Source organism: Mobula birostris, chromosome 17 (assembly GCF_030028105.1).
Source record: "Mobula birostris isolate sMobBir1 chromosome 17, sMobBir1.hap1, whole genome shotgun sequence".
In the NCBI taxonomy this organism is placed as follows: Eukaryota; Metazoa; Chordata; class Chondrichthyes; order Myliobatiformes; family Myliobatidae; genus Mobula; species Mobula birostris.
Genome location: NC_092386.1, coordinates 16419691 through 16491779, shown reverse-complemented (window position 1 = coordinate 16491779; position 72089 = coordinate 16419691). Strand labels below are relative to the sequence as shown.

Here is a 72089-nt window from a genome sequence, read left to right as displayed (position 1 = left end):
TCTCTCTTTGTTAACTTTTTTAATGATGTTTGCAGTGTAAGAAATAACTTGACCCCAGATATATGCTTTAAAAGTATCCCATATAATAAGACTAGACGTCTCTTCCAATGTATTTTCTTCAAAAAAGAGTAATTTGATTCTCCATAAATTTTTAGAAGTCCTCATCAGATAAGAGTTAAATTAAATCGCCAAAATCTACTCATAGGGATAGGAGCAGAAAGATTTAAAGATAGAAGTATGGGAGAGTGGTCAGAAATAGCAATCTCTTTATATTCAATCGATTGAACCAATGGAATCATTTGACTGTCAATAAAAAAAAAAATCAATCCTGGTATAAGAATGATGGACATGAGAGAAAAAAGAATACTCCCTGATGAAGAAAACGCCAAGCATCAACTATACCACATTTAGTTAGAAAGGATTGGATAAACAAAGCTGATTTATTAAGTGTGGCTGGTTTGACAGACGAGCGATCTAATACTGGATCTAACCAGCAGTTAAAATCTCCCATCACAAGAGAGTAAGTACACAAATCTGGCAAAAACGAAAATAGACATTCAAAAAATCCTGGATCGTCTATGTTGGGGGCATATACATTAGCAAAAACAATCAATTTACTGTCTAAACTCCCTGATACAATAACAAATTGACCATTAGGATCCGAAACAACTTTATGCTGAACAAAAGAAACAGTATTATCTACAAAAGTCGAAACTCCACGTGATTTTGCATTAAACGAAGAATGGAATTGCATACCCTACCACCGAGTAAAAAAAAATGTAAGCTATCACAGCTGCGTATGTGCGTTTCTTGTAAGAAAATAATGGGTGTTTTTAATTTTTTAATATAAGCAAACGCTTTGTTCCATTTAATGGGGTGATTCAGCCCTTTCACATTCAAACTAAATAAGTTAATATTTCAAACCATGTTAAATATCAATCATCATGTAAATAAAAGATCTGGCCATAAATTATTAAAACTAGAAAGCAAACTGTAAGGTAAGGTAGTCAAACAGACAATCATATAATCAACCCAACACAGCTCCCAGAGAGAAATAGGCCCTAGTCTCTCCCCCACCCAAGGCCAGAAGGCTGACCAATAGACAGTCAGTGAGCTAACAACTGAAAAATTCCCTCCCCAAAAAATCCTGTTGACAGGAACTCCGGTCCTTCAAGCTCGATTATGTCCCTACCAAGACACAACATATAAAGAAAAATAACTCAGTATTTGAAAATATAAAAGGATCAATTTAAACAAATTCAAAGAAAGCTATATTAAAATAAAGCTTCAAAGAGGGATATAATAAAAAAGTATCAAAAAAAAACAGAAAACAATATATGAACAGCCAAGATATAAGCTTTTTGAAACCTTATTTCAAATTCATATTAACAAAAGAAAAAATTGATCAAATAAGAAATGTAACAGTTTTAGACTTCAACCTTCAGAAACTCTTTTGCATCTTCAACTGATTTTATTCTTCTTTGCAAACTATTCTTCAAAACAATACTCAGACGGGCGGGAAATTGAAGGGATGGTTTAAATCCTTTATTGTAAAGTTCCGACATAACTTCTTTATATTTCATACGATCAGCCATAACTTCAGGTGAATAGTCCTCCACAAATCCGACCTACCATGGAAAGTGATCATTCCTTGTCGACGGGTATGGCGAATTAAAAGGTCCTTAATACGAAATTCATGAAAACTTAGAATGGCCGACCTGGCTCCCGCTGCCGACGACAATAGCTTCGAGGTTGGTGAGCAATATGCTCGATCGAACTTTGGCTCAGAAGTGAATAAAACAGGGAATAGCTGCTTCAGAAAGTTTGCAAAGAACTTTGTAGGGTCAGCACCTTCAATTGATTCTTCAAGACCCAGAATTTGCAAATTATTTCTCCTGTTTCTATTTTCTAGATTGATAATCCTTTTCATCATTTTTCCATTGGATAAGGATAACTCTTTGCGGAGTTTAATTGTATCTTCAACATCCTCTTCAAGTGTCACCAGCTTTGCAGTATTTTCCTTTCTCATGCTCAGTTAAAGTTTGTTGGATTATATCCAATTGCCATTAAGTCATTGAAACTCCTCAGAAAATTCCAATTTTTGCCGTTGAAAATTCACTGATTGAATCCAAAGTGACTGGGAATTCATCTTCTGTTTCCCCTTCTTTTGCAGAAGCTTTTGTTCTTTTCCCAGCCATAGTAGAGCAGCATTAAAGTATTATAATAAGGTTTCAAAAAAAAACTGGTAGGAGACAATAAAGTAAATAGGGTAGGAGCAATCTAAAACAATGTTACTCCATCAGCTGCCAACAGGGCTCTGAGAGAAGACCTCTTCACACTGTCGTTCTTATTCTTCCCTCTATCTGTGACCATGACTGTTCTTGGCAAATTTTTCCACAGAGTTAGTTTGCCATTGCCGCCTTATTCGCAAGACAGGTGACCCCAGCCATGATCAATATTTTTCAAAGATTATCTGCCTGGCATCAGTAGTCACATAACCAGGACATGTGATATGCACCAGATGCTCATAAGACCATCCACTACCTGCACCCACGGCTTTCACATGACCCTGATTGGGGTGCTACACCTTGCTCAAGGGTGCCCGCAGGCTAGCAAAGGGAAGAATCGTCTTACACCTCCTTTGATAGGGATGTATTTCCACCTTGCCACTCATCTGGAATAATTAATCAAGTTATATCTAAGAAAACTTTCAGCAAGTAAAATTTGAAGCCTCTAATTCTTTATCCTCATTCTTCTGCATTATTATGGGTTGGCTCTGGTGTTTTCCATATTTATAGTTCCTTGAACATTTGAACATATTCCTCCGAATTCACTAGAACTGGTTTAAAGGCTTCCTTGATAAATCTTCCTAAACTCCTTCATTTCTCCAAAACTGATGAACATAGTTTTTTCATTACTTTCAAAGACATAATTAGTGCCTTCATTGTAAAGTGACCAGTAAAAGATCTTCCCAATTTCATGTTGATTGTTTACTCACATTTTTGTTCAATTGTATGCTTTTGAGAGCACTGGTTCTTGTTTCCACCACACTTATCACCATTTTTACCAGAGCTCCAGATGCCAACAACTCTCTGAATATATTCCTCTGATAACTTTTGCCTGAAATTCATACATCTGTGTCCCTTGGCCCTTAAACATTCTTAAGCTGTGAATAGTTCTATTGATCATACTTAGTCAATCTGGATCATTTCCAACAAATGTCCCTACACTTCCTTTACTCCAAGAACTCCAGTTTCTCTATTCTAACATTACAATGAAGTCCCTTATTTCTGGAACCACACTTGCAGATATCTCTTTACATCAACTCTTAAATCAATGTGGGCACCAGAAGTGAATTAAGTTATTCCAATTGTGGTCTAACTTGTGGAGGTTTACTGTAAATCTCCTAGCTGTGTTTCAATTTATGAATCTCAAAATTACATCTGCTTTACTAACTACAGGGAGTGGCACAGTAACATAGTGATTAGCATAATGGTTTACAGCACCAGCAATCTGTGTTCAATTTCCACCGCTGTCTAAAAAAAGTTTGTGGGTTCTTCCCATGACTCAGTGGGTTTCCTCCAGGTGTCCTGGTTTCCTCTTACATTCCAAAAATGTGCAGATTAGGATTAGTAAATTGTGGACACACGATGTTGCCACCAAAAGCATGGCAACACTTGCAGGTTGTCCCAGCACACCCTCGGACTGTGCTGGTTGTTGATGCAAACGACACATTTCACTGTATGTTTCAATATACATGTGGCAAATAAAGATAATCTTTAGTAAAACTAATCTTTAATCTTAACCTTTACTCTCTCAACATGCCCTTACAGTATTATGGATTTTTGTAGTGTTCATGGATTTAGCTATCATTCTTCACTATTTCAACCACTCTACTGGTTAAAGTTTCATCTGTATCTCATGCTGGCCTATTATCTCCCTGTTGTCCATCTCATTGCTTAGGTTATTTCCAAACTTAATGCCATCCATAAATTTGGAAATTTTATCTCACAAGCCCATACGGTTCATTTCCAGGATCTGGGCCTTATTAACAGAGATTTAGAGAGCTAAATTCATGGAAATAAGCCCTTCAGCCCAACTTGTTGATGCTGACCAAGATGCCTGTCTATGAAAACTCAATTTGCCTATGTTTGGCCTATATCCTTTAAACTAGGGGGCACTATCTTGAGAAACTCCTACTATAATGTAGTGGGTTTGGCTGATTGACCTCCCAAAACTATAACTATCTTCCTTTACGCAAAGTCTAACCAGAATCAGAATTAGGTTTATTATCACTCTCTTTTATGACATGAAGTTTGTTGATTTGCAACAGCCAGTTCTCACAGAGGGGTCAGCAGTGGAAAGTGTGAGCAGCTTCAAGTACCTGGGCTACAACATCTCAGAAGATCATACTGGGCCCTACACATTGATGCAATCACGAAGAAGGCACGTTAGAGGCCCTATTTCATCAAGGGTTTGAGGAGATTTTGCTTATCACAAAGACTCTTGCAAATGTTTACTCATGAACAGTTGAGAGCATCATGACTGCATCACCACCTAATATAGAGACTCCAATGTGTGGGATCAAAAGAGCCTGCAGAGGGTTGTAGACTCAGCCAGCTCCATCATGAGCTCAACCCTCCTCACTGCTGAAGAGATATTCAAGATGCAATGCCTCAAGAAGGCGGTATCCATCATTAAGGAGCCCTGCCATCCAGGACGTGCCCTCTTCTCATTTATACCATAGGACCCAAACTGAAGACCCACACTGTTTTAGGAACAGCTTCTTTACTATCAGTCCATGAACACTCCCTTGCTGTTACATTCTCACATTATTTGTTACTTATTTCATAATTTATAATAATGTTCATATCTTGCACTGTACTGCTGCTGCAAAACAATAAATCTCAAGACATGTGTTCTCCTGACTTCCCCTTCCTGAAGTCCACAATCAATTGTTTGGTCTTGTTGGCATTGAGTGCAAGTTTTTGTTGTGACACCACTCAACCAGTCTCATTCCTGTATGCCTCCTCATCACCATCTAAAATTTTTTCAAAAACTAAAATACTGAGGTAGTGTTCAAAGGTTCATAAACTATTCACAGATCTGACAGTGGAGGGGAAGATACTGTTTCTGAATCATTAAGTGTGGGTCTTCAGGCTCCTGTACTGAGAAGGGGTCGAGGTCTTCCTTTGGTCAAATGTAGCTTTTCTGTTAAAGGGCAGTCACTTTCACCTAACCTTTGGAATTCAGACACTTGGCCAATGTTGGGACCAAGACTGCAATGAGGTTTGGAGCTAAGTAATCCTGGTAAAACCCAAAATGGGCCTTGGTGAGCAGGTTATTAGTGAGTGAGTGCTGGCAGGGAACATTGTTGGTGACATCTTCCATCACTTTGCTATTGATAGAGAGCAAACAGATTGTATTTATCCTATGTTGTGAAACACATTTGGACAATTTCCACATTGTTGGGTAGATGCCAGAGTTGAAAATATACAGGGGCAGCTTGGCCTGAGGGACTAGATCTAGAGTACAGTCATTCAGTACTACATTTAGAATACTATATACACACATAGGCTTTGATGTACCCAAATTGGTCTAACACCTCATAATATTTAGAAAGTACTCTCATCAATTTATAAGTATTATGAGGAATGAACACAATTTGTTCTACATTGGATTTTTCATGGTGGGTATCCCAGGAGGAAAACCATATGAGATATAAGGTCATCTGGTACTTCAACCTTGTATTCAGTGCTTATGTGCTTGTCCTTTTAAAATAAATTTATTATCAAAGTACAAATATTTCACCATATATAACCTTAAGAATCATTTTCTTGTGGGCATACTCAATAAATCCATACAGAAAAATAACCATAATAGAATCAATGAAAAACTGCACCAACTTGGGTATTCAACCAGTGTGCAAAGACACATACTGCATATATGAAAAGAAAGAAACAATAACAATAAATTTATCAGCAATAAATTTCAAGAACATGAGAAGAAAAGTCATTGAAAGTGAGTCTTGGGCAAAGAAACAAATAAATATATTAAATTTATTTCGAATCCCATGGAGCATGTGGAGACCTTCCAATATCCAGGCAGTCTTTCTTTTCTTTTATGTAGGGGTATATCTGGGGGAGGGCAGATATTATTATTCCATGTAACCAAGTTTCAAAATTCAATAAAAAAATATTAAAAAAAAAAGAAAGTGAGTCCATAGGTTATGGAAACATTTCAACGATGAAGTGAAGATAAGTGAAGTTATCTGCTTTTCGTTCAAGAGCCTGATGGTTGAGGGATAATAACTATTCCTGAAACTGGTGATGTGAAGAGAGCACAACCTGTGTTGTGGGGTCCCAGATGATGGATGCTGATTTCCTGCCACAATGTTTCATGTCGATATGCTCAATGGCTTTACCAATGACATAGTAACCATGTTCACTACTTATTTCCATTCAAGGGCATTGGTTTTTCTATACCAGGTTGTGATGTCGCTGGTCAATATACACTCCATCACACGTCTATAGAAGTCTGTCAAAGTTTTTAGAAGGCATGCCAAATCTTTGCAAACTCCTAAGGAAGTGGAGGCACTGCCATGCTTTCTTCATAATTGCACTTATATACTGGGCCCAAGACAGGCCCTCCAAAATAATAACACTGAGGAATTCATAGAGAATGGAGGTACACATAAATCTATCTCCTAAATGCTATTTAAATATAGTGGCACATTTATCTGTTGCTACTTCCTTCTGCACTCTTCATTGAACCACAATCCCCCTAATTCCATTGGGCAGTTCGTATAAACGTTATACTTTGTGATTCAAGCTTGGTAGGAAGATTTGATTAATTTTTTTTAGGTAAACAAGGGAACAAGTGAAGTGGATAGAAGAAAAACTCTTATCGGGGAATGTCAGATTAGGCAATGTTGCCTAAGAATTGAATCCAGGTCTTTCAGAACACAGGTAGAAAACACATCTACAAACAATTACAGAATAGTCACAGTAAGGAAGGAGGTTTAGTCAGTCTGTCAATTTTATACTGGCTAGGCTCACACTCATGTGCTCTTTCCATAGTGCTGCAAATCATTTATTTCAGATTCTCTACTACCACCCTAGGCAGTTCATTTTACATCATAATCACATGCTGTTGTCAAATAAATGAATGGGAGAAGTTAGATTAGAGGTTTCTTCTGCAATCATAATATCATACTTCATCAATTGTTAATTGTCCATCAAGGATCGGCAGAAATATTAAAATATTCAATGTAGTTTTCATTTTACAGTTAAAGAAAGGACCTTGTATGGTGAGTTTACGTTAAACTCTGTTGGGAGGAAATACAGTAGGATACTTAGACCCTTCAGAAAAAGGCTTCCAAAAAAAATTAGGATTTCAAAATCAAATATCACATAGATTATGGGATTTTAGGCAGGCCAGAAAACAAATATTATTTCAGACCCCAGTTAATGAACTATGTTCTGCTTCAGTAACACCAAAAACACAGAACAATACTCATAATTTATTACTTCACCCTACATATCCACCCCAAATTTGGTCTGCTGAACAACAACCCTGAATTTGGGTGAGCAGATATAGTTTCAGTAGCCTCACTGATTTTTCTATATTATAATGGAAGTACTTCATTGGCTCTGTACTGCTTTGGGATGATCTGACACTTGGATACCATATTACTAGATATATTTTTTTTTGGTTATTTAAAATACTTACTTGGTTAACCCATTGGCTTGGCCAAGTCCAAAATTGATTTTTAATGTTTTAAAATTGATTTTGTTAAGTGTTAATGACTATTTGTGACTTACGTATTTAGCCTCACTTCATTCGAATATCATACATCCTGGCATCGCTTTATAATATTTATCTGATGTATTATTCATTCTAATCAAAAGTTCAAAGTGCAAAGTAATGAATAAGTAATGATGCATTTCACACTCTAATAATGAAATGGGAATTGTTTGTGGGTTCTATTTGTAAAATTAAGATAAAAATAACTGGGAATGTGACAGCCAATATAGGTACAACCAAAAGTCAATTTATCAGTGTCTGCAAACTCCAAAGTCTAAAAATGTGTGATCATCTAGTAAATTTGTGATTATTTTCTCCTAAAATCTTTTCTTGAGATTTCCCATTCCCCTATGTCACAATATTGAAAAAACAATGTTACAAGTTAATCTCTGGTAATTTACAATGGCAAATTTTGTCCTTATTATCCTCAACCTCACTATTGTTCTTGACTAAGTGAATAACTTCATTTTCCTCCAATGTCTTTCCTTCATTTGGCTCTTGCTTGGTTATATTCCTATCTATTCAATTGCAGGAACAATTATTTTTCTTCAACACAAGAAAATCCAGAGATGCTAACAATCTAAAGCAATACATACAAAATGCTGGAGGAACTCAGCAGGTCAGGCAGCATCTATAGAAAAGGATAAGCTGTCGATGTTTCAGGCCGAGACTCTAATTCCAGTTTACTTTTCTCTTAACAATGTTCACTTCAGTGTATCTAGCTTTGACACATTGAAGACATGAAACTGCAGGTGTTCGAATCTTGAGAAACACAAAATGCAATAGAGGAACTCAGCAGGTCGAGCAGCATCTATGGAGGGTAATAGTCAATATTTTGCACTGAGACTCTTCATCATGATTGGACTAGTAGTTTCAAGGCTTATATAGCTGAATTCCAATGACTAATATGGATAACCATCCTATCTAAAACTTACAATTTGATGCGCTATTAGGTATTGGAACTTTAAAGTCTTGCTCCAGTAGCAGCTCCTTGTATCAAGAAAAAATTATTTCAATTTAGTAATGCTTATATAACAATGCAATCCTATTCATAAAGACTATGTTTCCAACTTGTGGCCCCAGAAGCTGTATTTCTGTGCTATCTAGATTGCTATACTATCCATGTACTGTCTTAGTAAGAGAAATGCAAGGACATTTTTTTTAGGATAGCAGTAAGTCACACTTCTCATCTTAATTACTTCTTTAAATCTGCTGTGTATTACCTAAGTTAGTGTTTAAGGCTAATTAAAAAAAATAAATCCATCAACCACATTCAGGAAGCAGCTGAAATATTGTTATTTTATGGTTCTACAGTTCCAAATTTTCTTCCACCTGTCAGCTTGGGGTTATTTTCAGGAGCTTGTTCAGCCAAATTCCTTCCCTGTCAACAATTTGTTCAACGCGACCGTTATGTAATCCATATCTTTCATTCATGCGTAATATTTATTGTATTTGGTACTGCGATCGTAAACTAAAACACTGTTTGCACAGAAGATACTTCCCTTTTTACAGCTCCTCCACACCCTCATAAATGCTCCTTTAGCCAAGAACAAAGTCTGTTTCCACTTCAGACAAACTTAGCTTCAGTGTACTTCGCTAGAGTTTTCTTGCCAGCTGTATAAAGTGTACATAAAACAGGATGCATCAGAAGTAGTTTTCAAATAAAAACACTGTCCTCCATGGTAAATCCCCCTATTCTTGGGCAGTAGTCCAAACACCAAATTGACTTTTATTTCCAAGCAAGAAAATGACACCCTTAAGGTTCTTCTCTCCTCTGCCATGAACAAAATGGCAAAAAGCCAAATATTGTTCACCACATTCAATTTACTATGTTTCCAGTATACATTTGTTGCCAGTGTTGCATATCATTATCTGTTACTTCCTTTTTTAAATCTAATTGGGATTTAGAGGAGAAAGGATTTTAAAAAAAAAACCAGCTGAAGATGCTCATCCACATTACAATCATGCAGGGCCTTGCAAAATGCTCAGGAATATAGACCAAAATTGAGATTAGCTTCTAAAATCTTTGCAGAATACCAGAATGTATACAGTACCAGCTGCTCCAGTACACCAGGGAATGAAAAAGACTCATAATCCATTATTTCATTTGAGAGTTTTCATTTTCTGGGAGATGGCAAGGAGAGAAATCTGATAAGAAAAAAATCAATCTGTTTTTCTTTTGGCATCATAAGGTTTCCTACCATTATTGAATACCTAAACATCACACATAAAAAATATTTTCAGAAGCAATTAAATGATAAGGCTCAAATACAAATCAAGCTCGAGCTCACCAGCACAAGTAATAAAAAAAACATTATTGCATGTGACATGTTACCACAATCTGAACAATACATGTGCCACATATAATTCATATTCTGGTAAAAATTTAGTTTGAAGCAATTACAGCAAGTTTTTTTCATCATAAGATGAAGAAGATTAAGAAAATCCCTGCACTTTTTTTGTCATGATAAAACATTCAACTTGGTTCTTAAAACAGGGAATGTCCACCAAGTGGAGTTTATAGTTAATTGTTTAGTACTCTTTGCAAATGTTGAGATAAATACCAATTTTATAAACCTCTAATTTTAGATGTAACTGTCTGACGGACTTGATCTAATAAGAAAAATAAATATACTTTACTGGAATTGATGTGGCTGGCCCTCAATGGTAGTGTAGTGGTTAGCTCAACGCCATATAGTACAGGTGACCAGGGTTCAATTCCCACCCCTGCCTGTAAGGCATTTGTAAATTCTCCCCGTGAGCGTGTGGGTTTCCTCCGCATGCTCCAGTTTTCTCTCAGTCCACAGACCTACCGGTTACCAAATCTCTTCAAACTCCTAATGAAGTATAGTCATTGTCTTGCCTTCTTTATAACTGCATAGACGTGCTCCTTCGTCTTACCCTTCCTGAAGTCGACTCCAGTCCAAAGACCTACCAGTATATGTATTAATTACAGTATACATATATTGAATAGATTAAAAATTGTGCAAAAAGTAATATACAGTATGCCCATTTAGGAATCGGATGGCAGAGGGGAAGAAGCTGTTTCTGAACCGCTGAGTGTGTGTCTTCAGGCTTCTGTACCTCCATCTGATGGTAACAGTGAGAAAAGAGCATGCCCTGGGTGCTGGACGTCCTTAATAATGGATGCTGCCTTTCTGAGACACCACTCCTTGAAGATGTCTTGGGTTCTTTGTAGGCAAGTACCCAAGATGGAGCCGACTAAATTTACAACCCTCTGCAACTTCTTCCGATCCTGTGCAGTAACCACCCCTCCCCCCCATACCAGATAGCCTGTCAGAATGCTCTCCATGGTACATCTACAGAAGTTTTTGAGTGTATTTGTTGGCATGCCAAATTTTTTCAAACTCCTAATGAAGTATAGTCAATGCCTTGCCTTCTTTATAACTGCATCGATATGTTGGGACCAGGTTAGGTCTTCAGAGATCTTGACACCCAGGAACTTGAAACTGCTCACTCTATCCACCTCTGATCCCTCTACGAGGATTGGTATGTGTTCCTACGTCTTACCCTTCCTGAAGTTCGCAATCAGCTCTTTTGTCTTACTGACGCACTCCACTAGTTGGTTAATTGGTCATTGTAAAGTGTTGCATGATTAAATTGGGGGATTGCTGGGCGGTATTGCTTCAAAGGGCCAGAAGGGTCTAAACCACGTTGTATCTCAATAAATAACAGAAGATAAGCATTATTCGTGCACGGATTTCAGCTATTAAAGGAGAAGGTACATCAACTTCCAAGGGCAACAAAGAGCCAATTAATATAATCTTGCAACATTACATCTCCCATTCACAAAGCAACCAGAGATGCACTTGATGGGGTGCTGTTACTATCAGCTACATCCAAACAACAAATAAATAAATTTATAATATTCTATTTTTAAAAGAAATAAGCTGATCTTCAAATGCTTGAAATTGCTAAGATTAAAATGTTTATACATTATTAGGTAAAAGAAGACAGGATTTCAGACTTGAAATAATGATAACACTCTTTGCTTTTTAAAAGAATCCTGTAAAACTTTAGGAAGCATTTGGAATTAAAATTGGTTTATTATTGTTACACAGAAAACTTAGTGACACCATAATAGCTCTCCAGATTTACAACATGTCGTTCCAAGGTATCTTACATTATCAGTGATAGAAATCCATGCACAAATATCAATTAAAAAGACTATTCAATGTAATAAGTGCTGTATGTCATAAGTGAGGTTGTCATGATTATAACATGTTTTAAACAGAACCTTTTTAATTTCAGGTTTAATTTCCTATAGCATTTTCACATTTATTTGACATAATTTCAGTAGATGAGCTGAAATTTTCCATGGCGTGCATTGATTTTCCACTCATGTTTTCAAGGAGCAAGCAACCATTAAGGAAATTGGAATCCTTGTTACATTCTAAAAATGAACATAATGGATCCAGAGACAGTGTACGAGGGTTTACTAACTGAATTTTAAAGCTGTCTTTACCATGAGTATCACACATAAAATGCTGGAAAATCTCAGCACAGGCCTGGCAGCATCTATGGAAAAACATACAGTCACAGTCAACGTTTTGGGCCAAAACCCTGGCCTGCCGAGTTCCTCCAGCATTTTGTTTGTGTTGCTCGGATTTTTTGCATCCACAGATTTTCTCTTGTTACCATGAGTATTACTTTCAAAGTTTAACGCCATTCCCAAAGACTTGAAGGCAATTGGAACTCGAATGTTTGGGTAGCATGACAAACTATTGGAAATTATGGAAAGGTGCCCAAAGAGCATTTTAATTCGGGGGATCTTGTGATTAATAAACTGTATCTGATTTCACATCAAACAGGATTATTTCGGGATTATTATTGTTCTTTGTCTTCTAGGCTGGTTAGGAGCATTGACAAGTTTATTTGGTAGCACACAGCCAGTTTGCCTATGTGTTCAAAAGAAACAGAAAATATTAAAAAACATATGTCTTTACTGGGGTTATGATTCAGTGGCATAGGTTTCTTTGTCGTTTCTATTTAGTTTTCCATCAGGTTGTATCTCGTTAACACTAGATTGCCCTTGGGGCAGACCTTCACTAACGAATTTTCAAGTTTATTATTACTGATATATGTTGTGAAGTGTCTTGTTTTCCGACAGCTGTACAGGGCAATACATAAAAACACGACAAATTACACAACGAATTGTATACATAGGTAATGCAAAAAGAAAGCAAAAATACCGAGGTAGTGTTTATGGGTTATAAACGCAAGAGATTCTGCAGATGCTGAGAATCTTGAACAACACACACAAAATGCTGGAGGAACTCAGCAGTTCAGGCAATGAACTGGCCTAGGGTCTCGGCCCGAAATCTCAACTGTTTATTCCTGTCACAGATCCTACCTGACTTGCGGAGTTCCTCGTACATTTTGTGAATGTTCTGGGATACTCGGAAACTTTCTGAGATTGCTGGCCATAAATTAAAGACCTGAAACATTAATTCTCGCCCTTCCTCTAGCCAACAATTATTATTTTTAAGCATTAGATAAAACAGACTATTGTAGAGTGGCAAACCTCCACCAGCAGAGGACACGGTCACCAACGGCGATAGACTTCCCCAGCAACCGACGCTCTCCGACTAACGTCATCAGTTCCTCACAGCACACAACACAACTCGCAATAAGCCACGCAGGGAAAAAAAATCTGCGTTAAGAGACCGAGAAATATTTTCATTTAAAAATCATATTGTTTAATAAAGTTAGACGTATCTTGTGATACTTCTGAATTTTACTCTGAATCCAATACTTATTTTTTTTCTAAGTGTAACAGGACCTGGAGGCGAGGCGCGTGCGCAGTGGGGAGCGAGGCGCATGTGAGGATTCGGCGAGGTGGCAAGCGGCGGTCGCCATGGGCAAGCTTAATGTGGTGATGCTGAGGTACCTCAGCAGGGATGATTTCAGAGTGCTTGTCGGGGTAAGTCTCAGTCTTGTTTCTATCAGCTCTGGGCTTGCTGGAGTGGTTGAGGCCTAGCCGGTGGTGTGCCGCAGTCAGTCATTCCCATACCCCAGGCTGTGTGCGTAAGCGGGGCGATTATAACTGGAAAATGGAAAATAAAAACTCCGCTTGTGCTGTGTAGATCTGAAACAAAATCATCAAATGCTAGAATCTCAAGTCAGGCGGCCGCTCTGGGAAAATAATCGATGTTTCGGATCTACGACCCTTTTCAGAGAGATTTGGGTGGGATGTGAATGATTTGTTGCGAGAGTTTGTCCTGCAAATTTGGAGGTTTACTGCCGTTTGTTTTCTGAATAGCGCAAATTTCTATTATTTTAGTGTGTTACTTAAAAAAACTGGTACATCGCAGAAAGTGTAATTTATCCACCGGTTATTTTTTTGCTTGCAATTGTTATTGAATAGAGGTCACTTCGAAATCCTTTAATTTGTCAGTTTGCACCTTGGAATGCTTTTTAACGGTCCAAATAAAAGATGATATTTGAGATGAACAAAACTTAGACTGATCTCTGTCTCGCCACATGTCTTTCTTCCACACACTAATACAATGGAAGGTTATTGCTAAAGGAGGCATTTCTGGGGCTAAGATTGATTCAACAATCATAGCTGTTTTTCATACAATTTGTGACCCTTATGCTAAAACAAAAGCATTCCCTTATAATTTACTTAAATGTTAGGGCAATGGTGTACCATGCAGAACTATTTCCAGTCCACAACCTCTCCCACGAAGAAGGACAAGTGAGAATGTTTTCATTTGCATGTACTCCACTAAGCTGTACAACACGCTAACTTGGAAACATCACATGTTTTGCAAATAAACTCTGGAACTCCTCACCCATTCTAGATACCATTACTATTAGTCTTCTGTTCCAGTCTACCATGCTGGAAATTTTCAGATGGCTTCCTGAAGTTCATTAAGACAATGCATATCATCCTGCCTTCATCAGTCTTAGTTATTGCTTCACAAATCTGTCCATTTAGTGAGACAGGATTATCCCTGAACAAAGATTTGCAGACTATCTTTGATTGGCCTTGCCTTTCCCAATGTACACAAATCCTATTCCTTAGGATCTTCTCCAATAATTTCCCTACCACCGACAGAAAGTTTACCAACCTACATGCACCTTGCTTATCCATGCTGCCTTTTTAAATAAAGGAGCAGCATTACCCTGTCCTTCGAACTTCTGATACCTTATCTGTGGTGTCAAAGATCCAAACTCTCTTGTCAGGCCTCAGCTATCTCCTCCATCATTTTTCAGAGCAACCTAGGATAGATGCCAAAAGGCCCAGGATTTTTAACAACTTTTTTTTTGTTCCTTAGCGCTTCGTTAACACTGATGACCTGCCAGATTATGCATGTATCCCTCCCAAACCTACCATCTTCCATGTCTCCTCAGTGAATACAGTAAGGAATATTAATTTAGGGCCTTGCCCATATAGGATGGTTTTATATACAGATTACATCTGACAACCAAGTCCATCTCCTGGCTTAGCTATTCAGCCCAACAGAACTGTTTCTACTAACAGGAAAAGAGGCAAAGGTGGGTTACCGACATCTTAAAAACCAGTCACTTTGGGCAGATGGTGCTCGTGGTTGGCAGCTCACCTAGAAGAAGGAAAACTGATCTCAAACCTCCGCTGTCTTGTGGCTATACCCACTCAGGGAAAAATATGGAGCTGGAGACCCTAAGGCAGTCCTATGTTGAGTTCAACTCTGACTGGCAACTCCCATGATGCTGCTGGTGCAAACTCAGTCTCTATCATTCCTTTGGATTCATCACATGCATGGAACTTGATCTCCATATTTTATTGCCCTGGCTTGCGTATCTAGTCAGCTAGGAAGCAACATCCGTGGTTGACCTTGACCAGCAGAGTCTCCAGACCTCTTCAGTGCCTAACGGGACTCACTCTCTGACCCCTTGCTTTTTATATTCTTATGGGATGTCTTTGATCTTACTGCTATAGCAGACTTTCAGATTATTGAATTATAAAAATAACAAGATTATCAAAACAAACTGAGACAAGCACTTTTAACTCCAGTTCCAGCTACAAATCTCCACAAGTTCCAGTGTTCCTCTTCTGGCTGCCTACCTGACATGCAGTCCAGATTCTTTTTTGACATTCCAGACAATGTATCAATCGGATGCTGAAGCATCAGTAATTTTTTGCAACAAAAGGCATTGGATTGTCAACATTTTACTGCACTAACAGAGCAGAAAAGAGACAGTACTGGCATTCTGAAGGTTGCAAGCAATGTGATGAGTCAATGGAAAAGCACATTCCTCATTTTGTATTCCAATGTTCGAGCAGTGCATTTCACGTGGTTACATTATGCCTGTACTTGGAATACAATATTTTGTTGTTGGTCTCCACACCCAGTGGGAGTTAATTGAGATGTCGAAGTAATCAAATTATATATGTTCTTTCACTTTTGGCTATTGGAAAACACTAAAAGAATTTGATGAGTCTATGACCTGTAACATTTCTCTTCCCATACGTGCAGCCTGATTTTCTGAATATTTCTATCAGTTTCTGTTTTTGTTCAAGAATTTGATGTTAGTGTGAGAGATGAAAAAGCACTCATCCTTGGTTTGGTGGTGGGGGGGGTGTTGGTGGAACTAGAGAAAGTTTGTTGTGGATGATTAATTAAATGGGATACAATGGATTTTGTTCAGTTGGAGCAGTTGTTTGCGATAGACAAGGAAGAATTGAATATATAAAATGTGGAAATGGTTTTGCTAAATGCTAAGATTTTTTTTATTTAGTGGCTTTTGGAATGGATTAGGAAAAACCTGCAGAGATGCTCTGTAAAGCTTGGGAAGAGAACTGGATACGTTTTTGAGAGCATTACAGGTTTCCTCCGCCATCCGAAGGTAGAGCGTTCTTATGAAAAGTTTCATAAGCTGGAATGTCGTAAAGTGAAGAAGCAATTACCATTTATTTATACAGGAAAAATTCGTGAGCATTCGCAGACCCAAAAAATAACCTACCAAATCATGCCAAATAACACATAAATCCTAAAATAACAGTAACATATAGTAAAAGCAGGAATGATAATAAATACACAGCCTATATAAAGTAGAAATACTTTTCTACAATCATTGCCGCACTGTTCTCCGTAGCGAAAATCTCACGCAAGCGCTCTCAGCAGAAACACGGCGCAAACGCTCTCGGCAGAAACACTCTCTCCAGTAACCTTTAAGCTATGTAGCTGCCAAATCATACCAAATAATACATAAAAATACACGGCCTATATAAAGTAGAAATAATGTATGTACAGTGTAGTATCACTTACTGGAATCGAGAAGTCAGCGCCGAGCACACTGATGATGGTGTGTTAGACTGAGTCGTCGGAGGTTGGGGTGGTGCAGTCGTCCCCAACCTCCGGGCAGCGAACCGATACCGATCCGCGGAGAATGCAGCAGTAGCCGGGATGCACCCAGCACATCTTTAAGAAAAAAGCTGAAATAAACAAGCTAATTAATTAGGTGCCACCCGGCACGTAAATGTTGGCCCAGATCAGAGGTGACGCAATCGGAAACGCTTGATTATGTATAGTTTTATGCTAAGTGTAACACCCTTTGAGTTTAAACTTTAAAAGGGGTTAAGATTCCACCTACCGGCTCTTTTAGGCTTTTCCGATACCTTAGAACTCATCTTGCTAACGGATGTTCAAAATAAAGCACAGCTGCTCACAGACACGTGTTCAAGCAATGCCAGCTAGAATGCAGTTCCGGGGAGGAGCTTGGCTGCACAGGGCATGCGCTGCCTTTTTTCGTAACAGTGAGGTTTCGTAAAGTGAACGTTCGAAAAGCGGGGGACACCTGTACAAGCAATATGAATATGCTTCAGTATTTCTGCAATATAATAACAAGACATAGCAGCTGTCAAGAATTTGTTTGATTTATTCCAGAGTTGGAGGATTTGCTGGTGTTTGTTTTCTCATTTAGGGTGTGGCTTTACCTTTTGCTTGTGTAGGTGACATGGTGGGGAGATCGATTGTCATTTTATTTGGTTATTTATAGTCAGTAATACATGAACTACTGAATTTTATTTCAGTTTTAATCACAGTATATCAAGTTGCCATTTTCACGTTTCATTGTCTTTCAATGCACAGGTTGAAATGGGAATGAAAAATCATGAAATTGTTCCACCCAGTCTTATTGCTTCAATATCAAATCTTAAACATGGTGGCTGCAACAAGGTCCTTCGTGAATTGGTAAAGCACAAGCTATTAGCTTACGAGCGAACAAAAAGTAAGTTTGAAACAGAAATAAGGAATTAAATAATTTACCTTGTATTAGCTTAACTTTGCATTCTTACATAAATACTACATGTATATTTTCTGAGAAAATCAGTTTTTCATTTTTCAAATGGTATTGCTTTTATTTTTCATTTGCGGCTGCTGTATTTGCTGTTCAGTAGTTTTTACCTTAGTTGAATTATTTTGTCTCTGTTTCAATTTCTAATGTTTTATAATTTTGGTGATCTATTTTGAATAGGAGGTACACAAACAAAATGTTTCTCTATCTTTGCAGTGCTTTGCCTTTTGTTTCTCTTGTCATTTGTGTATGGAGTGAAGTAGTTTGGTATTATTTTGTGTCCTTTTATGTCACAGCTGTTAATAGAACATAGAAATCTACAGCACAGTACAGGCCCTGCGGCCCACAATGTTGTGCCGACCGTGTAACCTACTGTAGAAACTGCCTAGAATTTCCCTACCACAGAGCCCTCTATTTTGCTAAACTCCATGTATCTACCTAAGAGGCTCTTAAATGACCCTATTGTATCCACTTCCACCACCGCCTCTGCCATGTGAATGATCTATCAGCTAGTGCAAAATTGCAGGTTTTTTGCTGTCTCATGCTGTTTAAAAACATTGCCATATCCATTATGCATTTATAATCTAACAAGCAAATCAATGATGGTATTCAAATTTTTACACTAGTCTCTGCCAGGAAGGGAAGATCCAAGCAAAATTATATAAAATATTCATGTTAGATATTTTTATCAAAATAGATGGTACTGGAGCTTGTATATCTCCTTCCTTATTTACTTACTTTTCTCAAAAATCCTAAGTATGCAATTGTTTTGGGACTGTGCACCTTTAAATAATGCAATAGCTATTTGGACTTTATCTAATCACAAAATAATTTGTAGTTTACAGAATGGTGTGGTGCCAATAAGGAGCCTGTATTAATGACGTTTGATTCTTGAAAGCAGAAAGATATAAGAAACAGAAACACAAACGATCTAGAGGGTGTGAATGATTATAGCAACCTAGCAGTAGCATACATGAAAACCTTGTAAAGATAGGAAAACTCCCAGTGGTCTTCAGTGTGACAATGATGCAGAAATCTTAGAGGGTGGATCTACTCCAGTTGCTGTTTACTTGGATTTCCAGAAGTCATTCAATAAGGTGCCATCTAAAAGACTTATCCATAAGAGAAGGATGCATTAATTTGGGGGTAATGTATGGATAGAGGATTGGCTAACCAATAGAAAGCAAGGAGTTGGGATAAGTGGGTGTTTCTGTGGCTGGCAGGGTCAGTGATGAGTGGAATGCCTTGGGTCAGCCCACAACTTCATTATATACATTCAGTGCCCACTTTATTAGGTACAGGAATGGAACCCAGTGTGGTCTTCTGCTGCTGTGGCTCATCAACTTCAAGGTTTGATGTGCTGTGTGTTCAGAGATGCTTTCTGCACACCACTGTTGTAATGCATGGTTATTTGAGTTTCGTGTCAGCTTGAACCAGTCTGGCCATTTTCCTTTGACCTTGCTCAGTAACAAGGCGTTTTCACCCACAGAACTGCCACTCACTCGATGTAAACTCTAGAGACTGTTGTGTGTAACTCTCTCAGGAGATCAGCTTCTGAGATAGCCAAACCACCCCAACAATCATTCCATGGTCAAAATCACTTAGATCACATTTCTTCCCCATTCTGATGTTTGATCTGAACAACAGCTGAATCTCTTGACCATGTCTGCATGCTTTTATTCATTGAGTTGCTGCTACATGATTGGCTGATTAGGTGTTTGCATTAACAAGCAGGTGTACCTAATAAAGTGACCACTGAGTGTATTTCAGATAAAGTTAGATCAATTTTTGTGTAGTAGGGGAATTAAGGATGATGAGGAAAAGCCAGGCAGGTTGAGTTGAGTGCATGACCAGATCAGCCATATTACTATTATTATTAACATAGGTACTAGCTTCCACCTCAATACTATACGTAGCTTTGTTGTGAGCATTCTCAAAATCTGGCCCATGCTTTCATTAGAAAATGAGTGTTGTTATGGCAGTTATTGAGTTTACTATTTAGGATGGAATGCAATAAAAGGCTTGAAAGAAGAAAAGTGGCTGTTATAGACTTTGCATTGGGTATCATTGGAACATATGGGTAAAGGTTGACTGTACGGAAAATTAGAGTGAGCAATTTCTCTTGTATTCTTTTGGAAAGATAGAACAATAAATAAATAAAATAGTCACATATCTGAACAGAAAATCCTACAAAAAGGTAGTGGATTTGGCCCAGTACATCACAGGTAGAGGCCTCCCAATCATTAAGCACATCTACATGAAACACAGTCATACGAAAGCAGCGTCCATCATCAGATCTTCACCACCCAGGCCATGCACTTTTCTTGCTGCTGCCATCAGTAAGAAAGTACAAGAGCCCCAGGTTTGCACTGCCAGCTTCAAAAGCGGTTACTATCCCTCAACCATCAAGCCCTTGAACAAAAGGAGATAACCACTCTCACCCACTTGCCCATCCATTGAGTTGTTCCCACAACAAATGATCTCACTTTAAGGACTTTTTAATGTTATTTCATGTCATCATGGCAATTTATTTATATTTGTACGTGGGGTGATTGATAGTTCATGGCCTAAGGTAGAAGGAGTCAATTTTAGAAAACCTAACACATTTATTTTTCCTACGTTTACACGCTTAGTCCAGCGGACGTGGAGCATACGTGGAGAAGTTGGCGTCTTGGACCTCCAGAAGTGGTCCACAGCAGTGGTAATTGATAGGTTCGTGGCCTAAAGTAGAAGATGATGAGGAGAAACTTCAAACTTCCTGCATTTTCACTCAAAGGGTTGAACTGCATATGTTGTAACGAGAGCTATATAACTCATCTCCTTCTACCTTAGGCTACGGACTTATCAATCATCTGGAGTTTGTTTTCTTCTGCACTCTACTTAATCTTTCATTGATCCTGTTACAGTTACTACTCTATAGATTTTCTGAGTATGCCTGCAGGAAAATGAATCTCAGGGTTGGATGTGGTGACATATATGTATCCTGGTAATAAAATTGACTTTGATTTCCTTGTCCTTTTTGATTAATGGCACACTTCTTTCTTTTAGCTGTACAAGGTTATCGGTTGACAAACACTGGATATGATTACCTTGCACTGAAAACGCTTTCTTCTAGAAATGTCCTGAATTCTGTTGGAAATCAAATGGGTGTCGGCAAAGAATCTGGTAAGAACACGACTGCAATAAAATTCAAAAATCCAAATAGTCTGGCATCTGCTCGGTTATTAATCCAGAAAATCTAGAGTTTGGCAGTTCTGACAGTAAACAGGTGCATGACCAGGGCTGGGGTATGTGACTGGAACTGGGGGTCTGGGATTTCCTATAATATTTCCTATTCCCTTCTGATTCCTGGGTTCGATGGAAAACTTCAAATACTACTATATAAAATCAGAAAAAGGGCAATAAAGTTGTGTGTGGCTATAAGTAGGATTAACATCCAATAGACTGGACATCTGATGGGCCAGCAAAATCATTATTGGAGTTTTGAATTTGATTCATGATAAGCCATTATCTTAACATAATTAAGGAATCACGGTATGGGAACTGTACTTCCCTCAATCGCAGGACTCTGCGGAGAGTGGTGCAGACAGCCCAGCGCATCTATAGATGTGAACTTCCCACTTTACACAAAGACAGATGTGTAAGAAAAGGACCCGAAGGATCATTGTGGACACGAATCACCCCAACCACAAACTGTTCCAGCTGCTACCATCCAGGAAACAGTACCGCAGTATAAAAGCCAGGACCAACAGGCTCCGGGGGCAGCTTCTTCCACCAGGCCATCACACTTAACTCGTGCTGACACAACTGTATTTCTATGTTATATTGACTATCCTGTTGTATATACTATTTATCTTAAATTGCATATTTAGACGGAGAAAATTTTTACTCATGTATATGAAGGATGTAAGTAATAATATATGAAGGATGTAAGTAATAACGTCAATCCGAATATGCTAATATGGTCAGTTTTTTTTAAAGTTCATATGAGTACTGCAAAAGTGCTATTTGAGTGCTTACTAGTTAAAAATGGTTTCAATCAAGTGCATCAATAACAATTTCTGTTGATTCATTGCAGACATTTATATAGTTGCAAATGAAGAGGAGCAGCAGCTTGCTTTAAAGCTACATAGATTGGGTCGTACATCATTTCGGAATTTGAAGAATAAACGTGACTACCACAAGCATCGACAAAAAATGTCCTGGCTTTATCTGTCCCGCCTTGCAGCAATGAAAGAATATGCATATATGAAGGTAGTTGATCCTTTTAAAGATTGACTTTTCACATGTTAATATTTTCTGCTAATATGTAAAGAATTCTCCTTATTGCATTTAAGGAAGTAATGTGACGTTATTTTACACTGTGGTTCTGAAAACATTTACACATCAAGCAATAATTTGATACTTTTTGTAGAATCCTGGTCATTTTAGTATGTATCTTTCCTTCAGGATAGGATTTAAATAACATTTCAGATTGTTATGGTTTTCCAAAGTCAAAATGACCTTCCATAAGTGAAGGAAATTAGGAATTCACACAAAAAATCTGTTTTCATTTTAATGCTTCCCATATGGATTAAAGGGGTAATGCAATTTAAATTTCTTTTTAAGTCAACTGAACTTTCAGTGTGAGGTTACAACTTGCCTAATAATTGAACTCCACATTACCATCAAATTGTTTGTAGTGTTTTTAAAACATTGCATGTGTGGTTAGAGTCATACATCGGGAAACAAACCATTCAGTCCACTGTATCTGTGCTGATCATCAACACCCACTTATTCTAACTACACTAATTCTACTTTATTCTCTTCATGTTTCTTTCTCAACAATCCCTGTATATTACCATTCATCTAGTGCACTGTCTACTGTAGAACTACTGCATTGTTCTGTGGCACTTGTACATGTTATCATTTTTCACTTTTATTATGCTTTATTTAGTAATTTCTCCTTGTAGTTCCCAAAATCATTTATTGCACACTACCGTTGTTTAAATGCTCTTTGTATCCCTATGTCTTTAAAGTTTTTTGTGGAACACTTTGCTCTCTAAAAGTGAGACTTGGTTTAGTGAGAGCAATTTTATCTGATAAATCAGAATCAAGCTTCATACGTAACCTACTACATAACCATAGAACTGACAGTGCTGCACTGTCAGCATTCCCTTCTTTCAGATGAGACATCCAACTATCTAGTCTTAGCTCAGGCACAAATCCCAAGCTACCAATCGAAGAAAGATCGGTATTACCATTATAGGTCAATATTTATCTTTCAACTAATGGAGTTTAATGTGGGGAAATGTGAGGTCATGAAAGGAATCAATAAATGGATTGTTACTTAAATGGTAAAGGGCTGTAGATGACTGAAGTTCCGAGATCTATAGGTACTAGGGGTGTGAATCATAAAAAGCAGTAGGCACGTCCAACAAGAGGGCATACAGCAGTGCAACCTTGATTGAAAAGGGATTGAAGTTTAAAAATGGGAGTGGGGAGCTGTTGTTGCACTTGTACAATGTGTTTGGTCAGTAGCCTAACTGGAAAAGTGGTATCGTAACATTGGAAGCAGTACAATTGGAGGATCACTGAGCTGATTCCTGGCGTGAGAGAGTTGTCTTATCAATAGAGGCTAGACATTTTGGGTCCATATTCCTTAGAGTTTAGACGAATAAAGGATGACCCTACTGAAACATAAGATTGCTTGACAATTCATAGTTCAAAGGAACTTTATTATCAAAGTACATCTACATCAATGCAAACAACCCTGAGATTCATACTCAGTAAGTCCAAGAAACATAATAGAATCAATGAAAGGTGACACCCAACAGGACAAACAACCACTGTGCAAAATACAACATAGTCTGCAAATAAAAGGAAATAATAAATCAATAAATATCAAGAGCGCAAGATAAAAAATCCTTAAAAGGGAGTTCATAGGTTATGGGGCAATTGAAGTTAACACCACTGGTTCAGAAGCTGATGGTTGAGGAGTAATAACTGTTTCTGAACCTGGTGGTGTGATTCCTGAGACTTCTGTACTTTACTCCTGAGATGGCAGCAGCAAGAAGAAAGCATGGCCTGGATGCTGAGGGTCCTTTAATGGATGCTGCTTTCCTGTGACAGCACAGATGACCTCGTTGGTGGGAGGATGATACTTGTTATGGACTGCGCCATATCCACTTCTTTTTATAGGATTTTCCATTCAAGGATATTAACCAGACCTTGATGCAGCCAGTCAGTAAACTCCATTACATATCTACAGAAGTTTGTCATAGTTTTAAATGTCGTGCCGAATCTTCACAAACTTCTACAGAAGTAGAGGCGCTGGTGTACTTTTTTCGTAATTGCACTCGCGTGCTGAGCCCAGGACAGATCTTCTGAAATGATAGCACCAAGGTATTTAAAGTTGCTCACCCTCTCCAGCTCATGGATCGGCTCATGGATATCTGGTTTCCTTCTCCTGAAGTCAGTAATCAGCTCTGTGCTTTTGCTGATGTTGAGTGAGAAGTGGTTGTTGTGGACCACTTAGCCAGATTTTCAGTCTCCCTCATATATGCTGATTCGTCACAACCTTTGATTTGGCCAATGACTGTGATGTCATCAGCAAACTTAAATATCTCATTGGAGTTGTACTTAACCTCACAGTCATAAGTGTAAAGCGAGTAGAGCAGGGGGTTAAGCACACAGCCTGGTGATGCACCTGTGCTGATGTTGATTGTAGAGGAGGAGGTGTTGCCAATCCGAACTGACTGGGAACTGCAAGTGAGGAAATCCAGAATCCAATTGCACGAGGAGGTTTTGAGGCCAAGGTCTTGAAGCTCATTGATTAGTTCTTGAGGAGGTAATAGTATTGAATGTCAAGCTGTAATCAATAAGGAGCATACTGATGTGTGCATCCTTGCTGTCCACATGGTCCAGGGTTGAGTGAAGAGCAAATGAAATGGCATCTGCTGTGGACTTTTTGTTTTAATTGGCAAATTGGAGCAGATCCAGTTACTCTTCAGGTAGGAGTTGATAGGTTTCATCACCAACCTTTCAAAGCACTTATTCACTGTGGATGTAAGTGCTACAGGGCAATAGTCATTGAGGCAGGTTACCATGTTCTTGGGCACCGGTACAATTGAAGCAATTGGGTATCTCAGACTGCCAAAACGAGAGGTTAAAGATATCGGTGAAACAGTGCGGGTCTTTAGCACTAGGGCAGGTACCCCATCTGGGCCAGATGCTTTCTGTGGGTTCACCCTCCTGAAGGATGCTCTTATGTCAGCCTCATACTGAAATCACAGGATCATCAGGAGCTGTGAGAGTTCGTGAAGCTTCCTCCATGTTTTGCTGGTCAAAGCAAGCATAGAAGACATTGAACTCATCTGGAAGCGAAGCCTTGTCACCCACGTCGCTTGGTTTCACTTTGTAAGAGGTAATAACAATCAAGCCCTGCCACAGCTGTCTAGCATCCTTCAGTGATTCAAGTTTAGTTCAGAATTGCCACTTCGCCCATGAAATGGCTTTTCCAGATACCGTACCTGGACCTCTTGTATTTTACTTGACCTAAGTGTCACTGTCTAACTGTAACCATATTTCCTACTCATTTTTCATTATTCACAGCACTGCATATTTGAAAAGGCATTTTATCTTTTTTTTTGCACAAGGAACGGTAGTCCAGTAAATGTAAATAAAAACTTCTGCTGGTAGTTAGGACATTTTGTCTCAAGCTTTGAAGGGAATAAAAAACATGTAGAATTCTACATGATCTGAGTTTCAGTTAGGTCTGAGCATGACCTTTCTATTGGAATTCAGAATGTTCAAAATGAGAATTGGTTGCTGTTGTTCTGCAAAACCACAAGGTGTCAGTATTGGAATGTTTTAACCTGTTGAGCACAACATCCAACTGGCTAGCTCCAGAGCCTCCAACATTGCAAAGATCAAATAGTTGGCTCTCCTGAAGTTCCCCAGTATGGGCATGTGATTGTCCTACACTTCTGAGTGAATACCTTAAGCATCAGAAATACTAGTTTATAAGAAGCAGCAGCCAATCAGCTGTATCTGTAATGTTCACTATCTAGAAGTTGCCCAGTGAGCACTTTGTTCCACTTTTATTGACCCATTTGGGATGCTTGGTTGACCTGAGAAGGTAGACTTTGGCAATGGAAACGCCATTAACAACAAAGTAATGGCAAATTACTAGCAACCAAATAATGGCATAACTTTGTGGTTGTGAAGTGGGCTTTGAGGAAGCTGGTGCTTGGACCAGAGTTCTTTTTAGAATTTTTTAAATCTTTTATTTGCAATTGATGAGAAGTAGCTGAGAGTAAAGGGTGGGACCGCATCCAACTTATCTATTTAAGATACACAAAGGTCCCCAAACCAACAGCTAAAGGTATGGAGTGAGAATGTTTATTTACCATTCTTTGACCAGTGCTCTTTTTACCTTAAGTGCTACAGGCAGAGTCCAGGGAAGATCCTGGCTTGGTATCTTGAGCAAGGGTAGTACAAGAAGGTTCTGAATTCCTAAAACAGGCTGAATAGCATGGTGAGGTTGGGGAGGGGGTGGATTAAATAGGCCAAATGGAATATGCCTAGATCCCATATCTATACACATGACACTGAAACCATCAACTTTCATTTTATTTCATCCCAAAGCAATACAATTACAACTTGTACTGTGAGTTGTTTTTTTACTATACAAATTTGATGTTTTATATTGTTTTGATACATTGAAAAAAATCAACGTTTTGGATCAGACACAGTCTGGAATTAAATTTCCAGGAAACTGATATTTTAAAAAATACTTGAGGAAGTTACATGGTCAAGTGCATAAAACACTAGTCATAATTTTCTATATGCTTAAAAAAGGAAATCTGTCCTTCATATTCTTCCTGTTATGTGGCAACCAGAACAGCGTACAATGCTCCAAATGTGGCCTAACGAGGTTTTATATAGTTGCTCCATGACTTGCCAGCTTTTATGTTCAGTGCCCTAACAGATGTTTGTTTCCTTTACCACTCTATCTACTTCTGTTGTCACCTTCTGGGAGATATGGACTTGCTCCCAAGATTCCTCTGTACTATTTAATAGTCTTAAGGTTCCTGCCATTTATTGTATACTTCCCCTCGCAAAGTTGAACACCTCACACTTGTGTAAATTAAACTCCATCTGTTATTCGTCTGCCAAGATTATTTATATCCTTTGACAGCCATTTTCACCATCCAGTGCTCCATCAATTTTTGTCTTCTGCAAACCTACTAATAAGTCCACCTATATATTTTCTTCCAAATGTATATCACAGAACTGGATGCAGACCACCGTTGGACACAAGGCTTCAGTCATAACATTCACCACTATCCTCTGTCTTCTGTGAGCAAACTAATTTTGAATCTAGCTTACTAGGTTTCCAGGGATCCCACACCGATCTGCTAGATTAGCCTATCATTAGAGACTTTGAATATTACCCTTATCAACTATCTTGAAATGCATCTTTTAAGTATATGTTATTATTTAAAAAGAACATGTGTTTTGATTACCAACCTTTTATGAGTATTTAGAAACAGTAAAACCCTAATCTGGCATCCTTGGGACTTTATTAGGCTGGCAGATTTTCCTGTCTACTGTTATTAATTACTCCTATATTACATGGCAGCTTAATAAAGTTTCCCATAGATCTGGTGAACTTAAAGGAGGGCATAGTAAATTTAAAGAGAGATCAGGAAGCCAAACCTGTTGAGCCACTTGTGGACCTTCTAAATTTCCAAACAATCCGTTACCAGAATTTCACTGTATATGTGGGATCTTGAAAATGTAAGATGTTTTATACAATTGCTTTATTTATGTAAAGGCTTTATATGATCGAGGATTCCCTGTTCCCAAGCCAGTGGATTTCAATAGACATGCAGTAGTCATGGAGCTCATAAATGGTTATCCCATGTGAGTATTAGTATTTTTTTCAGAGTACACTGATTCGTACAAGTGTTTTTTTTCAAATATTTCGAATGCTTTGTATCTAAACATTACTAAGTGTCCTTTGTGGTCTTCTAAGATAAAACTCTTGTTCATTGTTAACAATTGTCATTACTGCTGTTTTCAGAAAAGCTATTTTGTACTTGAATATTGCTCAAAAACTTGAGACAAGTAACTTGTGTAGCTAAAATCAAAAAGATGGGGTAACAGTAACCGTTAGGTACAGCCCTGATGACTTCACCACAGTTTAAATACATAGATGAAGGGAATAAAATCTGTTAGCATTTGAAGGTAACCAATATAGAAACCAAGGTTGAGTATAATTCTCAGTGAAAACTGTGCATATTCTCAAAATAGGAGGAAGATGATAGATTCATCGTAATTGATGAGAATTGTAAAATGCTCAATCATGAGTATGTGCAAGGAGTGGAAGTACTAAACATACCATCTTTGAAATCAGATAATCCATCAGGCTAAGGTGAAATGTATTCCAGTGTGATAAAAGTAAGGAAGGGGATATTGGAGGCGCTGACTATGTTTTCTAATATTTACTAACTGTAATGGTGTTAACTATGAATAAAAGGTAGACAGATTCGTACAAGATCAGTAAAGCTAATACATAATAATGATGTGTGTTTAGTACTGAAATAACATGGGGGAAAAAATCCCAGTTGAGAGCTGTTCCTTATTTGTTTGTAACACAGACTTAAAGCATTTTAATCTGTGAAATGAAAATTTCTAAAATTAACCAAAAATGTTAAATATGAATTTCTGTATTTAAAAAATCATCATTTGTTGTATTTTTCCTTAGGTGCCAAGTTCATCAACTTAATAATCCAGCAGCAACATATAATGAGTTAATGGACCTTATTGTGAAGCTTGCTAATCATGGTTTAATACATGGTGATTTCAATGAATTCAATTTGATGTTAGATGATGACGATCATGTCACAATGATTGATTTTCCACAGATGGTATCTACGTCTCATATAAATGCTGAATGGTAAATACAAAACCAAAATGGTTATTTATTTTTCCTTTTTATGTTAGTTGGAGTTATTTATTCTAGTTAAATCACTTGAGGGGGAAAGAACGATGTTCTAATTTGCATTTTGTTTTAGTCATTTGCAATTGCTTTGTCAAAGTATCACAAGTTTAATTTGTATGAGTTTGGTGTCTGTGTAAGAACTTAGTCATTTATTTTTCACTTACTCATTTATAGTTGCAAGCAAAAGTTTGAGAGTCCTTTGCAATCAACTGGTTTTGTGAATAATTGCAAATAAAATGTGGTCTGATCTTCCATCTAAGTCACAATAATAGACAAACACAATCTGCCTAAAGTAATAACACACAAACAATTGTACTTCTCATGTCTTTAATTAACATGTTTAATCATTTAGAGTCCAGGTTAGAGAAGTATTTGAACCCTTGTATTTGGTAACTGGTAGAACCACCTTTAACAGCAATAACCTCCATCAAACGTTTACTGTAGCTGCTAATCAGACTTCCACAACAGTGAGGAGGAATTTTAGACTATTCCTTCATACAGAACTGTTTCAGTTCATCAATATTTATGATTATGAAGACATGTAGTCCTCTTTTAGTAATGCATGCATTAAGAAATGATACATTATTTCCCCCGGTGTGATATCACAAAACACAGGACAAACCAAGACTGAAAAAACTGACAAAACCACATAATTATTACATATAGTTACAAACAGTGTAACAATACCATAACTTGACGAAGAAGTCCGTGAGCTCAGTAAAGTTCAAAGTTTGTCAAGCGTCCCACATCTCACGCAGACAGGAGAAGGAAGAAAAACTCTCCCTGCCATGCCGACCACAATCTGGCTCTGAGTCATCCGAAAACTTCGAGCTCTGATCAGCTCTCCGACACCGAGTACTAAGCGCCATCTCTGTCCGAACAATTCGACCTCCTTCTCGGTCGCCAAAAGCAGGCAAGGCTGGGGATTTTGAGGCCTACCCTCGGAAAGATTCACAACCACACTGAGATTCTTTGCATGAACAGCCCTCTTCTGGTCATGCCATAGTATCTCAATTGGGTTAAGGTCTGGACTCTGACTTGGCCATTCCAAAACACAAATTTTCTTCTTTTTAAACTATTTCTGTGTTCATTGTCTTGTTGCATCTTGCAACTATTAAGCTTTGGGTGACAGACTGCTACCCTGACATTCTCCTGTCAAATGTCTTGATACAATTTTGAATTCACTTTTCCCTCAATGATTGCAAGCTGTCCAGGCCCTGAGGCAGCAAAGCAGCCCCAAGCCATGCTGCTTCTTCCACCATGCTTCACAGTTGGAGTGAGGTCTTGGTGTTGGTGTGCATTGCCCTTTTCCCTCCAAACATAGTAATGTGCATTTCTGCCAGAAAGTTCAATGTTTGTCTCATCTGTCCACAGAACATTGTCCCAGAAGCATTATTGAACATCCAGGTGGTCTTTTGCAAACTTCAGATGTGCAATAATGTTTGTTTGTTTGTTTGTTTTCGGAGAGCAGTGGTTTCCTCTGGTGTCCTTCCGTGAACACTATTCTTCAGTGTTTTTCTTATAGTGGACACATAAACAGAGACTTGAGCAAGTTCTAGAGATTTCTGCAGGTCTTTTGCTGTCGCCTTTGGGTTCTATTTCACTTCCTTCAGCATTGTAAGTTATGCCCTTGATGTGATCTTCGCAGGATGCCCACTCCTAGGGAGAGCAGCCTTAGTACTAAATTTCCTCCATTTGTAGACAGTTTCTCTTACTGTTGACTGATGAGCACTCAGGTCTTTAGAAATGCTCTTGTAGCCTTTTCCAGTTTCATGCATCTCTACAATTATTCTAAGATCATCTGAAAGTTGGTTTGGTCGAGGCATGGTGCATTTAAACAGATTTTCTTGAGAAGAGCAGGCTCTGTCAATAACCTGACTTTGTGTATCTTTTTTAGAACAGGCACCTCTACAACTCACACCTCCAATCTCATTTGGTTGTTTGCAACACCTGACTCCAAACAGCTTTTGTAGAAGTTAATAGCCCGGAGGTTCACATACTTTCTTGAAACTAGAATGTTCAAAGGTTCAGAGGTCCAATTTAATGTCTGAGAAATGTTTACAATATACATCCTGAAATGCTTTTTCTTCTGAAACATCCATGAAAAACAGAAGTGCCCCAAAGAATGAATGATAGTTAAACATAAGAACCCCAAAGTCCCCCACAGCTCCCCTCCCTCCCATGCGTAAGCGGCAGCAAGCAACAATCCCCCTTCCACCCCCCCCACCTCCAGCAAAAAAAAAAGCAAGCATTGGCACTGCCACCGAGCACTCAAGTGTGAGCAAAGCAATAGCAAAGACACAGACTTGCAGTTACCCCAAAGACTTCCCGTTTCACCCAGCATTCGACATCACACAGGTTCTCTCTGGCCCTAATAAGGGAGAAGGAGGTGTCTCCATTGTCCCAGTGAGCGAGAGACATGACAAATAACTCGCTGGTTTGCAACGTTGCATTGCTTTTTTCGAGTTCTGTGCCTGAAGATCGCAAAGATCCCTAGTCTTCAGGCCCACAGCAGTAGATTTTTTGACTCCCCCGATGACACACGAGTCTCCTGCCGTGACACCAGCCCTCGGTCTGCCCGTCTCCAGAGCCCCGAGATCTTAGGCTTCCAAATCTGAGCCGGACTCTCAGGCAGAACCCTTGGCGTGCCGAGCAACGACCAGTCCTGAAACCCTGAGAATGGGTCCCATTCCCGCAAAGAACCAAAGTCAGCATGTAACTCCAGGTCAGGGTCTTCAAAAGAACCCTGAAAGGGATATTAAAGATGGAAGTAGAACTGTTTCCAAAGATGCAAGCAAAGGAGTCACCATTTAGTGCCATCTTAACTTTGCTTCGCCTCCGAATGTGTTCTCAATATTGAGGAGAAGTACAGTAGTTTGTGTGTTAATAGTTTAGGAAGGTTATCTTTGTTTATTATTGTGACTTGGATGAAGATCAGACCACGTTTGATGAGAAATGAATGCAGAAAACCAGGTAATTTCAAAGGATTCACAAACTTTTTCTTGCAACTGTACCTACCCACCATGGTGGGTGGTGGGAATGCTGATGCTTCATTCTAAAATAAGTGGGGGGAAGGGGAGGGTTGATGTTGCTTGTTTGTGTGTGACAGGGGTGAGGGCTTTGGGGTTCTTGCATCTTTTTTCTGTCCTTTCATTCTTTGAGGGAGGGGTTTTCTTCTATTTCAGGGATATCTGTAGAGAGTAAGAATTTCAGGTTTTATATTGCAGCGGTTCCCAACGACCGGGCCGCAAAGCATGCGCTACCGGGCTGCGAGGAAATGATATGATTTGGCAATATGAGTCAGCTGCACCTTTCCTCATTCCTTGTCACGGCCACTGTTGAGCTTGAACACATGCGAGGTCATTACGCACGCGTCATCCATGTCAGCGCCGAAGGAGATCAACTCCTCGAGCTTGCAAATGACGGCGGGCTGAAAAGTATGTTTGACATAACATCTCTGCTAGCATTCTGGATCAAAGTCAAGGCTAAATATCCTGAGGTAGCCACGAAAGCACTGAAAACGTTGCTTCCATTTCCAACATATCTCTGCGATGAATGTAACGAAAATTAAATTGCGGAATAGACTGGACATAAGGAACCTTCTTTGAGTATCGCTGTCTCCCATCACCCCTCGATGGGACCGTCTTGTTGCAGAGAAACAAGTCCAGGGCTCCCACTGATTCAGCGATATTGGTCTGTTGCAATGATTTTATATGTTCATACGGGGAAAATATGTGCTGTGTGTTTAACATCCAAATGTTACTTAAAATGTTATGATATTGACTTATATAGCCATATAACAATTACAGCACGGAAACAGGCGATCTCTGCCCTTCTACTCCGTGCCGAACGCAACTCTCACCTAGTCCCACCGACCTGCACTCAGCCCATAACCCTCCATTCCTTTCCTGTCTATATACCTATCCAATTTTTTTTTTAATGATAATACCGAACCTGCCTCTACCACTTCTACTGGAAGTTCGTTCAACACTTACTTCAAGCTCCCCTGATAATTGACTTATCGCTATAGTCATGCGAGGAAAATATGCGCTGTGTTCAATATTAAATTTGTTAGATAAACCCTCTTAGAAATGAAATTGAGTGTATTAGCCACTTATCACCTACATTGCGTTCGTGATTAACACATTAAGACTCCCCCCGAACAGAATCGCCAAAAACGATTTGTAAAAAAGTCAGTACGTATGCACACTGGTTCCCGCGCAAGGCTTCATGGCCATTGTAGTCTCTCTTGGGGTAAATCCAACGTATTTGACTGCTACTCTTGTTCGTTGGCAACCCTAACCCCCCCCCAGTCGCCCGGCTCGCAAGAATATTGTCAATATGAAACCGGTCCGCAGTGTGAAAAAGGTTGGAGACCCCTGTTATATTGTATACATACTCTGATATTAAATAGAAGTATTGAACACATCCACCCACCAAATTGGTTCACAGGAAAGAACATACAAACTCCTTACAGACTGCTGGAATTGAGCTCTGGGATGCCCCAAGCAGTAATAGTATTGTGCCAACTGCTAAGCTACTGTTCCATTTACTCTATGACACGTGTAGTTGTAACAAACATACCCACCACAGGAGACTATCTACTAGAAGATAAAACAATAATATTTTGGTTGACTGTTTTTGTCAGGTAATCTGAAAAAGGGCTCCATCTAAAATATATTTCTTTAAATTACGAGATTTTGTTGGACCCTTTTTTCCTGCTTTTATTCCATGTGCCAAAATTGAGAGTTTCTTTCTCTCTGGGTTTGAGTGTTTCTTGTATTTACTTTCCAGAGCAGGTGAAGCAAACACCATTGAAACAGGCATATTCAGAATATTCTTTATGATCAGTTGTTGGTGTCACTTGGTGAGCTTTTCAAGGAGGTGCTAAGTTCGAAAGACTGGGGAAAGTAGCTAGTTCTATTTGCCTACAGCTGAAGTGACGGACCTGTTCTCAATTTAAAATGTTTTGTGTGGGCAGGGAGGATGGGAAATGACAAGGATGCCAGAAATTAAAAATAAAATGTCAATAATCAGAAAATAGTAATGAATTAGTAGTCCTCACTATACAATTTGGAATTGGTTTATCATCACGTACTGAGATGTAGTGAAAGGTTAATTTTGTGTACTGTCCGTACACATCAAATCATTACACAGTGCATTGAGGTAGAACAAGGTAAAACTATAACATAATGTAGAATAAAGTGCAACAGCTACAGAGAAAGTGCAGAGTAGGTAAACAATCGTGTGCACAATCATAACAAGATAGATAGTGAGGGAAATTGTTCATCTTATCATACTAGAGAAGACTTTAACAAGTCACTTGTGTGCATGTATTCACTTTTTCAGGAAATTGACTGAAAGGTTTTAATTGAAAGTAATCTTTACATTTCTATATAGATGCTGATATTGTAATTGTTGATTTATTTTCTAAATATGCATTTAAAACTAAAGGCAGATACTTGGGGCTGAAGTAGCTTAAAGATCAGCATTGCCCAATTTTAAAGCATTTCAATGAATACATGGATCTGACCTTTTTATTTTCTTCATTCCAGGTATTTTAACAGAGATGTTAAGTGTATCCGTGATTTCTTTATTAAGCGCTTCAACTACGAAAGTGAACTTTATCCAACGTTTAAGGATATCAGGTTAGCATTATTTGTATATCTCAGTATTTAATTTTGTAGATTTCTGGTGACGATTTTTATCTGTAAATTATTAACAATTACCATGCTTTAGGTTCTATGGTCATTGATTGTTCAAAAGATGGCTTTTTCTGCTCAACAGTAATGCATTTTTACAATATATGGTCTACTTAAATTACTTAGAGTGTGTATAATCTTAAAGCTAAGGGAATTCCCAATGGAACAATTGGCAAGATGCAATGTTAGATTTTTTAATGAATCTTGTATTAATATATCAGTAAGCGTAAGTAAAATTGCAGTTTAGATTTGGTCTAAGCAATCTTAAAGGATATTTCCCTCACTTTCTACACATTTTTCCAGGAGGTTTTGTATTACCCCACCACTGATATTGTTGCATTGGCACTAGCAGACAAGTGTGAATCCAACAAAGAATAAATAGCTATTTGAAATGTACTATGCATCATAAGTAATCTTTTTTTCACACCCCTCAAAACTATTACTCCATTTCTTTTGTAATTCCCATTGCGTGCAATGATCTCCTATATATTTTTCACTGTTATACTTCCTAAAATTGTATTTTAGCTCGGTTGAGCAGGAACAGTGAATTATACTTCTATTTTAATGGTAGAATGATGTGGCTAACTTGTTTTGAGATGTTAAAACAACCTAAGTCATAAAGTACACCTTTTTTCTTCATCCTTCTTTACTTGTTAACAAGTTTACTGCTCAGTTAAGTGGACTTAATACGTTTTCTTCCATTCTCAGTTATTCAGCTATTGAAATGAGAATTATCTGTACTTGGCATCATTTTGTTCCTACAGCAGTATAACTACAGTCCTTCCAGATTTATCTTTGACCATCAGTTTCACCTGCATCTTGGCCCTGTATGACACCACTCGAAACCATATCATGTTCTATGCATACATTGACAACACTCAATTTTACAAATATTCCGATAGCACCAGTGTTTGTCCAGCACTAGATAAGCAGAATTATTATTTTTAACTAAATTTTGGAATGACCAAAAGCGGTGGCTATATTCCAGATGAAGGGCCATGATCCAGAATGCAGACTGTCCATTTTCCTTCACAGATGCTGCCTGAACTGTTGAGTTCCTCGGGCATTTTGTTTGTTGCTCCAGCTTCCAATATCAGCATTTCTTGTTACTACGTTTCTGCCATGAATGCCTTGCTGGCATCAGAGGTTAAATAGTATCATATTTGACCAAATATGAGCTACTGTCCCGTTATCATTCCTTACTAGACTTGTAGAATTATAAAGTGACAATTCATTCCAGTCTCCAGTGCATGCTATGTGGGCTAAAATACTTCATTTCACTGGTAGTTCTCTTTTTTAATACTTTGTAACCATTGATCCCTGGTGTCATCTCCAAAGACAAAAGTCTCCTGTAATCCTCTCTGGACACATTCCTCATCATTTATGTACTTTGAAATTTCCCCTTAACCATCTCTAAAGTCCAAACCTTTTTAATGTGTCTATGTAACCGGTCCCTTATCCTCAGAGCCATTCTCGTAAATCTTTCCTAGACCTTCTCCAATACCTTCACATATACTTTTGTTTCCTTACAATGTGACATCCAGAAAGAGAACACAATACCTGAATTGAGACTGCATCATTATTTTGTATTCAACTCTTTTGCTTTATTTTGTCATCTTGCCTTGCCCGCTCCCCCCCCCCCGATCAAACTCAGCTTTGCCTCATCTTGAATCAGGGAACAAGTTTAGTTTTGTAATTTATACAGATATTTGTTGATGCATAAGGATCTTTTTCTATCATCTTTAGGAAGGAAGCTTCACTTGATGTGGAGATAGAAGTGAGTGGTTTCACCAAAGAGTTCCAGAAAGATGCAGCACTGCTAGATGCTTCAGATCCTGAAGAAGAAGGTGCTCAGAATGACCTTTCAGAAGATGATTTGGATGAAGAATTCAAAAATTCAGCCAAAACAATTGAAAGCAAGGATTTACATGCCAACAGTAATTCTGAAAATTCTCCTAATTGTGAAATGATTGAGCAAACTTACAGGGAAGATACCAGTGGTAATGATATTGAAAATATTAATTTGGTGACACTGAAAATAGATGATGAAGAAGTTGAAAGACAGTGCACTGAAGTGGCTGGTGCTGTTGAACTTCCTGGAGATGTTAACAAACATCTTGAACACATGTCTGAAATGGTGTGTCAGATAGACCAGAGTGACGCCGTTCCAACTGATGAAGAAGAATGTCCTGACTTACTTGATCTGTCCGCTCACAACAAGGAGTTTAAACCTTTCAGGTACTATTTCAGCAGTGTCCAATTGGCATAATTCATTAATTTTCTCAATTTAAGTTCTAAGGAAGTAAAGTAGGATGATTAATAGACTGCAGTTGATATCTTCTCTCTGATTTATCAGAAGGCATATTTTTTTCCTAATTGGCAGTGCAGACACTCGTGCTTATTTATATTAATGATATGGGCATTGATGTGCATGTTAAAATTTCCAAAAAACTGTTTAATACATGTTTGGAAATACAGTACTGATAGATTGTCAGAAGATGTGGGTTAGCTGAATGGATAGAATTGTGAAAGGTATGAGGAAGTGTTAAGTGATGCACTTTGACATAATTGTGAGTGCAAAACTAGATTTAGGATAAATCTATATAAAATGCAGGCCACAACTGGAGTACTGATTCATTTATTGGTGGATACCTCACCTGGCCCTGATGGGATATACCCAGGTTATCGGTAGAGGCAAGAGAAGAGATTACTGGGGCCTTCAGTATTTTTATATCCTCTAGCTACAGGCAAGATCCAGGAGGACTGGCAAGTGGCTAATGTTGTTTCATTATTCAAGAAGTGAAACGGGGATAATCTTGGAAACTATAGACTGGTGAGTCCGTGTCAGTGGTAGGGAAGTTACTGGAGAGATTTCTTAGGGATGGGATTTATCAGTATTTGGAAAGCCATGGCCTAATTAGGGAGAGACAGCATGGCTTTGTGCAGGACAAGTTGTGTCTCACTAACTTGATTGAGACTTTTGATATAGTGGTGAGAATGATTGATGAAGGTAGAGCTGTGGATGCTTTTTACATGGTTTTTAGTAAAGTATTTAGTAGTGTCCCTCATGGGAGGCTCATCCAGAAGATTAAGATGCATGTGATCCATTGGCTATTTGGATTCAGAACTGGCTTGCCCAGCGAAGACATAGTGGTTGTAGGGACTTATTCTAGCTGGAGGTTTGTGATTTGTTGTAGGTCAAATGTAGAGAGTCAATACACTGTTATGAGCAAGTGTTGATGAGAGAGGTACCTTGGGGTCCAAGTTCATATCTCCATGAAAGTGGCAACACAGGTTGAAAGAGTGGTTAAGAAGGCATATGGCATGCTTACCAAGGCAATGAGTTCAAAAGTCAGAAAATTAAGTTGCAGCTTTGTAAAACTTTAGTTAAGCCACATCTTTAGTATTGCATATGGTTCTGGTCTTTATAGGAAGGATGTCGAGGCTTTGGAGAGGATGCAGAAGTTTACCAGGAAATTGCCTGGATTCGAGGGCATGTGCTATAAAAAGAGGGTGGACAAACTTCAGTTGTTTTCTCTGGGGTGGCGGAGGCTGAACAGAGATTTGATGGAGGTCTATAAGATTATGAGAGGCATAGATAGAGTAGACAGGCAGTATTTTTTTTTCCCCATGGCTGACATGTCTTAATACCCGTGGGCATGCATTTAAGGTGAGAGAGGGTAATTTCAAAGATGATGTGACGGCAAGTTTTTTTGAGAGCGGTGTGTGCCTGGAATGCGCTGCCTGGAGTGGTGGTAGAGGCAGAAGCATTAAAGACTTTTAAAAGATGTTTAGATAAGCAAATGAATGTGAGGAAAATGGAAGGATATGGGCATTGTGTAGACAGAAGGGATTAGTTTAGTTGGCCACTTGATTATTAATTTCATTAATTCAGCATAACATCGTGGTCTGAAGGGCCTGTTCCTGTGTTCTATTGTTCCGAGGAATATGAAAAGAAACATTTTTATTTTGGACTGTATTGAGGAATTCTTTGTTTTAAGATTGGTTGAACCATAGTAATGCTTTAAAAAAGAAATTGGACAAACACTTGAGCAAATAGTTTAAAGCAACAGAGAAAATTGGGAAATGGCATTGATGGTACTGTTCTAAAAGCAGCATAGACTTGCTCAAATAATGATGACTTGTAACAATATCATAATTTTTTTATGAAACCTACATGGTTGATTCTGAGTCATTCTTCTGCCTGTGCCGGTAAAAGTGGCCTGTAGAACATTTAACAAGTCACTGCATTAGGCTCCTGTGCATTATACTCAAACTTGCATCTCTGAAGTCATGAGATAATCCCTAACATTGACCATGTACCATGAATGTTAGAGGGCAAACAAACAAGAGGTGTGATTGCAGTTTGTGTGAACAATTACTTCTGCCATTCTAATTTTCTTAAATGTGTATTTTTTCTTCGTTCTTGAAGAAGATGGCCTGTTAATACATTTTTCCATAAAATGTTAGATAAGGCATTCTCTTAATACATTTATTTTCTGTGCTTATAGAAGACATCTTGCATTGTATGCAGTAATAGGAATTAATAGATTAGAATAGATGGGATGAAATAGCGGCACATTTGGATAGCAGTAACAGGATCGGTCCAAGTCAGCATGGATTTACGAAGGGGAAATCGTGCTTGACTAATCTTGTGGAATTTTTTGAGGATGTAACTATGAAAATGGACAAGGGAGAGCCAGTGGATGTAGTATACCTGGACTTTCAGAATGCCTTTGATAAGGTCCCACATAGGAGATTAGTGGGCAAAACTAGAGCACATGGTATTGGGGCAGAGTACTGACATGGATAGAAAATTGGTTTGCAGACTGGAAACAAAGAGTAGGGATTAACGAGTCCCTTTCGGAATGGCAGGTGGTGACTAGTGGGGTACCGCAAGGCTCGGTGCTGGGACCGCAGCTATTTACAATATATATTAATGATTTAGATGAAGGGATTCAAAGTAATATTAGCAAATTTGCAGATGACACAAAACTGGGTGGCAGTGTGAAATGTGTGGAGGATGATGAGATAATGCAGGATGACTTGGACAGGTTGGGTGAGTGGGCATATGCAGTTTAATGTGGATAAATGTGAGGTTATCCACTTTGGTGGCAAGAACAGGAAGGCAGATTACTATTTGAATGGTGTCAAGTTAGGAAAAGGGGAAGCACAACAAGATCTAGGTGTCCTTGTTCATCAGTCACTGAAAGTAAGCATGCAGGTACAGCAAGCAGTGAAGAAAGCTAATGGCATGTTGGCCTTCATAACAAGGGGAGTTGAGTATAGGAGCAAAGAGGTCCTTCTGCAGTTGTACAGGGCCCTGGTGAGACCACATTTGGAGTATTGTGTACAGTTTTGGTCTCCAAATTTGAGGAAGGACATCCTTGCTATTGAGGGAGTGCCGCGAAGGTTCACGAGGTTAGTTCCTGGGATGGCAGGACTGTCATATGTTGAAAGATTGAATGTATACACTGGAATTTAGAAGGATGAGAAGGGATCTGATTGAAACATGTAAGATTATTAAGGGATTGGACACGCTAGAGGCAGGTAACATGTTCCCGATGTTGGGGGAGTCCAGAACCAGAGGCCACAATTTGAGAATAAGGGGTAGGCCATTTAGAACGGAGTTGAGGAAAAACTTTTTCACCCAGAGAGTTGTGGATCTGTGGAATGCTCTGCCTCAGAAGGCAATGGAGGCCAATTCTCTGCATGCTTTCAAGAGAGAGATAGAGCTCTTAATGATAGTGGAGTCAAGGGGTATGGGGAGAAGGCAGGAACGGGGTATTGATTGTGGATGATCAGCCATGATCACAGTGAATGGCGGTGCTGGCTCAAAGGGCCGAATGGCCTACTCCTGCACCTATTGTCTATTGTCCAGAACTAGATTACAACTAGAAGGATGTTTATTTTGTGTCCATTAAAACCAATTGGTAAATTTTGGTAAATTAGTGTATTATTGTACGTACTGAGGTACAGTGAAAAACTTGTCCTGCAGCTAGTTCATACAGATCATTTCATTACAACAGTGCACTGAGCTTGTACAAGGTAAAACAATAAGAATTCAGAACAGAGAGTGCAGTGCAGGTAGACAATAAGATTCAAGTTCATAATTGGGTCATTGTGAGGTCAAAAGTTCATATTGTACCAGGGAACCATTCAATAATCTTTTAATGAAGGGTGGAAGCTGTCCTTGGGCCCAGTGGTCTATTCTTTTAGACTTTTGTATATTCTGCCGATGAGAGGGTTGAGAGATGCGTTGATACAAGAATCGTGATCTTGGACCATAATGCATGGGAGCAGAATTAGGCCATTCGTCCCATCATCTGCTCCACCATTTCATCATGGCTGATCCATTTCCCTCTCAACACCATTCTTCTGCCTTCTCCCCATAACCTTTCATGCCCTGACTAATCAAGAACCTATCAACCTCCACCTTAAATGCATTCAGCGACCTGGCCTCCACAGCCACCTGTGGCAACAAATTCCACAGATTCACCACCCTTTGGCTAAAGAAAGACTTCTTCATCTCTATTCTAAATGGACATCCCTTTATTTTGAGGTTGTGCCCTCAGGTCCCAAACTCCCCCACCAAAGGAAACATCCTCTTCACATCCATTTTATTTAGACCTTTCAGCATTCAATAGGTTTCAATGAGATCCCTCTTGAGTTTTCTAAATTCCAGCAAGTACAGGCCCAGAACCTTAAGTCACTGCTCATGTGATAATCCTTTCATTTCTGGAAACATTCTTGTGAACCTCCTCTGACTCCTCTCCAATGTCAGCACATCCTTTCTTAAATAAGGGGCCCAAAACTGCTCACAATACTCTGTGAGGTCTCACCAATACCTTATAATACCTTAGTATTAAATCCTTGCATTTATATTCTAGTCCTTTTGTAATGAATGCTAGCATTGCTTTTGCCTTCCTCACCATCGACTCACATGGGCTTCCAAATGCCTTTGTGCCTCAGATTTTTAATTTTTCTCTCTGTTTAGAAAATAGTCTTTGCTTTTATTCCTTCTTCCAAAGTGCATGACCATATATATCCCAACACTGTATTCCACCTGCCACCTCTTAGCCCATTCTCCTAACCTGTCTTAAGTCCTTCTGCAGCCGCTCTTCTTCCTCAAAACAACCTGTCCCGGCACCCGTCTTAGTATTGGCCACAAAGCCATCAATTTTATCATCAAAATCGTTGACATACAATGTAAAGGGGTACAGTCCCAATACCAACCCTTGTGGCACACAACGAGTCACCAGCAGCCAATCCAAAAAAGATTCCTTTATTCCCACAGTTTATCTTCTGCTAATCAGCCATTGCTCAACCCATGCTGGTTTCTTTCCTGTCACCTCCTGGGTTCTTACCTTGTTTAGCAGCCTTGTGTGTGGCACCTTGCCAAAGGCCTTCTGAAATTCCAAATTCTCAACATCCACCAATTCTCCTTTGTCTATCCTGCTTGTTACTTCTGCAAAGAATTTCAGTGATTTCTCAGGCAAGATTTTCCCTTAAGGAAACCATGCTGACTACAGCCTATTTTATATGCCTCCAAGTACCTCAAAACCACAACCTTACCAATTGACTCCAATATCTTCCCAAACACCAAATTCAGACTAACTGGCCTATAATTCCCTTTCTTCTGCCTCTCTCCTTTCTTGACAAGTGGAGTGACATTTGCAATTTTCAAGTCCTCCAGAACCATTCCAGGATCTATTGATTATTGAAAGATCATTACTCATGCCTTCACAATTTCTTCAGCTACCTCTTAGAATCCTAGGGTGCAGCCCTTCAGGTTCCAGCCTTCAGGCCTTTCAGTTTCCCAAGCACTTTCTCCTTAGTAATAGCAACTGCATTCACTTCTGCCCTTTGACACTCTCAAACTTATGAATGTCTTTCACAGTGAAAGCTGATGCAAAATACTTATTCAAGTTTGTTTGCCAGCTCTCTAGCATCATTTTTACTATATATTTGAAAAAACTTTTAGTATCATTTTTGATATTATTGGCTAGATTACCTTCATATTTCATTTTTTTTTTCCTCTCATGAGATTTTTTTAGTTGCCTTCTTTTGGTTTTTAAAAGCTTCCCAATACTCTTAACGTCCCACTAATTTTTGCCGTCTTTTTTTTATGTTGGCTTTGTTAGCCACAGTTGTGTCATCCTGCCTTTGGGATAGTTCTTGGGATATTATCTATTCTGCACTTTGCAAATTGCTCCCAGAGCCATTGCTGCTTTGCTGTCACCCTGCTCATGTCCCCTTCCAATCATCTTTGCCCAACTCCTCTCTCCTGTCATGCCTCTGAAATTCCCTTTACTCCATTGTAATACCAATACATATTACTTTAGCTTCTCAAATTGCAGGGTGAATTATGTCATATTATGATCACTGTATGCTCAGGGTTCCTTTACCTCAAGCTCCCTAATCCTATTCAGTTCATTACACAACACCCAGTGCAGAATTGCTGATCCCCTAATGGGCTCACCCTCAAGCTGCTTTAAAAAGCCATTTCATAAGCATTCCACAAATTCTCTAGCATCAACTTGATTTCCCTGTTCTATCTGCATATTGAAGTCATCTGTGACTATCATTGCCTTTTTGACATGCCTTTCCTATCTTCTGCTACAATTTATTCACCCACATCCTGGCTACTGTTCAGATGCCTATAGGATGGCTTTATCCTTGTAGTTTATTAACTACCCACAAGAATTCTACATTTTCTCCTATGTAGCCTCTTTCTAAAGATTTGATTTCATTTTTACCAGCAGAGCTACTCCTCCACTGCCTACTACCTGTCCTTGATAGATTGTGTATCCTTGGGTATTAAGCTCTCAACTACAGTCATCTTTCAGCCATGACTCCATGCCATACCTACCCATCTCTAACTGTGCTACACGATCATCTACCTTATTTAAGACATGTATCTTGATGTGTAATGAGTTGTAAAATAGAATATTTTCTCCAAAATTCTCTATATCAAAGAGAAAGCTAGCATAAATGATTAATGTCAGTGTATCTTCATTTAAAAAAAATCTTGGTGAGCTTTATTTATTGGCAGAGAAAAGTAGAAGCATTGTTATATGAGGATATGTATGATGAATTTGTTACTAAAATTTTCAGGTTTTAAATAGTAAATTGTGATACGTAAGGATGTATATAAAACAGATTACCAATAAAGATTGTGAAACAAGAAACCTAAAGGGAATTTCAGGAAGAAAAAGTGGTATTTACCATCATTAGATGTTCAAAAAGGAAATGTTGAGTATTAGAGCTAGGTAAACTGAAGTTCTTGTTTGACCCCATATTGCTTTTGGTATGTCATTGGCAGCATGAGTGATCAGGAACACGTACTGAGTACATTGGGTTTTAAATTTATCAAAGATAGGTTCCACATTTATGGATTTATGTCATGCAGTGCAGCTAACCTGTTCCTAGTTCCTATGTTCACGATGTTACCTTTCACTAGGGATGAATCGATGGACTCCTGTGGACGCAGACAGAGAACCACCAGTGTGAGTTCTGCAGGCAGCTTGTTAAGTACTTCAACAATCCCACCAGTAAGTTTGTGTTCAGATTCCCACTCTTATATCTTTTATTTGTTTTACTTCAGTGGTAGTTAATGGAGTTTACTTTCTTGGACTTTGAAATGCAACCTGGTTGGAGATTAGCGGATAGTCTTCCCTGATGGTTCCATTCTGTATTCAGTTTTAAACTGAGATGGATGCCAGCTACTGGCGCTGTTGGCAGATATTGCAAGAGCTACTTGACAAAATTAGCTTACCATAAAATAACTTCCAGCGATGCAGTATTGAAAGATAATTGCTAAAGGTCAGCAACTGTATTGTGGGATTAACTGTGACTGAACAAAAATAGTAGTGCAGAGCTTCTTAATATTATTTCTAAATATGATTGCCACTTGTTTGCTTTGCAGTTATTGAGATTGTGTATGCTATTTTAGGATGTGATCAAACGAAAGGTTAAACAACAGCTCACCAAGCAGCAAAAGGCTGCAACAAGAAGACGTTTACAAAAGGGAGAAGCCAACATCTACACGAAGCAGCGGAGAGAAACCATGCAGACCATTAAATGGAGTGTCGATGCTCAAGATTTTTGGGGTTAGAAGTGCTTTTAGAAAGGTCATAATTCTATTTGGCTACATAAGTACAATCAAGATTAATTTGCACTGATTCTGTATTTACATTTCTACACTAATGTTCTACAGTACAGTGTGTTATAAAGTTATTCATTCAGTTTGGAACTTAACAAAGATCACATGAAGTTACTGGAGGAGCAGGTCAGACTGAATTTGAGTTTGCATACAAATCTGTACTACAAAACCCATAGAAGTTTCAAACCGGGGAGTCCTGGAGAGATTCTTTTAAAAATAATACTTAAAGATCATACCACAAATTACTTTGAATTTTGTTTTGAATTCCTTAAGTCATTTGTTGTATATGTGAATTCTTAATGGATTGTCTATTTGATAAAAATTGTATCTCAATATTTTGATATACTGGATCAACAAAATTGAAATAAATATATTTAGCTGACTGCTGTTTAAATTTGGCTAATAGAGATTACTGTTAATATGTGTATAATATTTGCAGCACTTTATAGTTTTGGTAATAAAATTGGGGAATACCAAGTATTGAAAATGAAATAGTTATATTCCCATTACCATAATTAAAAGGAATCATTTGAAAATTATATAATTAGATGAAGTTTCTATTCTGTTGTAGGTAATTGTCTTTTTTGGTAAGAGACACATCCTTTGCCATCTCTTCCATAAACTTGTGTTTCCACACTGAAAATCCACTGCCTTAATAGGAAAATGTGGTTATTCATACATTTTGTGTTATGGATCTATATTTGGTTTAAACAGAAATTCTGAAAATGTTTCTGTTTTAATTAATCGATTGGAGCACGTGGGATTGGGAATAATATATTGGTATAGATTGGGGATTAGTTTTGACCAAAACAGTAGGACTAAACAGGTCAGAGAGACTTCTTGGTGCTACAACAATTGGCGTAGTTTACTCTTTGTCATTACATTTGATCCCTTCATCCAAATACAAGTTTGCTGTGATGCAAAGCTAGTTGTCAATGTGTTCTGTTAATAAGATGTATTGAGGTTTCAAGGGAATATACAGACTAAGTGAATTGGATGAGAACAGCATATGGAACATAATGTGAAAATAGAGGAAGAATCTATATTGGTCTGGGGATAAAGAAGTAGAAATGCATTTTTTTTAAATGGTGGCATTATTGAAAGGTGTTAATTCACATCATTCTAGGTGTCCAACACAAATCACTAAGCTAATGTGCAGTTTCAACAGTCATCAGTTTTTGTTGAAAGAGGATTGGATGAAGAATAAAGATGTCTTACTGCAATTATACTGGCCCCCTGAATATTGTGCAAGGAAGATTGATTATTAGCATGTGAACTTTCCTCTGGGGGGAGATTAAACAGACTGGGTCAGAATGCACGTTTAGAAGAATACAAAACTCTTCTGCAGCTGCACCAGATGGATGCAGAGATAATGTTTCCCATGGCAGGGTTTCCAGTACTGCAGTTCACAGTCCTATAATAACATGTCAGCCATTCAGGACTGAAATGGGAAAACACTTCACTCAAGATCGTGCACCTTTGGAACTGTCTACCCAAGAGAATGGGGAGTCTTAGTCACTGTGTATATTCAAGGTAGATTTTTTTGGATTCAGGAACATGGGCTTTAATGGAGCAAAGTAGTGCTGAGTTCAGTGATCAAAAACAACTTTACTGAATAGCAGATAGGAAGATCTGAATGTCTTATTTATTCTGATCAGCTTTTTCTAGTTATTCAACTGATCATTTCTCATTGTGGGTTGTTACTCAGTATATGATCTGCTTTCTACTCCGATGCACATCAGAATACATAATACTCTAAAAGAAATGTTCCAGGAATAATGTGGAAAATTGGACCAAGGTGTTCTGTAGCTGAACACAACTCAATGCTCAGAGCACAAGAAATCTTAGTAGGGTGCTGTAGTTGGATCCCAGTGACTCTGGTCCTTTCCTTAGTACCATTCCCATTGTTCAGCATTTCCCCATTCCCCAAGAAACCCACCTGCTAAACATTTCAGCACTGATTTTTTTTTCTTCATTCCCTTCCAACTTCCACCTGGCATCAGTGTGCCTGTATCATCCTGTATTGCTTCTTCTTATACTGTTTGCTTTCATCTTCCTGTTCTAATGACTGGAAATGTTATTTCAGTTGCACTCTGATTTCGTCACCTCTGATCTGGGCCAACATTTACATGTCGGACGGCACCTAATTAATTAGCTTGTTTATTTCGGCTTTTTTCTTAAAGGTGTGCTGGGTGCCTTCTGGCTACCGCTGCACCCCTGCATTCTTCACGGCAATGTATCGGTCCGTGGCCCGGAGGTTGGGGACCACTGCTATATCCTATACCCCCACCAACACTATCAAGATGCTTGACCTAAATTCAAGCAAGTTAGTAACGTAAGTAATAATGAGAACAGAGAGAAAATAAAATTGTGGAACTGAAATATTGAACATTGCAGTCACTTGAAAACAAAGGTTAATGTTTGACATACTCTGCAAGTCGGCGGCATCTATGGGAAGAAAAATGTTATACCTTAATGATCTATCACTGGAATTTGTTCTTATATAAATTGGATAATGTGAATATCTGCTTTCGTAGAATTCAGAGTGCAGAAAAATCATTGTGGGATTGGGACATAGAATTACAGTGACAAACAATTTATTTCTAATTTTTCCTAGTTCTAAAGGAAGGTTATTGAATGACCTTTCCACAGATACTGCTTGACTTGCTGAGTACTTCCAGCAGCTCCTATTTCTGTTTCAGAGTTCCAGCATCTACTGCTTTTTCAACTCTGTATGACTGTGCCTTTCAATTAAGGAGAGGATGTTATAGTGAACATGCTGCAATTAAAGAACAGTGATTAGAACACATTTCCAAAGATGTGGACAAGAAGTAATCCTATAAACCCTCCCCAATTATTTTAGATACATCAATGCAGAAAAGGAAGCTAAATGCTTCTGGAGAAAGGGGCAACATTGCCTGTAAAAACAGTACTTCACTCGATTTCAACTCAGCATTCAGAGGCCTGAACATTGGTTCCCCATTGGGACTGGGGACAACTCCACTGACCTCAGAGCCAAGTATCCTGCTGGATGACAACCTAGTTTTAAACACCATAAGTAGTTTCAATATGACTAGAGTGGGATTTGAAGCAAGGTCAGTTCTATTTTAACTTCATCAGTCCACAGGACTTGTTTCCAAAATGCATCAGGCTTGCTTAGATGTTCCTTTGACCTTTTGAATAGAACTTTTTGGCTGCAGTGAGCAAAGCTATGTTTGGAGAAAAGAGGGTGCAGAACTTCATTGAAAGAACCCCTCTCCAACTGTTAAGCACGGGGTTGGATCGATCCTGCTTTGGGCTTGTGTTGCAGCCAGTGGCACGGGGAACATTTACTGGTAGAGAGAAGAATGAATTCAATTAAATACCAGCAAATTCTGGAAGCAAACATCACACCATCTGTAAAAATGTGGAAGATGAAAAGAGGATGGCTTCTGCAACAGGATAATGAACCTAAACACACCTCAAAATCCACAATGGACTACCTCAAGAGATGCAAGCTGAAGGTTTTTCCATGGCCCTCACAGTCCCCTGACCTAAACATCATTGGGAATCTGTGGATAGACCTCAAAAGAGCAGTGCATGCAAGGCAGCCCAAGAATCTCACAGAACTAGAAGCCTTTTGCGAGGAGGAATGGATGAAAATCCCCCAAACAAGAACTGAAAGACCTTTAGCTGGCTACAAAAAGCGTTTACAAGCTGTGATACTTGCCAAAGGGGGTGTTACTAAGTATTGCCATGCAGGGTGCCCAAACTTTTGCTTTGGGCCCTTTTCCTTTTTTATTATTTTTGAAACTGTAAAAGACGGAAATAAAAAAGTTTTCTTGCTTAAAATATTAAAGAAATGTGTCATCTTTAACTTTATACCTTTTGGAAATCAGTTCATCTTTTACTCGCTTAGATATTCACAGTAACAGAAATTTTGACCAGGGGTGCCCAAAGTTTTGCATGCCACTGTATCTCAAAATTCAACGTTATTAAAGAGCAAATTAGACAGCAAATTTGTGTGCAGAAAAACGTAGGTATAGGAAGTTAACAATGAAGCTGGCCTCCTCTTGGAGCTTCATTATATGCTATCTCACCAGAAATTCAACATTGAAATGCATGTAATAGATTAAATATTGAGAAGTATGAGGAAAATATCAACACTTTCTATTCTAATCTAAAACACAAGAGATTCTGGAAATCCAAAGTAACACAAGATGCTGCAGAAACAGCTGGTCAGGTAGCATGTATGGAGAGGAATGAACAGTAGATGTTTTGGGCTGAGACTAGAATGGAAGTGGGAAGAAGCCAGAACAAGAAGGTGGGGGTGTGGGAAGGAGTTCAGTCTGGCCGATGGTAGGTAAAGCTAAATGAGGGGGAAGGCGGGAGAGTGGGATGAAGTGAGAGACTAGTTGGTGGTGGGTGGAAAAGGTAAAGGACTGAAGAAGAAGGAATCTGATAGGAGAGGAGAGTGAACCATGGAAGAAAGGGAAGGAAGAGCAACACTCACAACACGCTGGAGGAACTCAGCAGGTCGGACAGCATCCGTGGAAACGATCAGACAATTTTTCAGGCCAGAACCCTTCATCAGGACTGAAGAGGGAAGGGGCAGAGGCCCTATAAAGAAGGTGGGGGGAGGGTGGGAAGGAGAAGGCTAGTAGGTTCCAGGTGAAAAACCAGTAAGGGGAAAGATAAAGGGGTGGGGGAGGGGATAGGCAGGAAAGTGAAGAAGGAATAGGGGAAAGCACAATGGGTACTAAAAGGAGGTGGAACCATGAAGGAGGTGATAGGCAGCTGGGGGAGGGGGAGGGAATTACTAGAAGTTGGAGAATTCAATGTTCATACCAAGGGGCTGGAGACTACCCAGACAGTATATGAGGTGTTGCTCCTCCAACCTGAGTTTGGCCTCATCAAGGCAGTAGAGGAGGCCATGTATGGACATATCTGAATGGGAGTGGAGAGCAGAGTTGAAGTGGGTGGCAACCAGGAGATCCTGTCTGTTGTGGCGGACAGAGTGGAAGTGGTCCCCCAATCTGTGTCGGGTTTCACCGATGTAGAGGAGGCCGCATCAGGAGCACCAGATACAATAGATGACCCCAACAGACTCTCAAGTGAAGTGTTGCCTCACCTGGAAGGGCTGTTTGGGGCCCTGAATGATGGCAAGAGAGGAGGTGTAGCACTCCGCTTACAGGGATAAGTGCCGGGTGGGAGATCTGTGGGGCAGGACGTGTGGACCAGGGAGTCGCGGAGGGAACGATCCCTGCAGAAAGCGGAGAAGGGTGGAGAGGGAAAGATGTACTTAGTGGTGGGGCCCTGTTGAAGGTGGCGGAAGTTGCGGAGGATAACGTGCTGGATCCGGAGGCTGGTGGGGTGGTAGGTGAGGACAAGGGGAACTCTGTCCCTGTTGTGGTGACAGGAGGATGAGGTGAGGGCCGAAGTGCAGGAAATGGAGGAGATGCGGGTGAGGGCATCATTGATGATGGCAGAAGGGAAACCACGATCCTTAAAGAAAGAGGACATTTGAGATGTCCTGGAATGGAAAGCCTCATCCTGGGGGCAGATGCAGTGGAGACAGAGGAACTGGGAATAGGGAATGGTATTTTTGCATGTTGCAGGGAGGGAAGAGGTATAGTTGAGGTAGTGATGAGAGTCAGTGGGCTTATAGAAGATGTCAGTGGACAGTCTGTCTCCAGAGATGGAGACCAAGAGATTGAGAAAGGGGAGAGAAGTGTCTGAGATGGACCAAGTGAACTTGGGGGCCGGGTGGATGTTTGAAGTAAAGTCGATGAAATTGACGAGCTCAGCATGGGTGGGGTGCAGGAAGCAGCACCAATGTAGTCGTCACTGTAGCGAAGCACAATGAAGGGAAGGGAGCTACGGCAGAGGAAGGTGATTGGCAGGTGATGAGAAGGGGTGAGAGGTAACCAGATTGGGGAATGGAAAAAGAGTAGGGGGAGGGGACAAAAATGAGGAATAGATGTTCATGCCATCAGTTTGGAGGCTATTCAGGCAGGATATGAGGTGTTGCTCCTTTAATCTGTGAATGGCCTCATCTTAGCAGTAGAGTTCCAATCTAACTCATTTTCAGCGCCATTATTTCACCTTGATGACTGCAAACAGGTTCTTCCACACTAAACTTTATATTTAAAGTTTTTTTTATTGTTGAAAATCTTTTAAGTTCCATACTTTTAAATTATTTTGTCTCTCCTCTGAAACGTCTGAACAAAAGTGCAGACTATTATTGAAATGGGGCGAAAATTCAAACAGCAGAAGTGCAAAGGGACTTAGGGGCCTTTGTGCAAGACTCCCAGAAGGTTAATTCACCTGTTGAGTCTGTGGTAAAGAAGGCAAATGCAATGTTGCCATGTTTTCAAGGGGAATAGTATACAAAAACAAGGAGATAATACTGAAGCTTTATAAGACGCTAGTGAAACCATACTTGGAGTATTGTTAACTGTTTTGGGTCTCAAATCTTGGGAAGGATGTATTGTCATTAGAGTCCAGAGGTGGTTCACAAGGATGATTGCGGGAACGAAGAGGTTAACATATGGGGAGCATTTTGCAGCTTTGGGCCTGTATTCACTGGAATTTAAAATAATGTGTGGGGATTTCATCGAAATCTACTGAATGTTGAAAGGACTAGAGAGGGTGGATGTGGAGAGGACATTTCTTCTGGTGGTGGTATCCAGAAATAGAGGCCACAGCCTCAAAACTGAGGGGCGACCTTTTAGAACAGAAGTAAGGAGGATTTTTTTTAGCCAAAGAATGGTGAATCTGTGAAATGTTTTGCCACAGACTGTGGTGTAGGCCAAGTCCATGGATATATTTAAAGCAGAAATTGATAGATTCCTGATTGGTTAGGGCATCAAGGGATATGGTGAGAGGGCAGGTGTATGGGGTTGAAATGGATCTGGGATCAGCCATGATGAAATGGCGGAGTGGACTCAATGGGCTGAATGGCTTAATTCTGCTCATATGTCCTATGGTCTTCTGCTCTTATGGATTTCTCTCATAGAACACAGAACTTGCTGACAATCAGCAAGTTGTTCGCTCCAATTGTTTGCATGATTTGTGCTTTCTCCCCTTTCTCTTGCGCAACGGAAGTTGGTCTTCTATTTTTTTTAATTGGGTTCTTTTGGGTTTCTTGCTTTGTGGCTACCTGTAAGCAAACAAATCTCAAGGTTGTATAATTTATATATTCTTTGATAATAAATATTCTTTGAATCAGCCGCTATCTACTTTAGGTGACCCTTGAGTTGAGAAGTTTGGGAAACCATTTTGAGTCAGTAGTTAAGAATCGATGACATGTAGACCAGAGCAAGTGAAGAAAGTATATTTTCTTCCTATGAGGATCATAAATTGTTGAATTACTTGCCATAATCAATCACTTTTTTATTTTTATGATTGCAGTATAGCAATTGTTTTAAAATGCAGAAGCAATCAGAAAAAATGAGAAAAACATAATTGTTGAAAGTGGCTTTCTTACCATACAATGATTGATTACTAATGTTTTACATATGTATGAAACAGATTGAAGGATAAAGAACAGATAGCTTATTTAAAGGAAAACATGTAGAAATATGTTAGGAGTTTAGAAATAACAGATGAATTTCATTAATTCTTCATATCATTTTGTGGGAGTGAAGACAAGAAAATTCCGGTTCAGTCAGAATGATTTAGGAATCTACAATAAATGCTGAGCCCAATAAAGCATATGTTGTGAAGACGTTCAGATTATTGATGACTGAGTTCCAGAATATCTAGTGAATGAGTGAGGATTTTCAGAAGCTCAATAAAAATTGTGATTAGCCTCAGGAATGGAAACACTTAAAATGCTTTACTGTGATAGGCGTCGCCCTCTTCTTCCATTTCCCATTCTGGTTCACCTCTCATCCCTTCTCCTCACCTGGTTCCTTCTCTCCTGTTAAATTCCTTCTTCAGCCTTTTACCTCTTATGACCATCACCTCCCAGCATCTTACTTCTCCCCCTGCCCCACCACCACCTTCCCCCTCACCTTGTTTCACCTATCACCTGCCAGCTTGTACTCCTTCCCCTGACACCCCCTCTCTCACACCTTCTTATTTGGGCTTCTGAGCCCTTCCTTTCCTGTCCTGATGAAGGTACTTGGACCAAAATGTCAGCAGTTGTTTTATTCTCTCCAAAGACGTAACCTGACTTTCTAAGATTCCCCAACATTTTGCACGTGCTATCTGTATTAATAAAATGATGCCATTGAATTTTACAGGATGGGATTTCTCTGCTGAAAAGGTCATATAGAGATGGGTAAACATCAAAAACTAAGCAAACAGGGTTTATGAAGATTAGTTCACATTTCTAATTTCACTGGAGGGCTATGCAAAACAGACAGCAGTACATTCAGACAGACCCTTCATGGGTCTGTAACGATACAGAGCTGGAGATCTGGGCGTTATGTAAATTGCTTAATTCTGTTTCTCTACCATAGTTGTGGCCAGCTGCAGCCTGAGCACTTGCAACATTTTCTGATTTTAAGTGTACAACTGTAACTGACGTGTCCATATGAATCCAGAAATGTAGAAGCAGTGGCCCAATCAGGAGCAGCGTTCGATAGCTTCTTAAGCTTGGCCAACACCATCCTTTAATAGCTGGTGGATCCTGATATTTTTGTGATCCAAAGGTTCTTCCGAGTCACGAATGTGGCATGAAAGTAATCACTTGCAATTTTATTAAGTGTTACATGAACAAAGGGTGAACAAAGAAAAAGGAAAGGAGAAAACAGGGGGAGGGGTGTGGAAGTAGTTGTATTCTTCTCATATTCAGACTGGAGATTACAGCAAATTCCAATGATAACAATTACCTATAAAATAGCCAGATTCAAGTGGTGTGACACCCACTACTGGAAACTAAGAAGTTTCTCGAAAAATACAGAAGCAACTGTATTGTAATTACTGGAAAATTCACTGAACATGTATATAGGTTATAATATAAGCAAACATAGGTAAGTTAAACTACAAGAAAAATAACAGTTATTTATCCCAATACAATATACAACACATGGAGACTGGAGCTGTGAATTTGGAAGGTCTTTATTAAACACAAGCAGATTTCTGATGGGGACATTTGGATGATGTCCTGGGAGAATCTCTTGGTAGAATATACCCAAATGTAGTTTCAATAGTTACAGTTACATATCTGACAGCTTTCGGATGATGAAAAATCAGGCCTTGTGTCATGATTTGTGGTTTGCTGCTTTGTACCAGGTGCCTCCATCCATCAGTGCATGAGGGCCTGATGCTTCAAAAGTACAAATATTTAGGAGGTTAAATGAAAAAGGGCATCAAGGAACCACAAAGATTTTTCTTTGGAGATAAAAGTTGTGAGTGGAACACCAATTCATATCTGTTCTCAGATAGTCTGCACAAGGGAATGCAGCATTGAAGTCCCATAAGTGATAGTTAATTTGGTAAACACAGAATAAGATAGGTGGCTCCTACTGAGAGATGACTATGACTTAAAGTAAAAAGAAATGTCTCTATCTTCTAATTTTTATGGGCATTTTTCCAAAGGACTGGACAACTTAATGTGGGATGATTTTTTTTCCCTATCTTTCATCTTTATGCATTCCTTCACTTCTTTCCTCCCCTGAATTGTTGAGTATATCCAGGAGTTCTGTCTTTATTTCAGATTCTGCAATATCTTGAAATTGCACAATTCTGGGTGAACATTGTTATTGGATGTGGCTCAGACTTTCAAATTAAAGCTCAAAAAGTACATAATTAATTAGTCACCAAAATAATTCATAGATTTCTTTAATCATCATATTATTCACAATGTAAAATTGTGTCACAATAAATAAAATAGTCAGTACCCTCAAAGAGAAACAACTTGTTTTGACAATGCAATGAAAATGCTTGGTGTGATGGGCAGGCAGTGAACCATGGCCTTTACCCATGTAAATCTGAGCAAGCGTGGGACTTCAGGCCATGTGTAGCCCAACTCGGAAGTACAGCACTGGCTGATGGATTCCAGCTGGAGAATGTGTCACTTGGCCCTGGGCAAACATGGAATTGCTGAAATTCTCCAGCATCTGGAAGTCTGCTCATAGATTCTATGGGAATTTTAACTTTCAAAAAACTGGACTTGGTGCAGGATCCTTGATGATACCCATTCAAATAAAATCTTATAACTAGAAAGCCAAAATACATAGTTTTCTTTAACATCGCTTAGAAATGTTTACAGGTAATTTTTAAAAAATTAAAACATTTAATAATTTAATATCTTGTTCATTGTTTATTTCAATACTCACAACATGCGAATGCTTCTGAATGTCAGAGATGTTCAAATGCATTCTAAAATCTTGACAAGTAACAAAATTAGAACTGTAATTATGTTATCTGTCACCAGTTTGGCAAGTTTGAATTTTCTGGGTGTTATTGTTCTGTTTTTTTTTGCTTAATTTTAGAACTGCAGAGAGTTGTGAACACAGCTCAGCACATCACGGAAACCAGCCCCCCCTCTGAGGACTCTGTCTATACTTCTTGCTGCCTCAGTGAAGGAGCCAGCATAGTCAAAAACTCTGTCCACCCCAAACATTCTCTCTTCTCCCCATCCCCATCGGCCAGAAGATAAAAAGGCTTGAAAGTACATATCACAAGGCTCAAGGACATCTTCTATCCTGCTGATATAAGATTATTGAATGGTTCCCTGGTACCTTACAATTTTATCTTTACCTCACAATAAACTTTATTCTCCATATATATTTACACATATTAGGAAATTGTTGTGGTGTCAACCTACCTCATTTTATTTATTTAGAGATACAGCGCGTAGTCATAGTCATACTTTCCTTCCAGCCCACTGAGCCGTGCTGCCCAGCAGCCCACCTATTTAACACTAGCCCAATCATAAGACAATTTACAATGACCAATTAACATACTAACCAGTACATCTTTGGACTGTGAGAGGAAACTGGAGCACCCAGAGGAAACCTTGAGTTTTCCCAGTGATCTTGCTCCTTATTATTTACCTACACTGCCCTTTCTCTGTAGCTATTACACTATTCTGCATTGGTAATTGTTTTCCCTTGTACTATCTCAATGTACTGTATAATGAATCAATCTGTTTGAACAAGCTTTTCACTGTACCTTGCTACATGCGGCAATAAAGTAATTCCAATTCCATACTCATGGCTTCTTTTCAAAGCCATTATTGTATGGCTAACAGAGTATAAACCTACTAAGGTCAACTACTCTCAAGTTTCTAACACATTTCATTTAACTGTCAAAAGGACTAAACAGGAATCATTAAAGAAATTTACATTTAAGATTTTGCTTGCTCTACAGCTTTACATGAGCTAAAATTGAAATTCACACTCTATGTAAATGATAAGGTTGAAACATTTGTCAAGTTGACTCATGGGTTCACCTGAACGGGAGTGAACATACCTGTGTCTGTACCAATGTCACACATTTTAGGATGTCAGTTATGCTGAATTTCCTCAAGCCACAGCTACTAAAATTAAGGGTTCAACTATTCAGACTGTTAAGTTGAAATAAGTTTTGGAGCCTGAATGCAAATTACTCACATTGATACTGATAGAACATCAGATCTTAGGGCCCAGGCTATTGAAGATCATGATAGGAGAGAGTGAGACTCTGGAGAGATCTGACATTTCAGAAGGAATGGATTTATTGAAACCTGGTACAGGGTAGATTGAAGAATTACCAAGTAGATACACATCGTACATACTGGGAGTGGAGTCCTCCACTCTTCATGACAGCCATCTATCTATCCTGCATTGTGTTTGCCTTTCCTTTGGTGTCTGTAAGCTATAGCAAATTATGATGGACCAGCAGCAGAAAGATCGATCTCTACAGCAACTTGTCCCACTAGAGCAGGGATTCACACCCTGCCTAATGGAATTGGCATAAGAAAGGTTAGGAACCCTGCAATGGAACATAGAACATAGAAATCTACAGCACATTACAGGCCCTTCGGCCCACAATGTTGTGCCAACCATGTAACCTGCTCTAGAAACTGCCTAGAATTTCCCTAGCGCATAGCCCTCTATTTTTCTAAGCTCCATATACCAGCCTAAAAGGCTCTTAAAAGATCATATCGTATCCACTTCCACCACCATCACCGGCAATGCATTCCATGCAACCACCACCCACATGGTTATTACTTTTCAAAATTCAGGCTCCTAAACATCATGGATAACTTCACTCAACTCAACAATGAACTGATTCCACAACCTATGGATTCACTTTCAAGGGCTCCATAGTCAAGTTCTCAATATTATTTATTTATTTAATCTTTTTACTTCCAGTTTGTCTTCTTTTGCACGTTGGTTGTTTGTCAGTCTTTGTGTGTAGTTTTTTATTGACTCTATTGCTCTACTGTGAAAGCCTGCTAGGAAATGAATCTCAATATCGTACATGGGTGACATATGTATACTTGATAATAAATTACTTTGAACCTTGACTGGAGGATAGAAAATGCTGTTCTGTTAGAGACAGTGATTCTTTTTGATTATATGAGGGAAATAGAAAAAAAGAAGAAAAAGAAAAAAAAATTGTCCATCATTAAGGACCCCGGCCCCCATCACCCAGGTCAGGCCTTGTTCTCATTGCTACCATCAGGAAGGAGGTATAGAAGCTTGAAGGCACACACTCAATGATTCTTCCCCTCTGCCATCTGATTTCTGAATGGACATTGAACCCATGAACACTGCCTCACTACTTGATTATTTCTATTTTTGCACTATTATTTACTATATATATATTTTTTACTGTAATTCACAGTTTTTCTATTAATATATATTGTATCGTACTGCTGTTGCAAAGAACAAATTTTACAACATTTGCCAGTGATATTAAGCCTGATTCTGACAAAAAGCATGCAAGTGGAGTTTATCATCCTCTAGTAATAGTGAACATCCATCATCGGGGAAATGCCCTCTTCAGATTGCTAGCATCAGGCAGGAGGTACATGAACCTGAAGACCCACACTCAATGCTTTTAAGAAAAAAGCATATCAGTTCTTATTTGAAAATAATTATAACCACAAAGCCTCAGTTGTCTCAGGACTGAATGATTGAATCTTCCTGCAAATTGCACTTTGAGGAGCCTTTTCCAATGCCACTTTTCAAATCCTTCCTCTCATTCTTTTATATAAAACACTTTTAACATCTGTACATCACAACTGGGAAATCCAGCCTTTCCATTATTGTTACTTTATATATATACGTCACAGTAACATCGTTATCATTCATTGCCTTAACGAGCCCTGACATTACTGTCCCTCTGATTGCTTCTGCACATTCTCCATTTCTGCTAATTCTGGCTCTCAGGAAGACTAAACTGACTACCACTTCCAATTGGTCACTGCCTACTTTGCTGTGTTTTTAGAATTCCAGATACTATAATTTTTGCCTTCTTGATGTTTAATAATAAACTACACATCACCTTTTTCTTTTGTTACCATTGCAGGATTTCTAAGATCTTTCTCATTTTCTGTTAAAAAGGAGGAATCACATGCTTGTTATGCTTTGCAAGTTCAAAACATTAAACTAATTCAAAGGAAGACAATTCAAATGTGAGCCTAACTTTGTGTTTACTTTAAGTGAGGCGCACACATATTACATGGTAATGTGATGACCTATGCCATTTATGTATTCTTACATATAACCTGTAATGAGTTATTTAAACAAACTATATATATATATATATATATATACGCAAAATTACTCAAATACTACTGAAATAATAACAGTGCAGATGTTTTGTTTTCTCATTTTGATTACTGTTTTATGATTTTCCAGCCAAACATAAAATGTCCACCCATCCATGCTTGAAAAATACAAATTTTTTAATGAAAATTAAACACCCTTTACCCTTTGTGTGAGTCCTACCAAAGGGTCTCAGCCCGAAACTTTGACAGTACTTGTTTCCATCGATGCTGCCTGGCCTGTTGAGTTCCTCCAGTTTTTTGTGTATGTTGCACCATTTACCATGAGTGGCTCACAACTTTCAAAAAAGTCTATCAGATGAATATGAAGCAAATTATGTTTTTCATAGCAAAAATATGTACTTCAATTATGATATACATCATCTCAGAATTGCTCATAGAGTTCCACTGGACACTGATCTTTAAACCCACAAATTTACATGAAGGGATGGCTATTATACTGATGGAGACGGCTTTCATATTTCAGCAGCTACGAAGGTGAAGGAACAGACAACATTTTTGGGCTGAGACTCTTCATCAGGACTGAAAATGAGGGGAGCAGAAGCCAGAATAACAAGTTTGGGGCAGTGGAAGGAATAGAAACTAGCAGGTGATAGATGACACCTGGTGAAGGGGGAAGAAGTAAGAAGCTGGGAATTAATCAGTAAGTAAGTCAGATGTATCAGTATTACAGAGGAGTAAAGGAAATTACAGAGGCAGAGAGAGGAGTTAGCTAGAATTGATTGGAAAAGGACACTAGTAGGGATGACAGCAGAGCAGCAATGGCTGGAATTTTTGGAAGCAATTCAGAAGGCACAGGATATATATGTCCTAAAGGGGAAGAAGTATTCTAAAGACAAGATGACACAACTATGGCTAAAAAGAGAAGTTAAAGCCAAAGAGAGGGCATATAATAGTGCAAAAATTAGTTGGAAATTGGAGGATTGGGAAGCTTTTAAATACCAACAGAAGGCAACTAAAAAAAGTATTATGAAGGTAAAGATGGAATACAAAAGTAAGCTAGCCAATAATATTAAAGAGAAATACCAAAGGTTTCTTCAGATTCATAAAGAGTGAAAGAGAGGTGAGAATGGATATCGGACAGTTTGGAAATGATGCTGGAAAGGTAGTGATGGGGGACAAACTGAGTAAGTATTTTGCATCAGTCTTCTCTGTGGAAGACACTAGCAATATGGTGGAAGTTCCAAGTGTCAGAGGTCATAAAGTGTGTGAAGTTACCATTACTAGGGAGAAAGTTCCTGCTAAACTGAGAGGTCTGAAGGTAGATAAGTCACCTGGAGCAGATGGAGTACATCCCAGTGTTCTGAAAGAGGTGGCTGAAGAGATTGTGGAGGGATTAGTAATGACCTTTCAAGAATCTGGAATGGTTCCAGAAGACTGGAAAATTGCAAATTTCACTCCACTCTTCAAAAAGGGTGAGAGGCAGAAGAAAGGAAATGATACTGCAGTTTAGTCTGACCTCAGTGGTTGGGAAGATTTCGAGTCGATTGTTAAGGATGTAGTTTCAGGGTACTTGGAGGCACATGAGAAAATAGGCCATAGTCAGCATGGTTTTCTCAAGGGAAAATCTTGTCTGATAAATCTGTTGGAATACTTTAAAGAAACAATAAGCAGGATAGACAAATGAGAGTAATTTGATGACATGTACTTGGATTTTCAGAAGGCCTTTGAGAAGGTGCCACACATGAGGCTGCTTAACAAGATAAGAGCCCATGGTATTACAGGTAAGATTGCAGCATGGATAAAGCAGTGGCTAATTGTAGTCAGCATGGTTTTCTCAAAGGAAAATCTTGCCTGACAAATCTTTTGGAGTTCATGGAAGAAATAGCAAGCAGGACAGACGAGAGAATCAATTGATGTTCTGTACTTGGATTTTCAGAAGGCATTTGACAAGGTATTACACATGACACTACTTAACAAGCTATTACGTGGTATTACAGGAAAGATTCAAACATGGATAAAGTAGTAGCTGATTGGCAGGAGGCAAAGAGTGGGAATAAAGGGAGCATTTCCTGGTTGGCTGCCAGTGATTAGTGGTGTTCTATAGGGAACTGTGTTGGGACCGATTATTTTATCTTATATGTCAATGATTTGGATGATGGAATTAATGGCTTTGTTGCAAAGGTGGAGGCGCAACTAGGTTTGAGGAAATAGGGAGGCTACAGAAGGATAAGCAGATGAGAAGAATGGACAAAGAAGTGGTAGATGGAATACAGTGTTGGAAGTGTATGGTCATGCACTTTGGTAAATTGGTGAAGGCAGGTAGTGCTGCGGAAACAGGTAGGATGCAGAAGGACTTCGACAGATTAGGAGAATGGGCAAGAAAGTGGCAAATGAAATACAATGTTGGAAAATGCATGGACATGCACTTTGGTGCATGTCCATGCATAATAAATGCGCAGACTATTTTCTAAATGGGGAGAAAATCCAAAAATCTGAGACGCAAAGGGACTTGGGAGTCCTTGTGCAGAACACCCTAAAGATTAATTTGCAGGTTGAGCATTTATTTCAAGAGGGCTTGAATACAAGAGCAGGGATGTGATGCTGAGGCTTTATAAGGCACTGGTGAGTCCTCACCTTGAGTATTGTGAACAGTTTTAGGCTCCTTGTCTAAGAAAAGATGTGCTGGCGTTGGAAAGGGTCCAGGGGCGGTTCACAAGGATGATTCCGGGAATGAAAGGGTTATCAAACAAGGAGTATTTGATGGCTCTGGGTCTGTACTCACTGGAAGCTATAAGGATGAGGGGGGATCTTATTGAACCTTTTCGAATGTCGAAAAGCCTAGACAGAGTAGATGTGGAAAGGATGGTGGGGGAGTCGAAGACAAGAGGGCACAGCCTCAGGATACAGGGCCATCCACTTAAACAGAGATACGGAGAAATTTCTTTTGTCAGAGGGTGGTGAATTTTTGGAATTTGTTACCACAGGCAGCTGTGGAGGCCAGGTCTTTGGATGTATTTAAGGCAGAGATTGGTAGATTCTTGATTGGACACAACATCAAAGGTTACAGGGAGAATACCGCGGAATGGGGTTGAGGTGGGGAAGAAAAAGACCAGCCGTGACTGAATGGCTGTGCAGACTTGATGGGCTGAATGGCCTAATTCTGCTCCTATGTCTTATGATCTTACAGTCTTAAGAAATACAAAGTTTGACTATTTTCTAAATGGAGAGAAAATACAAAAATCTGAGGCGCAAAGGGATTTGGGAGTCCCTGTGCAGGATTCCCAAAAAATTAAGTATGGAATCTGTGGTGAGGAAGGCAAATGTGATGTTAGCATTCTTCTCAAAATGATTAGAATATAAAAGCAAGGGTGTAATGTTGAGACTTTATAAAGTACTGGTGAGGCCTTACTTGGAGTATTGTGAGCAGGTTTGGGCCCCTTATCTTAGAAAGGATGCGCTTAAACTGGAGAGGGTTCAAAGGAAGTTCACAAAAATGATTGTAGGATTAAACAGCTTGTCATATTGTTTGATGGCTCTGGGCCTGTATACACTGGAATTCAGAAGAATGAGGGGTGACCTGATTGAAAACTATCGAATGGTGAAAGGCTTTGATAAAGTGGATGTGGAGCAGATGTTTCCTATGGTGGAAGTGCCTCAGACCAGAGGATATAGCCTCAAAAAAGAGGGGTGTCATTTTAGAACAGAAATGAGGAGAAATTTCTTTAGCCAAAGAGTTGTGAACTCTAAGCCTTTATGTATACTTAAGGAAGAGGTTGATATATTCTTGATTGCTCAGGGCATGAAGGGATACGGGGAGAAGGCAGGTGCTTAGGGCTGAGAGGAAAAATAGATCGGCCATAATGAAATGGTGGAGCAGATACGATGGGCCAAATGGCCTAATTCTGCTCCTATATCTTATGGTCTTAAAGAGCTTCCTAACTAAAGGTTAAAGGGTGACACATTCTGCATTTTTTCAATCCTGTGTCTCAGCACAAACATAAACAGATTCATTCTCAGGGAGGAATGTTTTAGCTTTTATTATACAGACAATAGCATTGGTCATCTTCTTCTCTAAATACAACATTGGCAGCATTCCAATTATTATCTCCTGCTATCCTAGGTCAGTAATAGGTTTATGTAAAGGCTGAATTGGCAGCTTCAGGTTTATGTTTGAAGTACAGTCCTTTAAACACCATGTTTGCACAGAATTTTTCCTCCGGTATCTGAAAATTTATGTTAAGGAGGCCCTCTACATCGCAATTCAAATGACATATTTATTATTAAGTCTTTGTAATGTACCAATCCAACTGTGCAAAACTATTATTGCCAATCTATACAAGAATGTCATACTTTAAAAATATCAGTGCACCAGTGTCATAGAGCACTACAGCACAGAAACAGGCCATTTGGCCCATCTAGTCCATGCCTCACTGTTATTCTGCCTAGTCCCATCATTTTAGCATCTGAACCATAATCCTCCAGAACTCCTCCCATCCAAGTACTTACCCAAATTTTCTTTAAATGTTGAAATTGAATGTGCGTCCACTATTTTAAAGGCAGTGCATTCTACACTTGCACCACCCTCTGAGAGAAGAAAACTCCCCCTCAGGTTCATCTGAAATATTTCACCTTTTTCCCTTAGCCCATAATCTCTAGTCCTGGTCTCAACCAACCTCAGTACCTCAGTGGAAAAAGCCTGCTTGCATTAACCATATCCATACCCTCATAATTTCGTATACCTCTATAAAATCTTCCGTCATTCTCCTAGGCATCAGGGAATAAAGTCCTAGCATACTCAAACTTGCCCTATAACTCAGGTTCTCAAGTCCCGGTACCAATTAATGTAGCTTTTTACTGTGTTTCTAAGGAAGCACTCGATGCCAAAATTTGTGTCAAAACTTTCTAGAACTCACAGACACTTGTTGTAGTTTAATATTTAATTGAATCTCTTCCCATTCATAGAAAAGTTTGTTTGATAAATCAGAAATTATGCTTTAATCATAATTTGAAGAGAAGCTAATAAATCTCACTATAAATACAAGTGATTCTGCAGATGCTGGAAATCCAGAGCAACACACACAAAATTCTGGCAGAGCTCAGCAGGTCAGGCAGCATCACAAAAATGAATAAACAGTCGACGTTTTGGGCCAATACCCTTCGAATTTTACATATCTTTATGACACAAGCTCAGAAGGGGATTGATAGTTATGAGCTTTATTTTCCAGCCACCATCGTTACTCTGCAAACACTAAAGATATCTGCACTAAATTTTTGCTTTATTTTTAAATTGTGTTCGTTATTCAGTTGTCAGAATCGCTGCATACACAGTGCCTCTAGCATTGTCACAGACCCTTCCCATCCTTTCCACAATCTCTAATGCAGCAGTACCTCTTGATGACAGGAGGTACCGCTGCATAAGAACCAGAATTGTAAGGCTGGGTAACAGCTTCTTCCCCCAGACTGTTAGACTTGTTAACACCTTTCTGCCACCCAGCACACGAGTACACCCAGTCCGACTGTCCTGCTGCTCATGCCCCTCCCCAACTCACAGACACGCTCTGATCCTGCACTGGTCACTTCTCATCTTTTATTGCTGCTGTTTCACATGCTTCTACAATCGCTTGCTTTATTATAATAGTGCCACTAACATTATACTGCCTTACACAAGCGTGCACCTCATGCTTTATGACAACCTGTCAATCCTCAGGCCATGCCAGTCAGGAATTTGTGCTAATATTATTTTGTTGGATGTGGTGGATTGTAACTACATGTACTTTGCTTTGCACTTTGGCCCCAGAGGAACGATGTTTCGTTTAGCTGGATACACATGTATGGTTGAATGACAACAAACTATTTATTTATTTATTGAGATACAGCACCATACAGGCCCTTCTGGCCCTTCAACTCATGCCGCCCAGCAACCCCTGATTTAACCCTAGCCTAATCATGAGACAATTAACAATGGCCAAATAACCTACCAAATGGTGCTTCCTTGTATTGTGGGAGGAAATCGGAGCACCTGGAGGAAACCTATGCAATCACAGGGAAAGCATACAAACTCCTTACAGATGGCAGTGGAAAATGAACCCAGGTCACTGGTACTGTAGAGTGTTGTGCTAGCCACTATGCTACAGTGCCACCCCAACTTGAACTTGAAATGAAGCAGATACTGGTAGAGAAACTTAGCTCACTAGGCTTTCAGCTTCCATCTTCATGGAATCATGAATAATATGTCAGAAGAGTAAGTAACTTGTCCCACCATCCCATGGAATTGCCAGTGTAATGTTCTGATGCACTGAGATACCGTAAAGGTATATTTAAAGGTGTAGTAGTTGTAGTGTAATCACACAAGCCAAGTGTGGTGTTCTCCAAAGGCAAGGATTCCCAACCTTTATTAACCCATTAAGCAAGGGAACTGTGGACGCCAGGTTGGGAGCCCCTGTCCTAAGGAGTTGTCTATTGGTGGGTCCTCAGGTGGCTGTAGAGGCCAATCTGGGACCACATATCCTGGTGCACTATGGACAAGAGTACAGTGGTGGCTGTGGTTAGTAGTTGGGTCTTTTGGTTGTCCAGTCTCTCCATTCACAGCTGCCTCTTATTCTCTGTGGCACAGTGAAGATCGTTCTCATGTAGCACAGCTCCCTCTCGAAGAGATTTCCTCCAGGTGTACCTACTGAGTGCAATGTCTTCCCAGTTTTTAGATGAAAGGTTGAATTTCTTCAGGATGATTCTGGTATTATCTTTGAAGCTTTTCCTTTGCCCACCCGTGGTTCACTTGACCTTCCTTCAACTGGGAATAAAGGATCTGTTAGGGAAGATGTAAGTTAGACATCCAGATGACGTGAGATATCCATTGGAGTTGGTGTTGCTTTAACCTGGTGTTCATTTAGGCCTCCACCAGTTCGCTGGTGTTAGTGTGTCTGTCCTTCCAGCTGTTGGTCAAAATTCTTTATAAAGATTATTGGTGTTATTGCTCCAGGGCTTCCAGGGTCCTACTGTAGGTGGTCCTTAATTCTGCTCCATACAGTAATGTAGAGGGCAGCTATACTGTTATAGACCAAATCTAACTGTGTCTTCACAAGACAACACACTGATTATTTACATGTTTGGCCTTTCAGCTCTTAACGCTAACTGAATGCTTGCAAAATTGCTTCAAGCCACTCTTTGAGAAGCAGGCATACTACATGAACTGAAATATAAAAGTTATAGTAGAGTATAAGCAACATACCTAAAATATATACTTAATGAGTGACTATAAATTTAGTCTAATAACATTCTTTGAAATTTTCTATATATATATATATTAGTAAATGTCTTTGGTATTGAATCCACTTTAGACTGTTTGGTTCTGGATTTGAATGTAAGGGCAGACATTTTTAAACTTAGAATTTTATGAAGTTTGCACTCCAGCCAACTTGAGTAACTCACTGTTTAAATAGTTCACAGTCCAGGCTCAGTTCTGCTCTTGCAAATCTTTTGATCTAAGTGAATGGTTTCAATTCTGTCACGAATTTCGAACAATTTGTTTTATTCCACAAACCTCTCGCTTGGTTCTCACCTCACACTTGCATGAGCTCAATTTGTTAGTCCCTGACAGACAAAAATATCCTTTGACGAACAGGAATAGTCTTTCTGACCAGTGTTGTGGGTATTGTAATTCTTTGACTCGGTTGCTTCTGTTCAAGTCTAGAATCCACCTTTAGGTGAATGGGATTCTCACTTGTCCCTGACCTTTCCTCTAAGAGTTCTGCAGAGGATACACCATGGTAGTGTATGGAGTTCCACACAGCTTAGCAGTTAGCATAATGCCCATGAACTGGGTTCAATTCTGCTGTTGTCTGTAAGGAGTTTGTACGTTCTCCCCATGACCATGTAGGTTTCCTCTGATAGAAGTACTTTTTAATTAATGTAAACTTTATTCGTAATAAGCTCTCCTCTACAATCACTCTGAGCACCGGTGCCCCACAAGGCTGTGTACTCTGCCCCCTGCTGTACTGACTATACACCCATGATTGTGTAGCAAAGTTTCCATCAAACTCAATATATAAGTTTGCTGATGACACAACAATTGTAGGCCGTATCTCGGGTAATGATGAGTTTGAGTACAGAGAGGAAATTAAGAACCTGGTGGCATGCTGCGAAGACAATAACCTATCCCTCAACGTCAGCAAGACGAAGGAATTGGTTGTTGACTTCAGAAGGAGTAGCAGACCGCATGACCCAATTTACATCATGGTGCGCAAGTGGAACAGGTCAAAAGCTTTAAGTTCCTCGGGGTCAATATCACAAATGATCTGACTTGGTCCAACCAAGCAGAGTTCACTGCCAAGATGGCCCACCAGCGCCTTTACTTCCTGAGAAAGCTAAAGAAATTTGGCCTGTCCCCTAAAACCCTCACTAATTTTTATAGATGCACTGTAGAAAGCATTCTTCTAGGGTGCATCACAACCTGGTATGGAAGTTGTCCTGTCCAAGACCGAAAGAAGCTGCAGAAGATCGTGAACACGGCACAGCACATCACACAAACCAATCTTCCGTCCGTAGACTCAGTTCACACCGCACGCTGTCGGAGCAGTGCTGCCAAGATAATCAAGGACATGACCCACCCAGCCAACACACTTTTCGTCCCTCTTCCCTCCGGGAGAAGGTTTAGGAGCTTGAAGACTCGTACGGCCAGATTTGGGAACAGCTTCTTTCCAACTGTGATAAGACTGCTGAATGGATCCTGACCCGGATCTGGGCCGTACCCTCCAAATATCCGGACCTACCTATCAGTTTTTTTGCACTACCTTACTTCCCATTTTTCTATTTATGATATATAATTTAATTTTTTAATATTTACTAATTTTAACTATTTTTAATATTTAATATTTGTAATCCAGGGAGTGTGAAGCGCAGAATCAAATATCGCTGTGATGATTGTACGTTCTAGTACCAATTGTTTGGTGACAATAATGTATAAAGTATAAAGTATAAAAGAACATTCACAAGCATAAACCGTTGAATGCTTTGCCATTCTTAGGTTCATAGTCAACGCTTTGAGTACAGTTCTGTTAAGTTTCCTTAAAACCAATGGGCTGCCTGTGACCTCCTGTGGCGGTACACTACTACAGTAACTGAGGGGCTTCCTCACCCAACGTGGCCGCTCTCTCTCCAGTAGCGAAAGAACGCTAGACTGTGGCCCGCCCCGAAGAGCCCTTGTGGCAGCTGCACCGAGCTTCCGTGTGCCCCTGAACACGTACACCTGCAGCCTGGAATGGGCCAGTTAGTAGAAATGTATTAGATCATTGGAGGCATAGAGAGTGTAGAGAGTCAAAGGTTTTACCTTGGGTGGAACTATCATACACTAGAGGATATGCATTTGGTAAAGCACTTTCAAATTTCTCCACATGTACCGTGGAGAGCATTCTGACTGGATGAACCATCAGTTGGTATGGGAAGGGCTACTGCACAGGATCAAAGTAAGCTGCAGAAAGCTGTAAAATTACTCAGCTCCATCATGGGCACTAGCCTCCACAGTATCCAAGACATCTTCAAGGAGCGATGCCTCTGAAAGGGGGCATCCGTCATTAAGGACTCCCACCACCCAGGGGATGCCCTCTTCTCATTGTTACTATCAGGTAGGAGGAACAGGAGCCTGAAGGCTCACACTCAATGATTCAGGAACAGCTTCTTCTGCTCTGTCATCTGATGTACAGGGAGGAGGTCAAACACCTAGAGAGCTGGTGCAGGGATAACAACTTGATGCTTAATGTCACCAAGACCAAGGAGATGATCGTCGATTTCAGACGATCTCAGCCTGAGGACACACCCCTCAGCATCAGCGGCTCCACAGTGGAGAGAGTGGAAAACATCAAGTTCCATGGGGTGCAGATCTTCGACAATCTCATCTGGTCCAGGAACACCACTGGGATTGTGAAACGGGCCCAGCAGAGATTGCATTTTCTGAGGAAGCTTAAACGAGCATCACTCCCCACTAACATCTTAACTATACTCTATAGAGGCATGGTTGAGAGTGTGCTGAGCTTTTGCGTCACAACTTGGTACTCCAGCTGCAGTGCTGTCGACAAAAAAGCCTTGCAGAGGGTGGTTAGGGGAGCAGAGAAGGTTGTTGGGGTCTCCCTACCTTCTGTCCAAGACCTCTTTCAGAGTCGATGCCTCCAGAAGACACGGTACATCATTAATGACCCCTCAGACTCTCTCCATGAACTGTTTGTTCTTCTGCCACCAGGCAAACGTTACAGGAGCATCAAAACTAAAACCACAAGGCTACTAAACAGCTTCCTCCCACAGGCAGTCAGACTGCTAAATAGCTGCTCTACCTGACTCTGCTTTGGACACTTTTAGCTTGCTCTGCACATTTATAACTGATTTAACTGACATGTGGCTGTTGTGTTTTACTATTTATTGTTATGTTTATTATTTAGTGTTGCATTTGTTATGTTATGATTGCACTGCCCCTGAGAAACGCTGTCTCATTCTGCCCTGCAGAGCTGATGTATGGTTAGAATGACAATAAAGTTTTTTGAATCTTTGAAAATCTTTGATTCCAAAATGGACATTGAATCCATGAACACTACCTTACTATTTTCTTTAAATTTCTGTTTTCTGCATTACTTATTTTAACGATTTTATATATATATCTACCTTACCTCAATTTATTTTTTCTACAGTATATTTATCATGTATTGCAATGTACTGCTGCTGCATTAAACAGATTTTATGACATATGCCAGTGATATTAAACCTGATTCTGATAACTTTGATGTGAGGGGGAAAAGCTTAAAGGAGGTTTATGAGGTAAGTTTTTTTTTCCAACAGAGAGAGGTTGCTACATAGAATGTGCTGCTGGGAAGTACTGGAAACAGATACAACAGCAGTATTTAAGAATCATGTTTACTTCAATGTTTCAATCAGTGAGAGAGGAGGGTGAGCAGACAATCACTGAGTGAGAAAGCAGGGTCAGGGTGGATGAGTCTGATTAGTCAGTGAGCAAATGGAGCAAGAAAGATTTTGATTGGCCATTCATTGAGTTCTAGGAATCCACCACAGCTAAAGAGAATTGTACTGCCAGGTGTAAAATCTAAGGACTATGGTGAAATGGCTGCAAGAGGCTTAATAACTCATACAAGTGGTTAAGATCAATAAAATATATAATTTAATCTGAAATGTCAACTGCAGATCATTTTCATTGCTCACTTAAAAGCCACATCTTCACTTACTAGTCCAGGCCTTGCACTCACATCTTACAGTTTATAGCTGCCTTTCAAACTTCACAAACATATCTGAGATGGACCGTCATGCACAAGTCCCTGGACAAAGGGGGCAAGAACATCCCCAATGTCGCCCTCACCCTGATAGCCAGCTTCATATGTGGCTGCATCAGGTTGTGTGTAGAGCCCAGGTATGTGGGCACCAAGTACCACTATGTGCCCAGGTTCTACATGTCACCCTGGCTACGAAGGATGGGTCTGGCCCCACTCCCACGCAACGCCCCAGTCAGCTGGTCGTTGCCGGCATACCTGTCCTACGTAGCAAAGTTCTTCCAGGAGAACGCCTTTGACCACAGGGCCATCAGGCAGTGGTTGGCACGAAGTGTCCTGCAGGCACTGCAGGAGAAGGACGTGATGGACACAGTGGGGTGGTTCCCTGAGCAGACTGTCCAGTTCATCTGGCAAAATGCCTCATCGCCAGATCTCACCAACAGGCACCAAGACCTCTCCAGGCTGGCAGTGAGAGGGGCCCTCCCAGTCAGAGCCCTCCTGTACGCCCGGAACGTCGTCTCCGCACCCCACTGCCCACGGGAGGACTGCAGTGAGGAGGAGTCTGTGACCCACCTCTTTGCACACTGTCAGTTCGCAAAGAGGGTGTGGAGGAGGATGGACGGGCTAGTGTCACGTTTTATCCCCAGCAGCTGCGTAACAGAGGACTCTCTGATCTACGGGCTGTTCCCGGGGACGCACACGGAGACCAACATCCGGTGCTGCTGGCAGATCATCAACTCGGTGAAAGACGTTCTTTGGTCAGCCCGAAACTTGATGATCTACCAGCACATGGAGATGTCCGTGGGAGAATGCTGCCGACTGGCACATTCTCGGCTGCAGGAGTACGTGCTGAGGGACGCACTGAAACTTGGTGCAGCCACCGCAAGGGCCCGGTGGGGAAGGACCACAGTATAGGTTTCTCCACCCGTGGGAGTGGGAGGGGTCAGTGGGCGGGGAGTATACCCCTCAACAATGATATGCTAAGCTGAACTACTGGAGTGCCACATGGGTGGCTATTAATACGGATATTTACTGAGTATAATGGAAACGTATGTAAAGGATGAAAAGTTATTGAATGGTTTATTGTATATATTTATTTTTGAATAAAGTATATTTTGAAATAAAAAAAAATCTCCCTCTCTAATGCAGAAACATTTCAGTTACAGTTGTACTGTTGGCAGGATGCCAGCCAGGGTCTGGTCTGTTTTTGTTTGCTCAATGATCCCGAGAGCAGATTGTTGCTAATTATAATGCAATACCCCACACAGATCTTTGATTTTTGCTCCTGTATAGTATCTTTCTCTTTGCTCCTGTGTAATTGAATAACAAAAATATCATATAGCTAAAAGTTACTGTTGTTATAATTGATCATTATTCCTGTTTTCTCCAATAATCTAGTCTAGGCTGATGATTCATAAATATTGGCCCTAAATTTTCTCTGAAAGTCCAAAGTACCCTTACCTTGAGTGATCAGAGGCTGGACTGGAGAGGGAAGTGGGGTTGCCTGGGTGCACATGAGGAGAGGAAATCTGCAGACAGACCTTTACGATGAATTTACGTTATCCTGAAGCTGAGACCACAGAAGTGTTGAGGCGCAACAAAATCGAGATTGTCTTTCAAGAAATGTACGACAGTAGCAAACTTCTGTTTGAATCTCCCAATTCAACTGGGTATCAAATAGGTATTCTTCTTGTATACGGAGAGTTGTGGGTGTGTGGAACGCCCTGCCAGAGGTAGTAATAAGAGGCAGATACATTAGGGACATTTAAGAGATGCTCACATAGGCACCTATATCAAAGAAAAATATGTGACAGAGGGTTAGATTGATCTTAAAGCAGGTTAAAAGGTCAGCACAGCAATATGGGCCGAAGGGCCTTTGCTGTGATGCACTGTGCTATATTCTGTGCTCTATGTCCTGTGATGGGCACTGCATTCTGACCAAATGTAGTTAGGCACTGGAAGTGGGTCTACAGTAATATTCGCCACCAATTCTTTTTAAATTAGCTTCCACATTGCTGATGGATGTGAGTCCAGTTTGATCTGCTGGATTGTGCCCGAAGATTTTAGGCCTGTTAAAGAGGAGGAGATCATCCCGATTCCCACTGTTAGCAGTTATGAGATCTTTTGATCAAAACTCACCAGGTTTGTCAACTGCTCTTGGAGAAGAATAGTTTAGTTTTGGTGATCTTTCCTTTTTATAGTT

General features: G+C 39.6%; 2 protein-coding genes across 2 annotated transcripts in view; both read left to right on the top strand.

The window, feature by feature from the left end:
* The first annotated feature begins 13624 nt into the window (after nt 1–13624).
* On the top strand, nt 13625–45447 carry riok2 (RIO kinase 2 (yeast)). The gene is made up of 10 exons (XM_072281321.1): nt 13625–13750; nt 17907–18045; nt 21160–21276; nt 22190–22365; nt 27932–28020; nt 28865–29056; nt 34657–34749; nt 36550–37041; nt 44267–44357; nt 44759–45447. Exons 1-10 carry the CDS (start codon nt 13685–13687, stop codon nt 44918–44920), a joined length of 1617 nt encoding a protein of 538 aa, XP_072137422.1. The 5' UTR covers nt 13625–13684; the 3' UTR covers nt 44921–45447.
* A 25987-nt stretch (nt 45448–71434) lies between these two features.
* Nucleotides 71435–72089, top strand: part of LOC140211352 (protein limb expression 1 homolog) — a 53688-nt gene continuing 53033 nt past the window's right edge. The window contains exon 1 of the mRNA XM_072281029.1: nt 71435–71567. Coding sequence (XP_072137130.1) covers nt 71435–71567 — 133 coding nt within the window. The remainder of the gene's footprint in view (nt 71568–72089) is intronic.

What these genes read in the sequence shown, in the direction of transcription:
- riok2 (XM_072281321.1), top strand. Translation starts at nt 13,685, where the DNA reads ATGGGCAAGCTTAATGTGGTGATGCTGAGGTACCTCAGCAGGGATGAT. An exon ending in TCTCATATAAATGCTGAATG is followed by an intron (nt 29,057 to 34,656) that starts GTAAATACAAAA and finishes TCTTCATTCCAG; the next exon opens with GTATTTTAACAGAGATGTTA. An exon ending in GTACTTCAACAATCCCACCA is followed by an intron (nt 44,358 to 44,758) that starts GTAAGTTTGTGT and finishes ATGCTATTTTAG; the next exon opens with GATGTGATCAAACGAAAGGT.